The sequence below is a fragment of the Lactuca virosa genome, chromosome 1 (assembly GCF_052849685.1).
Source record: "Lactuca virosa cultivar CGN04683 chromosome 1, Lactuca_virosa_CGN04683_v6, whole genome shotgun sequence".
NCBI classification, from domain to species: Eukaryota; Viridiplantae; Streptophyta; class Magnoliopsida; order Asterales; family Asteraceae; genus Lactuca; species Lactuca virosa.
In genome coordinates, this window is record NC_136426.1 from 177688702 (window position 1) to 177760790 (window position 72089).

The window sequence follows — 72089 nt, forward strand, 5'->3', positions numbered from 1 at the left end:
TATTTTATATGACCAAATCCATTTGTAAACTGATGTGTGTCTAAATATTAAGATAAAATGTCATATATTGCAATAACATATAATCACATAAAGATATACACCTTGCTCAACATGTTACAAGGTGAAATGAAATTAACAGCAACTTTTCGTTGAAAAACAGTTTATGTTACTGTTCTTAGAAAATTTATAAAAACATCATCAAAGCTCTAAATCCAAATCCGCAAATTTTGAGAGTTTGGAATATGAGTCTAGTTTGTTCGTAAATTTTACCATGATTTTTAGTGATCTCTAACAAAGGTGAAAATGTTCATAATCACAGACTGGTCCGGGTTTGCCTCTGAAATGACAGGCAGTTTTGTAAAAATCACCATAAATTGTAGAAAAATCATATGGAGATGTGCAAGTAGCCATTTTAAAGCTAAGAGGTTGAACTACTTGCACCTGGAACAGTTTTGAAACCTAAAATATTTAAGTTGACCAAAACAGTCCGTGATTAACGTCCATCTTTTCTGATGTAATCTGTTAGAAAAAGTTTAATTGTGTTCTTGATGATTTTACTTGTATTCCCCCCTTAAAACTTAAGAAAAACATGTAAATGTAGGGGTATGAACTCACCTTATGTGATTTCAGTAGATGAAAGTGAGATAGAGGAAGTGTTCAACCCAAGAACACTAAGAAGATGTCTTGATGATTCGAGAATCTAACACCGAATAAGATGGAATTTGTGTAAGATATCAATGATTTGAGTAGAATGGAGTTTAATAATTATGTGAATGATGAAGATACTTACTAATTGAAGGAAGAAATCCCTGGAGAAAGCCTTGAAGTTCTTGAAATTGAGAGAAAAGATGAGAGAATTTTGGAGAGTGTCCTTTGGTTGCTAAGTGTAGAATGAAAGAACTTTATGGAGAATGAGGAGAGAGGATCAATCCTCCAGCTCTTAGAACATGGGAAGAGCTGAAGATTGGGTGTAAAGGTCCACTAAGGTGACAAGGAGTAGTGGGAAAGAGTGGATGATCATAGAGTGAGGTGGTGGTGGCTTGCTTTTGTCATAAAATAAGGAAAAGCAAATATTCCCTCAATAATTAGTCCAACCACCAATTCTTTTAATACATTTTTATAAAAACCCTGGAGATTTATATATTTTGGGGGCTTAGTTTATAAAATAAAGTTTTGGGTGAAAATCCCACGTTAAAATAATGAAAAACGGAGTTAAAACGAAGTCGTAGTCGAAAAACCGGAAAAATTATGACACGTAAACATGCATGTCGTCTTCTTTTATGACAGGGGCTTCCTTGATACTCATTGCGTGTCATCAACACGCGAGTCGTAAGGTTACGACAGACAAATGTGTGTCGTCTTCCTTTATGACAGGGACTTCGGTCCTGAAGCTTCAGTTTTCGGTCCTTAAGCCCATTTTACCCGTTTTTACCCCGTTTCAAGTGGTTTTTGACCCAGTTAAGGGTCGGGATGGCCCGAATGATTACAAAAAATTAAAGGAACTTTTGAGAGAGATTTGGGAGAGATTTTAATAGAGAGAGGTTGCGTGAAAGAGATTGTGAGAGGTTTCGTTTGTGATCTTTTTGAGTGTCCGGCTTCGCAACGAAAGGTCCATAAACCCCGTTAAGCCATGATTTAGTGTCTTACACAATCCCGATGATTGTGCAATAGTGTTTTATCGCTTTGGTTTGTTGTTTAGCACTGTTAAGGCTAAGGAAAATCAAACACATGAATTTTTCAAATGATGTTTTCTCATTGAAATAGCGAATTGTATAATGTAAACCCTAACATACAAGGGTTAATGGAGTTGACCGGTTTGACTTGTTGACTTTGTTTGACTTTGACTTGAGCGAAATTTGACGGTTGTCACACATGGGGCCCAGAGCAGCAGGCCTCCTTCGAGACACTTCGCCAGAGGCTGTGCGAAGCCCCAGTGTTAGCCCTTCCGGAGGGGATGGAGGACTTTGTGGTGTACTGTGACGCATCGATATCGGGGCTGGGAGCGGTGCTGATGCAGAGAGGGCATGTGATAGCATACGCATCGAGGCAGCTGAAGCCTCACGAGACGAGGTATCCCACCCACGATCTGGAGTTGGGGGCATTGGTGTTCGCCCTCAAGATCTGGCGTCACTATCTGTATGGGGTTCGGTGTACCATATACACGGACCACAAGAGTTTGAAGTACTTGATGGATCAGCCCAACCTGAATATGCGCCAGAGGAGATGGTTGGACGTGGTAAAGGATTACGATTGTGAGATCTTGTATCACCCGGGCAAGGCTAACGTTGTAGCCGATGCCCTGAGTCGCAGAGCGGAGAGTGCCCCTATACGAGATGTATGTTTGAGATTGACAGTGATGACTCCGGTGTTGGACACCATTCGAGGGGCCCAGGCTGAGGCCATTAGACCGGAGAACCGGAAGAGAGAGCGGGTTGTCGGATATGTATCGGAGTTCGTTACCGATAGCAGATGGATTATGACCTTCCAGGGTCGGATATGGGTGCCATTTGTGGGCGGGGCACATACCATATTGATGGAGGAGGCACACCGGTCGAGGTTTTCGATCCATCCCGGGGCCACAAAGATGTATTTGGACCTGAGAAGAGATTATTGGTGGCCCTGTATGAAGAGGGATGTCGCATGGTTCGTAGAGAGGTGCTTGACCTGTCGCAGGGTTAAGGCCGAGCACCAGAGACCGAGTGGAAGTGGGAACAGATTACCATGGATTTTATCACCAAATTGCCGAGGACTGCGAGGGGCGTCGATGCAATTTGGGTGATTGTGGACAGATTGACGAAGAGTGCTCATTTCCTTGCTATCAGTGAGAGCTGTTCCGCTGAGAGGTTGGCAGAGTTGTACGTGAGGGAGGTGGTATCACTGCATGGAGTGACGATCTCGATCGTCTCAGATCGAGATGTGCGTTTCACTTCCAGATTCTGAAAGAAGTTTCATGAAGAGTTGGGTACGAGGTTGCATTTTAGTACCGCATACCACCCCCAGACAAACGGGCAGAGTGAGCGGACGATTTAGACGCTCGAGGACATGCTTCGGGCATGTGTGTTGGATTTCGGAGGGAGTTGGGACACGTATTTGCCCTTGGCTGAGTTTTCCTATAACAACAGCCATAATTCGAGCATCGGTATGCCACCCTTTGAGCTGTTGTATGGGAGGAGGTGTCGGACTCCCATTTGATGGGTAGTACGGAGATTGTGCTTCAGACGACCGAGCAGATTCAGCAGGTCAGGCAGAGGTTACTGACGGCCCAGAGCCGTCAGAAGAGTTATGCGGATAGACGTCGGTCAGAGCTCGAGTTCCAGGTCGGTGATTTCGTACTCCTAAAGGTATCTCCTTGGAAAGGAGTGATCCGGTTTAGGAAGAGGGGCAAGCTGGGACCCCGCTATATTGGTCCTTTCCGAGTGCTTGCGAGGGTAGGCAGAGTAGCATACCGATTGGAGCTACCGGCGGAGTTGGGTCAGATTCATGACACTTTTCACGTGTCTCAGTTGAGGAAGTGTATCGCTGATGAGTCGGCGGTGGTGCCCTTAGAGGATATTTAGGTGGATGCGAGCCTGAACTATGTTGAGAGACCAGTTGCGATTGTGGATCGAAAGATCAAGGTTCTAAGGAACAAGGAAGTGCCCCTAGTGCAGGTCCGGTGGCAACACCGGAGAGGGTCAGAGTTGACTTAGGAGCCTGAGCGAGAGATGCGTGAGCAGCATCCAGAGTTGTTTGTAGAGTGAGACTTCGAGGACGAAGTCTGATTCTAGTGGGGGAGAATTGTAACATCCGGATTCCCAGGTATAGTATTTTATCATTTTATTTTGGAAATAATGGAGGAACTCGGCGAGTTGGTGCTTAGACTCGCCGAGTAGGGTCGCGATTTCTCATCCGGATTAATGACCGGACTCGGCGAGTCCATGAGTGGACTCGGCGAGTCCGCGCTGTTTAATGAAACCCTAATTTCCCGGGTTTGGGACATATTTAAAGGCCCTTAGGGCCGTCAATTGCGGCTACCAGCCCCTTGAGAGAAACCCTAAGTGAGCTAAATCGTTTGTGAGGAAGGAGAGGCCATATTTGATCTTTCTATCATTGGGTTAGCAAGGAGAAGGTGATCAAGACCAAAAGAAGGCTGAAGGAGGTGCCATTTGGAGGAATTCTGAGCTCAGGAGTGCTTATTGAGGTATAATCTCGATCTATCTTCTGTTTTGGTGATTATTCATAGAGTTAGGGTTTTCTAGACCCTTTGGTAGATGGTTTTGTTGAGCATATGGTTCCTTTTCGTATTATGGTCTCAGATCTGGATCCATAGAGGTCCAGAGACCTTACTCCCTTGAGCTTTATGAGGATTGTGGGTGAATATGAACTTAGGATGCCATATTAGAGGTCATTTCTTCAAATAGAACCTTGGAGCCTTAGCATGGGCATCAAGCTTTGAACTTTATGTGATTATTGGGACTAGAAAGGATGGATCTATTGAGTAGAGTATCAGATCTGACCTCAGGAAGCCATTTGAAGTTGTGCATGGATTGGACTCGCCGAGTCCATGAACAGACTCGACGAGTTGAGTCGAGTTGTCCCGAGACTGAGTCTTGAGAGTGACCCGCCGAGTTAAGTCGGTGACTCGGTGACTCAAAAGAGAATCAGAGGAGTAGAGTCCATGACTGGACTCGCCGAGTCGTTAAGACAACTCGACGAGTCGGGTCAAAGTTTGACCATTGACTTTTGTTGACTTTTAGGGTTTGGTCAACTTTAGGGTCCTTGAGCCATGAGAGGGGTAAAATGCTCTTTTACCCTTCTGAGAGTACTAAGAGGAGGAATAGTCTAGCCTTGAGAGATGTATTGATTCAGAGTATTTATTTCATATGATTAGGCGGAGGCTAGACCCGACTTTACAGAGTTCGAGCTTTACCGAGTTACCCGAGGTGAGTCTTCTCACTATACTTTACCTAGAGTAGTAATTAGAGCTATGAGATAGAGTATGTTGTATGCTATTGCATGATGTGATTTATATGTGTTATGTGTTATGTATGTTACAGAGTTTTCAGAGTTAGGACCGGAGGGTCCATAGAGTTAGGGTCAGAGGACCCACAGAGTTAGGGCCAGAGGGCCCACAGAGTTATGGGACTGGAGGGTCCCACAGAGACACTTTGACCAGAGGGTCAAACAGAGTTATAGCCTCGAGTGGCTAATATGTGTTATGTGTGGTATTTTGGGGAACTCACTAAGCATTTATGCTTACAGTGTTGTGTTATGTGTCTCAGGTACCAGCGAGGATCGCGGGAAGGCGCCGGCTTGATCAGTACACACGCGGGGATATTTTTATTATGATCTTGGGATAGGATGTTATGATTGATTATGTGATACAAGGGTGTTTTTATAACGATAATGAATGAAAATGTGTTCTTATAAAATGTGAAAAATTGTTTTGAAAATTTGGGTGTTACACTTCGGCCCCATTGTATTTATAGTTGTATATCTTTTATCGGTTGATATACTTAGTTCACCATAAACAATGCTCTGATACCAATCTGTCACACCCCAACACCGTAACGGCGGAAACGTTCTGGGGTGGAGGACATCATGTTTAGTATCACAAGTCATGCATCATAGTAAGCAAAGTAATAAACAACCAATTCATTAGAAAGCAAATGTTTAAAAAGTATGTGATTCACATAAAATAGAATACATAGCAAATAACAAAAAGACATGAAGCTATACTGCTCCATCTTCTGAATCCCAGTGCGCGTACCTGTCTACTGGTCTCCTGAGAATACAAGTTATTTTGAAAGAGTATATCAGCATTTAAGCTGGTGAGTTCATAAGATTTTAGTGATGTAAGTTGTATGAAATTTGTAGTAAGTTCTGTTTAGAAACGTTCGCATGTTCCTCCAGAAAATCCTATATTTCCTGCTTTGATGAAAGATAAGTAAAAATGACTCTACAATCCTTTCTATGAGTACTAAATGGATACAAGTTATATAAAACTCAGAGTAAACAAACAATCGGTTGTGTGTATCTGCCCTAAGCCCACAACCAAACAAGGAACATGAAATGAGGCAGAAGACACACATCCCATTGTTTGTTAGATCATTGTTGTATATAACCCTGACGTATTCACTTGGTACTCACAGAGTTAACTGTAATAGTTCCTTTATACTTGATGAAAAAATTCTTTAAGAAAACCCTTATTTCTTATAATAAAATGGTAACTACATTGGTTCCTTCTATAATCTCTTAGTTTATACTAGCTATATATATTCTAGTATCGAACAGATAGTTAATTGTGTGAAGCTTCCCTAAGCCCACACCCAAACAAGGAACAGGGAACGAGGCGGAAAACACACATCTAACAACCTATCGGGTATTAATTATATATAACTCTGATATACAAACTAAGGTATTATAGGATTAACCACCTAAGGTCCTTTATGTTTATACTGGTTTAATAAAATGGATTAAACCCTTTACTAGGAAAGTTTCTAGTTTTGTATACCAAAAGTTCTATTTGAAAAGTATGTTTTGTATTAGAACATTGAATTAGTGTCATATGACCTGGCCCATACCTCGTACCCCTTATGATTACTTGATGTATACGGAACATATATATAGATAAGGTCGGATAGATAGTAGGCTAAGTGAATCTTCTCTAAGCCCACAACCAAACAAGGAACAGGAAATAAAGCGGAGAGCACACATCCTACTACCTGTCGGACCCGATTAATATATATCCCTGAATGCATACACTAAGGAATCATAAAGTCAGCATTATAGGTCCCCTTTCTATTGAATGTACTAGACTCGACTGTTCTGTTTATCATTTGTAAAATGTAAGTTTTCCCTACTTTATAACTATCTTGACTCGAAAATAGTTTGCATTAACTTTCAAGTGGAACTGTCACAAAATGAAAGTAATGGGAAAATTATAAGTAAACAGTTGTCTTTTGAATTGACATCCTGACGTACTGATTACCTTAAAACATGTTTGTTTTATTAAGGTCATAATGTGAAGAATAGTCCTCATATTATACGCTCTCCCTGCAAGAGATTCTGGGAACCAAACGCGACTTCAGCAATCCTGTTGCTGAGCCGTGAAGTAGGCTCACATTAAAGTTATACGATCATGTATACCCAATTTAACTATCACCTTTTGTTTAGAACAATAAGTTAGTGATTCATTGGTGTAATTAGATCATGTAATGTTCTTATGGTATAGCATCTTAGAATGTTTGTTCTGTTATCATGTATAGTGTATAGTATGCCTCTCTGTTGTATTGTATCTACCTCCCTGTTTCTCTTTATAGTATAATCTTCATGTTATCGTGTATTGTTTCTACCTCTATGTTTCTCTTTATAGAATGTTCTAGCATCTAGTATGAACTGAACCTCTAAACTATACCCCTTATAGCTTACTAGTATTTTACTTGAACTGTTACTGAAAAGACTCATTTTTCTACTAAGTTATGCTGGTACTTTAAAAACGGAGTTTTGTTAAACTATAAAGTAACATAACTTTAAAAGAGTTTTTGAAATATTTTGATCACTTATAAAACACATTAGCAATCTTTTGAAAGATGTTTATAACAAACATTTACACAATTATCATTGTGTTCAACTTGTACTCCCCCCCCCCCCCCTTGAAAGCATTAAAAACAATTAAAATATTCATTATAGGGGTATGAACTCACCTTATGTGGGTGATTCAAACGAATATACGCGTAAGGATGAGAAGTTCCACGAGTGAAGTCGCGAGACACAAACGAGTTCTAAATGACATATAATGACATATATTGGCATTAATATAGGGTTTAGAAGCAACTAAATGCAAGGAAACACCTTTAGGGACTAGGAAACACTTGGACCAAGTGTTAGAATCACATGTGATTCATCTAAGGGATGTTTAAGGCCACCATTTAGTGTTTACGGCCACGGGTTTACGGCCAGCGAGTTTAGGGCCGTAAACTCATGGTAAAAGGTACATAAGAGGGTGTTTGAATGCTAGGGAAACTTGTGGGACCATTGCTCTACAAGAGGATGAGCAAAACTAACTTATTGGAAGGTGTTCAGGTGTTTACGGCCACACCAAAAGTGTATGGCCGTAAACTCTCCAAATGGTGTCATTTTGGGTCCTAAAGGAAAGGGTTCTGAATGGTTCATGTGTTCTAATGGATATCAAGAGGCTAGAAGTGTTTAGGGCTCATTACTTGACCAAAACAAGGGTTTACGGCCAAGGGAGATTTCATGGTCGTAAACTCTTGGTTTTTATGGCTAGATGGTTGACTCAAGACTATAATCTAATGATTAACATGCCTAACTAGATGATAGATGGAATACTAACACTTTTGAGGACCTTTGAGGAATTTTCGGCCACCAAGAACAAGTGTGTGTTCTTGGTGAAAGATGAAGATCATGAAGATCTAACCAAAAGAGATGATTTTATGGATGAAATCAAAGGGGTGTACTAGATTAAGAAGAATAACAACTCAAAAGGTGGAAGAAATACTTACGTTTTTGAAGATCAAAGTGAAGAACTCGATGATACTTGAGAGAGAATGGAAGTGTTCTTGAGTTGGAAGTGTAATAATGAAAGAAAAGTGAAGGGAATGAGTCTTAATGGAGGAGTTTACGGTCAGCCTTGAGTTTACGGCCATAAACTCATGTGCCTTGGCCGTGAACTCCTTTTTGGTGGTCTTAAGGCTTGAATGTTGCACAGTGTCTCTAGCAGGTACATTCTAACACTCATTCCTTAAGTATACTAGGCTTAAAACCCAACAGAATGACCCTTAACAAGGCTAGAAGGCAATAATTTTTCGGGTTGTCACATTATAATCCACCCACACCTTCCCAACAAGGTCATGCATGTGTTAAACATAGTTCCTTGCACCCCCTAGAACACACCCACGAGTCACTTCGGATATCCCTCATTCTTCTGCACAAGCACGATTCGAGGTCCCTGCGTCGGATCCTAATCATTCTGAAGCTGGAGTAGTCCCTCCTACCTCGGATGCAATAACTGGTCTGATACCTGGAAAAAGGTAAAGGACGACCATGATCTGATGATCCCGATTGGTTAGATTTTGCTAGCAGGGCTCACTCCAGGCATCGAAAGCTCACAAGATCACAGGTTAAATCTACTCATATCTGCATCAGGAACAAAGCCATTCAAAGCAACCTTCCATTTGTTGCTCCATCAGATGAAGTGACCAAGAGTTTGCTTCTAGAGAGACTGTTCAAGACACCATTCAAAATTCCTCCCACTATGATGCATTACATCCAGATCCTAATGACTAACATTCATCTGAGTTTATGTTCGACGAAGATAGTGTATCTATTGTTGATCATCCTGTTCTCTCATCGTTTCATATTTTGCAGAAACCATCTTCATCCAGGCCTACTTATAGTTTTGGTCTTTCATCCTCATCGTCCTAGCCAATTAATGAAGAAATTCATGTTGATGATCAAGCTCATAACACAAATGGAGGTGAAAAAGAAGAAAATCCTCCCAATGATGATCAAACGACCAACAATCCTGGCCCTTCCGAACCTCCAATCCACCATGAGAGTGAAAAAGCCAAGTCTGAGAGTTCCACCTCGGACATGGGATCGTCAGCTGAAAACTATGCTAATCCCTTTTCCTTTTCGGATATCCGAGAAAATGTCTCTGCTGCAGTCTCAAAGGTTGAATCGTTAGAAAAGTCGGTTGCCCTACTAGACTCCAAACTTGATTCCAAAGTGTTTGGTCTCGACACTAAGTTGAATGCAATTCTCCTCTCCCTCTTGAAAGTAAAGAAACAAGGACCCTTGGATAAAGAAACGGAACAACAACTGGATCAGCTCATCTCCCTCCATCTCAAGCACACCATAAAGGAGGTTGAAGAAAATTACAACTCAAGTCTTGATCACTACCTCGACACCATCACCACCATGCTGAAAGTTCACGATGATATGATCAGCACCACCAATGAGCTGATCAAAGAGACTCTCGTCAGGTATGAAAAGCATATTCAGAGGATGGAAAAAGATATCAAGAAGAAAGTCGAGATTAATCTAATAATGCAACAAGTTCTGATCAAACTCCTCCGAGCCAGTTGGAATAGTATGGGTGTTCCGAACAATAAGTTCGATGAAATGCTTTCCATCCTTGCCAGATTATTCGACCACCTCAAAGCTCAGGCTCTAATTGCTGAGGCATATGATGCCCTTACCTTGCAAATGAACACCAGTTTTCAGAAGGTGTTTGATCCTCTCTCAGAATTCTAGTGTTCAACATTGCTTTCCTCAGTTGTCAGTCCATCCGATGCAAGAAGGGGAGAAGGCACAAGCAACAGAGATCAATCTATGTATTGGAAGCCTGCCTCGGAGTTCAAACTACGAGATGAATCTGATGATGACTCTCTTCAAGTTGTTTCCACAGGTAATCCAGTCTGATGATGATGATGATGATGATGATGATGATGATGATGACAAGTACATTACAAATGATGTGGTAGGTTTCAAGCTCCAAATAAATTTTCAGCGAAAGTCCCTAGTTGATGATCTACAAAGAATTTTTGAAATGGCTAAGGCAAAGACTAAGCTTGTAACTGAAGCCTTCCAAGCTACTCAGTCGATGTTGCCTCCAATTCCCTCTCCAATAATAGCTTCAATTGATGAAGGTTCTCCACTTTAGAAACCCGAAAACCTCCCGGAAGAGCCTCTGATGCCTTCACCTCCAGAGTTCATTATCAATGAGAACATGCAGCATGTCATTTCCAATCTCAACAAGCAACTAGACAAAGGCAAAAAGCCTATCTAGGATTTCCAAAGCTCCAAACGGACCACCAAAAGTCCAAAGGTTGGTCCCAAGCTCAAAACGATCAGGCCCTTGAAGAAATCATTTGGATCCAAGCTCTCAAAGATAATCCCAATCCAATGCTAGGGCTTTCCCCTCTCTGTCGTGAACGAATAATGCATTACTTGGACATAGTGTCATTCATGTATTATGATCCACCAACCCAAGACTCGTACCAACTCGATCTTCCCATCTCTCCATAAGGCAGATTCTACATCAAATTTGCTCCTCTCCACCCAGAAGATGATCCTCAAATGATCATTAGAACTGAAAAAGAACGATTGAAAAAATTCTACTCCTTGAACGCACATCCCCAAAGGAAGGTGATGACAAAGTTTGACTTGGACTGTTTTTTGAATCGCTTCTATGTTTATTGGAACAAGACAACACAGCTCACAATCACGTACGCCGACTTCCCCGTGATAAATGAAAACGACATATTGACCATTACTGCATATTTGCAAAATTGTCAAAGTGACCAGATGAGCATTGCTGCCTACAATGTTGGTATGAATTATCTGAAGGATTATGTTGTAGAATGTTTTATATGTGACTTTGAATTGGATCATTTATTCAGAACTGAAAGGTTCTTGGCAAAAATTGATTACAAGCTGCCGGAAGCTGAAATATTGGCAGAAAGGCCAATTGATGAACCTGTGTTGGGGTACGTCTACTTGTAAAAGAAGACAAACAAGGACTTCTTCCAAGTCCTTGACAAGCATCTCGTCCCCTCATAAGCTCTTCAAAAGTTCATCAAGAATGCAGCTAAGTGTGAAGCCCCCGAGCATGTGAAGTCCAAATTTATCAGTAAAGTTCAATGGTATCTTCAGGTTCGAGATTGGTTGTTCAGAGCTCATGTGGTCATCCAAGAAGAGGCCAACTAAGCTGACTAGATTGCTAAGTTCACTTGAGATGAGATTGTTTAAACCTGAAAGTGAACCTCTAGCAATCACAAGTTATGAAGATCCAAAGTCGGCAGTTTCCGAGATGTAGTGAAGTCTGAAGTAAAGATGGAGTCCGAGATGGAGAATAGTCTTAATTGAAGTAAAGATCCGAGATCAGTCTGTCTGTTTAAACATTACTGTTTCTTGTCTTATTCATGATTTAATGTTTCATAGGACTTATCTTTTGTATAAATTTTAGATGATCACTTCTCAGTGACTGATTATTAACCAGTCCTAGGAATGTATCATGGTTTGTATGATGTTCCTGCTTATCCTATTTAAGGAGTGATTTGAATGACAAGAATATCATGCATTGTTACTCCAAAGATAGCAAAATTCTTGTTGTCTTTCTTTCACTTTTCTCTCAAGTCAAGATCCTTCAAAAACATTCTTCTTGTTCATTTATTGTCTTTACATTTATTATACTCCTAGTTCTTCATTTAATATTGTGTACTTTGTTGAATACTTCATTCAACTCTTAAATGGTATTACCATATTTGACTGGAACAACTAATTAAGTGCAGACAGTGATCTTAAAGATTAACTCAAGGTTTGAGTTTTCAAACCATGTCCTTACGCATCATTTACTTGTATTCACAGTAATACTGTAAACAAAAAACAAAAAACAAAATATATAATGTGGTCACATGATCAGAGAGAGAGAGAGAGAAAGAGAGAGAGAGAGAGAGAGAGAGAGAGAGAGAGAGAGAGATAGATAGATAAATAGAGAGAGAGAGAGAGAGAGTGAGAGAGTTGAATGGATATCTGACTAATGTCTATAGAGTCAAATAGTTGACCAGAAAATGTCAAAAAGGCTAAGTAGGACCTCCTTGCTTGGTCTACCTAATGACTATAGAGTTAAATACTTAATCAGTCTCAACTACTAAACACAAAAAAATTAGTTAATTTATCGTCTATAGCATCTTTTCTGGGAAGACAAACGCTGTCGACTTGACCAAAATCTTGTGGCAAGACTTTCGGAAATTTACTGTGAAGAGAAAGCATCTAGAGATATCGAGTCTGAGATTATGGGCTCTTACCATCCAACAACTCTACCGAGAGAAGTGTGAACCAATTCTAGTCGACACAGTTCGGAAAGAGGTATTTTCAACCTTCAAAGATATTAAGACTTTTCGCCTTCTGAACTAGGCATCTTTCGGACCTATACGTATATTGCCTGATCATATGTTGGACTCACTACCATCCGAATCCCTTTTCCTAAAAGATCATCTGGAGACTTTGATTTTGTAAGAACCAACATAATCTACCTCGGTCCCAATTGAGCCCACCTCGGATACGGCCAAGCCAGTTTCAACTCGTGTAAAGAAAAAGAAGGCTGCCAAAAGAAAGACCTCTCCCTCCAAACCAAAAGCCATAAAGAGAACCAAAGTCGATGGTTACTCTCAAAAGGAATCTATCAAAGACATTCTGGATGACTCCGGTCATCCTCTCACCCCACTTGGCCACTCTTTCGAAGTACCCTTCAGAGTTTCAAAACCACCAGCACACACTCACGGGGAGTTTCCTCATAATCCACATTCACCTTCCCAACAAGGTGATGCAGGAGTTGAACATAGTTCCTTGCATCCCCCTGGAACACACCCACGAGTCACTTCGGATATCCCTCATTATTCAGCACAAGCATGATTCGAGGTCCATGCCTCAGATTCTAATCATTCCGAAGCTGGAGTAGTCCCTCCTACCTCGGATGCCACAACTGATCTGATGCATGGCAAAGGTAAAGGACGACCATGTTCTGATTATCACGATTGGTTAGATTTTGTTAGCAGGGCTCGCTCCAGGCATCGAAATATCACAAGATTACAGGTTGAAGCTACTCTCATCTCCATGAGGAATAGAACCATTCAAAGCATCCTTCCATTTGTTCCTCCTTACCCTATTTAATGAGTGATTTGAATGACAAGAATATCACGCATTGTTACTCCAAAGATAGCAAAATTCTCATTGTCTTTCTTTCATTTTTTTCTCACGTCAAGATCCTTTAAAAACGTTATTCTTGTTCATTTATTGTCTTTACATTGATTATACTCCTAGTTCTGAATTTAAGATTGTGTTCTTTGTTGAATACTTCATTCAAGTCTTAACTGGTATTACCATATTTGACTGGATCAACTAATTAAGAGCAGACATTGATCTTAAAGATTAACTCAAGGTTTAAGTTTCCAAACCTTGTCCTTGCGCATCGTTTACTTGTATTCACATTAATTATGTAAATAAAAAAACAAAGAACAAAATATATAATACGGTCACATGATCGGAGAGAGAGAGAGAGAGAGAGAGAGAGAGAGAGAGATCGGGAGGGAGGGAGAGAGAGATAGTTGAATGGATTTCTGACTAATGACTATAGAGTCAAATAGTTGTACAAAAAATGTCAATAAGGCTAAGTAGGACTCCCTTGCTTGGTCTACATAGTGTCTATAGAGTCAAATAATTAATCAGTCTTAACAACTAAGCACAACAAAATTAGTCAATTTATCCGTCAAGGACTCAACGAGGTAAAATAGAAAGCAACCCTTAATTTTTCTTGTTTATTGTTTTTGGAGGAAGTAGTTAACCTTTGGGGCAGAGGTATGTGTTGGAAATTTTTCATTAAAATTTTGTATTTTTATTAAAATTTGGACACATTTTAATAGAAATGTATATTGTATATTTTATTAAACCTTAGTGGGTTATGCTCTCCTTCGTGAAAGCTTCGAAACGATATATATTGTGTCCAGAATGAAGAATGTGTGAATGAGATATCGATACTCAGAGAATAGTATTTGAAAAAAATAAAGTAAGAAAATAAAGTGGTTATAAGAATATGTCCTACATAGGTGAAAGAGCGAACTCTTAGTGGATTTATAAGCACAAATATGTAATGGGTTTACAAGTTTATATGCATGGTTTGACACTAACACGTATGCATGCATGGGTTATACGAATCATGGTCTTTTGTAGTGAAAAGACAAGAAGCTCGTGTGTCGGCACGACCTGCGGACACGAATGCAGCTTCGAAGTTTTGGGCCCGTTCAAGGCATGTTTTTGCAAGACTTGAGAATTATGGTCCATGTTATAGTTTTTGTAACTAATGCATTTAATGTGGGTAGCATTCATTTAATTTCTAATTAATGACTGCAGTTACAAGGACTATTATACAAAGAGACTCTGGCTTCTCATTTCAAAACACACACACAAACAAATTCTCTTTTCTCCTCTTCTATGCATACAAATTCCGAAGAACTTTTCAGGCAAGTGGTCAGATCCAGCAATACACACTGCTTCAGCTCTTGTTCCCTGAGAACAGACGACAAATCAGTTTATGGGAATCATCTCAAATCCAAGCCTCAGTCAACGAGAAGGATTAATTACTATTTGTTTTATCTTGCATGTTTTAATAACTATAGCTAAAAATCTTAAACATATTTTTGCTAAACTATCTTAATCTATTTTGTTTCGATTAAAGATTTTTTCTTCTATTTTCATTTTTATTTTTGTTAATAGTTTTGTATATGGTTAGTGTAAACAGATCATGTTTTGTGTAAACAGATTCGTTGGTGGTTCTAATTAATTCGTTTGAATCTAATTCTTTTCCGAATGATTGGACCAAGTGAAACACCGAATCTTCCCATGTTATGAACCAAAATGCTACCACTCCTACTCCAAACACCATGACAAATCACATTGGGAGACCAGAAAGCTTTATGGTCCTAACTTCAAGAGGTGGTGGTAGAAGATTTTCTTCTACTTAACCACTCTAAACCTGGCTCGGTACGATACAAAAAACGCTACCCAAGTTGATGAGGGACAACCTGATGCTCAATATGTGAGCGCGGTGAAGACTTGGAAGCACTCTGAATTTTTGTCCAGAACTGTGTGTTGAATGGGCTAGCTTATGCACTTTACAATGTCTATTGTAAACTTGCAATGGCTAAGTAACTTTAGGAATCATTGGAACGAAAGTATAAGACTGAAGATGTAGGAACCATGAAGCATGTTATTGCTAAATTCATAGAGTTCAAAATGATTGAAGCAAAATCTGTTATGAGTCAATTCAAACATCTTCAAGTCATTATACACGATAAGTTTTCAGAAGGGATGATTCTAAATGAGCCTTTCCAAGTTGTATAAATCACTGAAAAGCCTCCTCCTGCTTGGATAGACTTCAAGTATTACCTTAAGCACAAGCGAAAGGAGATGAATGTGGAGGAGCTTCGGTTGTGCCTTCGTATTGAAAGATACAATGAAATCGACTTGAAGAAAGGTAGTGGTGGTGCATGTTTAAAGGTTCATGTGGTGGAACATGGTCAATCTTCCAAGAACAAAGGAAAGGGAGCACAAAAAGGAAATGAAAATGGTAAAAAACTAGGCCCTAATGGTGGAAATTTTAAGAAGAAGTTCAAGAGCTATTATTATCGACAATCGGGTCATAAAGCTTCGGAGTGCCCACAATGTAAGCAGATAATCCACGTCAAGCAAACATCATGAACGATGATATAGAGTTGGTAGCCATGATTATAGATCTTATGGCCCTGGTGTCGGAGGTGAACATCTTGGATACAAATTCAAGAGAATGATGTATTGATACCGGAGCTACTCATCATGTGTGTCATAACAAGAGCAATTTCAACACATGCAAGGATGTTGATAATGGAAAAAAGCTCTAGATAGGAAATACAGCCACCACGGATATCAAAGGTGTTGGTTATGTTGTAGTTTATGGATGTTTTGTATGTTCTAGAAATTTATAAGACTCTCGTGTCAGGATGGTTGTTGAATAAGTTTGGTTTTAAACTTGTGTTTGAGTTGGATAAGTTTATTTTTCCCAAAAGTGGTATGTTTGTGGGTAAAGGATATGTTATGAATCACATGTTCAAATTGAGTGTAATGGTTACAAACAAAATGAATGTAGCAAGTACTAGTTCTACTTATATTCTTGAGTTTTACAATGTTTGGCATGGCCATTTAGGACATGTAAATTACACTTCTATTCGTCGTTTGGTTAAACTAAAGAGCATACCAAAATCTGATATTGACTCAAAACACAAATTTCCCACATGTGTTGAAGCCAAACTTACTAGATCATCTTTCCAAATGATTGGAAGAAACACAAAACCTCTCGATTTAATTCGTTCCAATGTGTTTGATTTAAAATCGATTCCTACTAATGGTGAGAACAAATACAATATCATATTCATCGATGATAGTACTAAATATTGCTACATATATTTACTTAAGAGTAAAGACGAAGTAATGGACAAGTTTGTCTTGTATAAAAATGAAGTTGAGAATCAAGTCAACAAGAAAATCAAGGTTGATAGAAGTTATAAGGGTGGAGAATATGTTTCTCCATTTTCTGAATTTGGTTCTCAAAATTTAATTCATCATGAGTTCACAACTCCTTATTCGCATCAACAAAATGGTATAGTTGCGAGAAAGAACTGTACCGTGAAAGAGATGGTGAAAACCATGCTAATTAGTTGTGGTTTAAGCCTGAACATATTTTACGGTAACACAAATAACATCCATTAGATTAGTGCTTGCCATTGCAGCTATTACAAACCGGCAAGGTCACCAAATTGACGTGAAAAAGGCTTTATTAAATTGAGATCTAGAAGAAGAAATATATATCGAGCAGCATGAAGGCTCTGTTTCCTCGGGACAAGAAAACAAAGTTATAAACTTGTTAAGTCATTGTATGGCTTAAAGCAAGCTCCAAAACAATGGCATCAAAAGTTTGATCAAGCCATGTTAGAAAGTGGGTTTAGAATAAATAAGTGTTATAAGTGTGTCTATGTGAAAAACACTAATCACGATTATGTCATCCTATGTCTATATATTGATAATATGCTTATCATTGGAAGTGATGACAAGATTATAAGGTCAACTAAGGACATGTTGAGATCAAAGTTCGACATGAAAGACATGGGGTTAGCTGATGTGATTCTTGGAGTCAAAATCAAGAGAACCCAAGATGGCTTGATACTAAGTCACATACATTATGTTGACAAGATTATTGAAAAGTTTGCTAAGGTAGATACTAGCATAGCTAGAACTCCTATTGACACTAGTCAACATTTATCTAAAAATAGGTGGGAGAGTGTTGCACAACTTGAATATTCAAGAATTATTGGCAGCCTGATGTATCTAATGTGATGTACTAGACCTGACCTAGAATTTGCTATAAGCTGGTTAAATACATATACTAATAAACCCACTTCTAAACTCTGGAAGAGTATTACTAGAGTACTAAGGTACTTGAGATATACACGTGAGTATGGATTGCATTATGGCAGGCATCCAGTTATAATTGAATGATACAACGATGGAAATTGGATATCTGATATAAATGATTCCGGATCTACAAGTGGGCATGTGTTTTTACATGTAGGTGCAGATATATCATGGAAATCATCCAAACAAAGGGTTATAACTATATCTATGATGGATTTTGAATTTATCGCATTGGATATATGTGGTGAAGAAGCGGAGTGGCTACATCAGTTTATGGAGGACATTCCCGAATGGTCTAAGTCGGTAATGGCCATTTGTATACATTGTGATAACCAATCGGCAATTGGTGGAGCTCAAAGTACAACGTATAATGTTAAGTCATGGAATATAAGATGTAGACATAAAACGATACGAATACTTCTCTCTACGAGAGTTATCACAATTGACTATGTAAAGTCAAAAGATAACATTGTGGATCCGCTTACTAAAGGGTTGATTAGAGATGCAGTTTATGAGTCGTCGAGAGGTATCGCTACTACAAAAAACCCTTTTACGACACGAAATGTGTGTCGTAAAATGCTCATACTACACACAAATGCGTGTCAAGGAAGGCCCTGTCAAAACGAAAGACGACACGCTTTTATGAGTCATCTATTTACGACATGCATTTACAACCCGCAGTTACGACACACATTTATGACACCCATTTACGAAACCCACTATGTATCAAGGAAGGCCCTGTCATAAAGGAAGACGACACATATTTGTATGTCGTAGCCTTACGACGCGCGTTTAGGATACATATTGAGTATCATTAAAGTCCTTGTCATAAATGAAGATGACACGCATTTACATGTCATAAACTTCAACAACTATTTACGATACGCATTTACGACGCCTCTTTACAATACTCATTTACGCATAATACAAAAATATGGAAACAAATATATACCAAAACAATCAATTTCATCCAATAACATCGTGTTAAAAAATTGTAATACATTGGTATTAAGGGGATCTGATTGTACATTGTTATTAAGAGGATTTGCCTAACTATATAACCTAATACTACATTGATATTAAGGGACACCTTGTGTCAGATATCATGTCAAAAAAAAAATCATCCATGTTAAAATTGGCTATTGTCCACTAGGTGTAGATGGAAAGTAATGACTTGAACATTAGCTGAAACAAAAAAGATTTTATTAATCACACAATCAACAACCCTTAGAAGTACATCAGAATGCATATATATACTAACATATGTGATATAAATCAATGAAAGTACAGTGCTATTTCTTATAAATTTGTTTTTGTTTTGTAGTTGTTGTTGTGATAGAAATTAGGCGTGGTTCACCTCTCGACTACCAGCATTAACAAAGTATACATGAAGGTCAAGTAAAAGTATATAGCTATTTCTCACAGTTAACCCAAAGTTTTATAAAAAGAAGTTCATATCCTTAAAAACTTTAAATATTACTTCAATATCCTTATAAACTTTGAATTACATATATATCATTCTAAAACTATAAAATTCTCATATATATATATATATATATATATATATATATATATATATATATATATATATATATCCAAACTTAAATTTTAATTTGGATTCTATCAATTTAAAACTAAAAAGCTTATCTAAAATTTAAAATTTCATATGACTTTCCCAAAGTACCATCTCCAAATGTGTAGCACCTGGTTCCTGGTATGTAAGATTGATCTAAGTATTTTGCATTTTTAGCCTTAGACTCGGCGAGTTGTAGGCCCGACTCGCCGAGTAGAGACGGGATATTGAGCACGTTTAAGTTGGCGACTCGACGATTCCATATTCTGGACTCGGCGAGTCCGCCAGTCTGGATGAAACCCTAATTTCAAGGGTTTGCACCCTATTTAAACACCCTTAAGAGCCCCAAGCTCGCCCCCTTCACTCTCAGAGCATCCTTTAACAAACCCTAACCCTCCCCCTTTGTGATTTGAGTGTTTGTGTGCTTTTCCTTGAATTTTGAAGAAGAGAAGGAAGGAAGGACCAAGGAGAAGGAGAAGAGCAAGGATCTAGAACTCAATCCAGAGTCCATTGAGGTATATTTCAGATCCTTTCTGTTGCCATGATGATTTTCTTTAGAAACCCCATTTAAGCCATCTTTACCTATTTCCTAGCTTGTTTGTAATATAGAAATCATATTGAGTGGAATGGCCTATGAATCTAGCTAGGTTTGAGCTTCAAGAGCCCAGATCTACTGCCTTTATGGGGCCATATTGCATGAAAGCCCTAGATCTACTCTTTTAGTGTGTTTTGGGCCTTAAAACCGTCATTGGTATTTATCTACACGTAAAGTTGGAAAATTTATGTGTTAATCGAGCCCTAAGAACCCAGATCTATGGATGGAATGCACTGGATTCAAGCAGAATCGAGTATATAGTGATTGCATGCATGCGACTCGGCGAGTCGTTCTTCGGACTCGGCGAGTCGAGTCGCGAGTCCCTATTTTTCCCCCTTTTTGAGTTATACCGAGTGGGATCAGTGAGTTATAAGTGGACTCAGTGAATTGGAAGCCAGGCTCAGTAATGGAGGGACTCGACGAGTCAATGCCCTGACTCGGTGAGTCCAAGGCAATCTTCTTGCCTCAAGAACAGACTCGACGAGTTTTTCATACAACTCGGTGAGTCACAGACCAGAGTGTTCATCGGATGAAGATGAACTCGACGAGTTGTTCATACAACTCGGCGAGTCGATGAAGGACCATTGGATATTTGAATAGAAGGAGAACTCGTCGAGTCAATGCCTAACTCGACGAGTAGGGACGGGAGTGAGGACAATCGAATGGATAGGGACTCCACGAGTTGGAGGCCCAACTCGGCGAGTCAGGTCAACTGGAAGTTGACTTTGACTTTGACTTGACTAGATCAGGGGTAAAATGGTCATTTTACCCAAAGAGTAGATATCAGACTCTGATAGTGTGTTTTGTGGGATCTATAGTCAGAGGATTTCCGGAGCAGCATCAGCAGATAGAGAGTTTCCGCACAGATCAGCAGCTACTACGAGGTGAGTTACCTTCCAGTAGCGGTGGGTCAACGGCCACAATGTCGGCACACCAGTAGGGATCGTATGATAGATGTTTGTCTTTGTGATAATCATTTGTGCTGCTACTACCTGATATGTGATATGCTAGCGTGATATGATATGTGATAGTGATAGAGTTCGGGTGTTAGGACCGAAGGGTAGGTTAGGCACCCCAGATATGCCTAACAATATGTTATGATATGTTTAGCTGCTAGCATGGTATGTTATATGAGATAGAGGTAGTAGGAGGGGGAATAGTCCCCGAGATTCGGTTGTTAGGACCGAAGGGTAGGTCGGACACCCCATATATGCCTGACAATAGATTATGCTATGATATATGTGATAATAGTGGTAGGGGTGAAATAGTCCCTGAGGTTCGGTTGTTAGGACCGAAGGGTAGTCAGCACCCCAGAATGGCTCGACATGGGTAGGTCAGTGCCCCAGAATGGCTTGACACGGGTTGGACGGCACCCCAGAATGGCCGCATCGGTAGATCGGTACCCCAGAATGGCCGTACGGGTAGGTCGGCACCCCAGAATGGTCGTACCGGGTAGGTCGGGCACCCCAGAAATGCCTGGCAGTATGTATGCTATATGATTGTATGGTATGTGGACGATGGGGAACTCACTAAGCTTCGTGCTTACAGTTTACAGTTTTGTTTCAGGTACCGCTTCAGCAAAGGGGAAGGAGCTGGCGCGGTAGCAGCACATCATACACACACATTGGTTTTCCGCACTATGAGTTATTCTGGGATTTTGTACTCTGACATTATGGTCGTTTTTATATGTTGGATTTCAGACACGAAATATGCTTATGAAATGATATGATCAGGCGATGTTTATTCAAAAATGTTTTTCCAAAGCATTGTTTTAAAAATGAAAATTTTCGCCTGTATTTTTGGGACGTTACAAAATGAAATCCCAACTTAGGCATGATATGTATCTCTTTGGATTATATCAATTTAAAACTAAATAGCTTATCTAATTTCTGAATAATAATCTTCATAACTCAATGTTCTTGGCCCTCTCCCAAAATCAATAGGCTCAATAGGACCCTGTAAATAATAAATTCCCCCTGAATATAGCTGATTTATTATTCACGTATATATATGGAGTACATAGGATTACAGATAAGTACAACAACTAAAACAGATAAGACTTTATATTTAAACTAAGATGATAAAAGCTATCTGGTAATACCCCCCGTCAAGCTAATGGGTGGTGGTCCAACTCTTAGCTTGGATCGAAACTGCTCAAAGAGGGGTCTGGGAAGACTTTTAGTGAATATATCAGCTAGCTGCAAGTGTGTAGGAACGTGTTCTATTTTGAGTTTGCCAGAAGCTACGAGTTCGCGAACAAAGTGATAATCAATGTCGATGTGTTTTGCCCGTTTGTGTGCAATTAGATTTTGACTAAGGAACAGAGCACTCTTGTTGTCACACAGAAGAGTCGGAACTGTAGATGGTAAAGCATGAAGGTCGCGTAACAAGTAAGTTATCCAAACAATTTCCGAAGCGGTGTTCGCCATGGCTCGATATTCAGATTCACAACTTGACCTGGATACAGTAGGTTGCTTCTTGGCACTCCAGGATACAAGGTTACCACCTAGAAAAATGGAGTAACCATATGTGGATCGTCTCGTCTCTATACAACGAGCCCAATCAACATCTGAGTAACCAAGGGTAGAAGAGGATTGGGGTCGACGAAAATGCAAGCCATAAGAGAGTGTGCCTTTGACATAACGAAGAATACGCTTCACCGCTTGAAAGTGATCAGTTGTGGATGCTTGCAAAAACTGACTGGCTTGATTAACAGCAAAGGAGAGATCTGGTCTTGTGATCGTGAGATACTGAAGAGCTCCTACCAAGGATCGAAACAATGTCGGATCCGAGAATAAGTCACCTGTTTTAAGGAGGTGATCAGTAGGCGATAAGGGTGTGGTGGTATATTTGGAATCAAGCAATCCAGCACGAGTAAGTATGTCATGTGCATACTTAGCTTGTGTAAGAAAGAGACCAGTGTCAGTGTATGTTACTTCAAGACCAGGAAAGTAATTGAGACATCCAAGATCCTTAGTGGCAAACTCTATGTTGATCCGATTGATGAAGTTGCGGATAATGCTAGAGTTATTCCCGGTGAGAATAATGTCATCGACATACACAAGAAGGTATAGCAAAGTGGATCCTTGTTTGAACACAAACAAGGATGTATCCGCACGACTGCATGAAAACCCAAGCGCGAGAAGAAAGGTACTAAACCTTTGAAACCAAGCTCTTGGTGCTTGCTTAAGTCCATAAAGCGCTTTTTTGAGACGACAAACATACAAAGGATACTTTTCATCAACGAACCCCGGAGGTTGTTCCATGAACACAGTTTTAGAGAGCATGCCATTTAAAAATGCATTTTTAACATCGATTTGATGTAATGGCCATTGATGCATGACCGCTAGAGAGAGTACAATTCGGACTATTGAAGCTTAAACTACGGGGCTGAATGTATGCGAAAAATCGAGTCCGGGGTACCTGAGTGAATCCTTGAGCCACAAGATGTGCCTTGTATCTTTCAATTGTACCATCCGAGTGAAACTTGGTACGGAAAATCCATTTGGACCCAACAACATTAGAATGAGCGGGACGCGGAACTAAGTCACCTGTGCCATTATCGCAAAGTGCTGACATTTCTTCATCCATGGCCATTAACCAATGTGGGTGTTTAGATGCTGATTTAAAACCCTTTGGAACAGTATATGTAAACAAGGAATGAACGAGACCGGTAGTGCCTAGGGAGGCCAAATCCGCAAAATGCTTGGGTTTAACAATTCCAGCTTTACCCCTCGTGATCATGGGATGTGTTGGAGGAACTATAGGCTGCGAGGGAGTTGATGACCTGGAGGGAGTGGGTTGTGGTGTGGTAAGTGGTGTATAGGAGTCGAACACCGGTGATTCTGGCAGCATAGATGGGGCATCAGTAGCAGCAGTTTCGGCTGCTGGTGAGGGAGCTACTGGCTGACAAAGGGAGCAGCGGTGATGCAGAGCCATAGGAGAATCCTCATAAGGAATGGAGTTGTCTGCTTGCGGCTGAGTTGGGGATGAACTGAGTGGTTCATCAAATGAAGTGAAGGCAAGTAAATTTAAATCTGATGAAGTAGATCTGTCAGCAAATGGGAAGATGTGTTCATCAAATTGAGCATGTCTGGTTGTGTAAATACGATTAGTAGTTGGATCCAAACAACGATAACCTTTGTACCTTATGCTATATCCAATAAATATACAAGGAATACTTCGAGGAGCAACCTTATATACGGCATAATCCCTCAAATAAGGGAAAACACGAAATCCGAAGACACGAAAGATGTCATAGTTGGGTGAAGTAGCAAAAAGTACTTCAAATGGACTTTTGGCCTTGTGGAGTTTTGTGGGTAACCGGTTGATAATGTAAACGGATGATGTAAACGCATCAACCCAATAAGATGCGGAAGCGTGTGCATTAAATAATAAAGCAAGACCCGTTTCAGTGATATGTCGGTGTTTGCGTTCATCCCTTCCGTTTTGTTGGGGAGTGTAAGGGCAAGAGACTTGATGATGTGTGCCATTGACAAGAAAAGTATGTTGAACCCGATGGTTTAAAAAATTAAGTGCCTCCATCACTTTGAAATGTTTTTACTTTACACGAAAACTGAGTTTGCACAAAGGTGAGGAAATTTTCAAGGGTTTGTGCAAAATCGGATTTGCGTGTGAGTGGATAAAACCACGTAAACCTGGAATGATCATCAACAAATATGACATAGTATAGATACCCATCGGTGGATGGAACCGGTGCGGGGCCCCACAAATCACAATGAATGAGGTCAAGGACATGTAAAGCTCTTTTTATATTGTCAGAAAAAGGTAATTTCTTGCTTTTAGACAATTGAAAAGTGGGGCATAAATCAGGTTTAGGTAAAAGAGAAGTAATATTTAAAGAACCCAATTTTTGTAATAATGAAACAATGTCAAAAGCTACATGACCTAATCTATTATGCCATAATTCGAAAGAAGCACTAGTTCTTTTATTTCTTAAAGTGGCTAAAAACACCTTATTTCCTTGCTCAAGCACGTAAAGGCCTTCTTGACATCTACCCTTGGCGATGATTTCCTTGGTTATGCGATTCTGAATGGCAAAAAATTTATCAGACAAGAGAAAATCAACAGGTGAGTCATGAGTTAGCTTGCTAATAGATGGGAGATTCTTTGTGAGATGAGGAACCACAAGCACATCCATTAAAGTAAGATTCTTGGAAATAATTGAGTTACCAATATGAGAGATGTTGAGAACATTACCATTGCCAACTACAACTTGATTTTTTCCGTGTAGGAGGAGGAAGAGTCAAGATGTGATGAAGAGTTGGTCATGTGGCTGGAGGCACCAGAATCGACATACCAATCAGGAGTAGATGACTTGACATTGCATTGATTGTGAAATGAATGGGCTAAATTTGCATCAATAGATGCACCTTGTTGAGCATACGAGGCCAAGTCAGGACATGCAGACGCGTAGTGACCATTTTTTCTGCATAATTGGCAATGAGGGGAACGTTTACCGTGTCCCTACCACCTGAGTAAGAACCACGTCCCTTACCACGGTTAGAAGGGTTGCCACGGGCAGTTAGAGTAGATGAATTTGTGTGAGTTTGGGCAGTGAAGGCAGCAACTGTTGTGGCTGGAGAACCGTGAAGAGAATACATAAACATCTCATGGCTCTCTGCTTGAGAGAGCAAATTACGAAAGGAGGGATAGACAGGGGCTGTTCGGTGAGAGGTGGAGAACGACTCAAATGTGGAGCCAAGATCACATAAGAAGTAATGAGCCTTGTCGGAGTCGTCCATTGGATGTCCAATGGCCGCCAATTGATCACACATAGACTTGAATTTTTTGCCAAATTCATTAACAGAAGAAGATCCCTTTTTTAGTTGTCTCAATGAATCACGTAGAGTCTGTAACGTCTCACGTGAGTCATGGTTGTAGGCTTGCTCCAAAGCCTTCCAGATTTCACGGGCAGTAGCTAAGCCAAGAGATTCAGCCATAGCCTCCTCCGACAAGGAGGATTGTAAGATGAGAAGAGCCTGTTGATCAGCCTGATGCCATGCTAAATAAGCTGGATTAGGAGAAGATTTACCTTCAACTGTAATCGTAGTAGAAGGAGCGAGGGAGGACCCATCGATATGTCCCAGGAGATTCTGATGGGACAACAGTGGCTGAATTTGATTCTTCCAGAGAAGATAATTGGTGGAGGAGAGTTTGATGGTGAGAAGATGAAGAATTGTAGATAGAGGGATGATTTCGGAAGAAGAATCCATAGCGAAACAAGATGATTCTGATGGAGGGAGGTAAGTGGCGCCGATTAGGTTACCGATACCATGTAAATAATAAATTCCCCCTGAATATAGCTGATTTATTATTCACGTATATATATGGAGTACATAGGATTACAGATAAGTACAACAACTAAAACAGATAAGACTTTATATTTAAACTAAGATGATAAAAGCTATATGCTAATAGACCCACCCCATCGTCATCATCATTCTATTGGGTCCTTAAAGTTTCCCAAAATTGTGAGGGGGTTGGGATTGAGAGAGAGGTTCAGGTTTGACCACATCTACACGTCTTTGCATAAATCCACAAACATTTTCCTTTGTTAAAAGCATCTCATCATCATCAACAACTGTATCACTGATTCCATCAAGTTCCATTTAGATTATAATTTATAAAGAATAATTTTTTTTCAATTTGAAATGTCACATTTTCAACCACTTTGGCTTCACCATCTTCTTCTCACCAGCTCGCTTTTGTACTGGAGCAGCAGTTGTCACAACAAGCTCGGGAGCAGGTTGATCAGGCTCGGGTTTTGGGTTGGGTATAAGGTCGTCCAGATTTTTTAAGCCATGAGATCCTCTTTAAGAAATGGGCCTTATGCAGCAGTATTATCATCACCTTGACATACAAACACACCATTAAATAAATTTCATCAAGGTTTATACAATATTTTGTTCACATATGTAGGAGAATGCAACAAGTATCAACCTTATGGTAGGTCATATGAAAAATAGACGACTACATCAGGAGCAAAACCAGCAGAATAGAAATCCTAAGACATGTTCTTTATTTGCTTCTTGGGAGGTATAGTATCTGTAAGAAAAAAATGACAAGAATGCACTTTAATATATTTGTTCATTTCACTGTATAACATTTTATATGCTTATTAAATTATATTTTATGCTCACTTATATAGAAAGGGAGGTCTGGTCGAGCTACAACTTTCACAAGAAGATCAATTAAGCTTTGCATTGTCTCGGTTGGATGGAATGTGGCTTCTAATGTGTGGTTATCTGGGAACCTTATACGAATCACTGGCTGTATATTATATAAATAAATGAATTAATGAAAATAATATAGTTAGTTGGTTAGTTACATCATACTTAAAATTATAATCTGAAAATTAAAATTTTACAAAAGATAAAAGAAGTTGCTTCCCAATTTAAGTTAACATCTACCTTTGTAATTCTTGATCTACTAGCTGCTGCTTCTGCGTCTCTAATTTTCTTTGTTTTCAAATATTTATCTGCTCACAATTGCACATAATTTGTGATGAAAAGAGTAAATATTATAGCAACAATAACTAATAGAACATATATATGCATATAATTACACCCACCTTCTTTTTTAGTAGCCAAGATGCGATAATAATCTACAGTGGTGAATTCCAGGTCATCTGTTTCCTCTGTCCAAATGATAAAGAACATGTTCATGTGAAATCATAAAGATAACTGTGAAATCAAATGATGACTTATTACTTCTTAGTTACAAGGGAAGTGAACTTCCTAACACTACCAGAGACATCATCTGATGTTTGAGATATTGTTGCTGTTGTTTTCTCGAACACACGGATTTCCCGACCATAAGTTTGTTTTGCAGTAACAAGCTTTTCCTGAATTAAAGATATCATCAACACTTAGTATCATCATTGCAAAACATCAGGCATTGTATATCCAACATATAATAGCTAAAAAAACTTGAAGTATTGTCTTTTGTTAATTCTTTACTTTTCTTAATGCTTCAATTGGTTGTATATTCAAATTCTAGCAGTTCCAAACAAGATATTGATTGTCTACTTGTAGAAGAGATTGATTATGTCTAGGGTCAATAGTAAGTCAAATAAATAACTTTGTATGTAGGAACCTAATATATGATTTCAAATCTGTTTACCAATTACATAAGAAAAAATAAGTTAAGCAATGTTGTTCTTATGTTCCGATTTAATTGATTTTTAATCCAATACTTAAAATAATGTATTTGTTATTGATTATGATGACCAACAATTTTCAATTAGATAATAATTCTTGAACCCTAATTGATTGATTTTCCGTGATTCTTATGAAACTGATAGGAATACTTTGAAGACACAAAGATTCAAACAAGATAAACCTCTATCAGATTCAAACAACGTTACGAAAAAACTAGAACAAAAACGCAACACAAACCATAGCAAGTTGATCAGCATGGAGAATCTCCGCCGTTTTAGAGCTGGAGAATCAACTAATATATGTGAACTGAGCAATCCCAGCCTGGGAATATCTCTTGCATCACGTCTGTCACTGTAAAACTATAGAACACACCGGCGGAATGTGGGCTTGAAACCTCAACATCGTCGTATAGGTGGAGGAGGTCGAGAGCGGTGTGGATGTTTTTCACTGCCAGTAGCAGGACCTCCCAGAGTTCTTGATCGCTGCCACCTAGAACCTCGTTTCCGACTGCAATTCCACGGATACGGGTCCCGGGGACGAAGGGTTCGACGTTGTTTTTCATCCGATCCATGGCTCGATCCTGGCTTATGCTTATATCTCTCAGGAATTTGTTTCCTAGACCGATAATAATCTCGATTCTCGATCCTTTGAACGCTTTGAGAACTTCATGATCGGCGTCGTAGATTCTTGTTGTGCGAGAAAAGAGGAGTGGTGATGATATTAGGGTTTTTGTGGTATTGATCAGTAAGAGAGAAGAACGATGGAAATACGGTAGAGCATAAAATGGCGGCCTTTCAAACTTTTGGGATTTTCATTTCCCCCCAAGATGCGAAATAAGAAAACACTCCTTTCATTAAAGAAAACACTCCTTTCATTAAAGAATCTCTACACGACACTCATTTTAACTAGGGATGAGCATATGGACCGGGGAACCAGCCGGAACCGGTCCCAGAACCGGAACCGGAACCCGATGGAACCGGTCGGGCCGGGACCGATACTATAATTTCGTCAATTTTTGGAACCGGGACTCGGTAAGAACCGGTCGTTGGAACCGGCCCAAAACCGGGAACCGGACCGGATAACTCACTCAAAATTTGAAAGTTGCATAACTCACTCAATTTAACTTTTTTTTACCTGAATCTTTTTCCTACATGTAGATTATGATTTTTAGTTAAGTTTAGACTATAAAAACGCTTGATTTGGTTAAAAATTGAATGAGTTACAAGCCTTGCAAGAAAGGGTGTCAAATTAGATTTTTTTTTTATGTTTCTGCAATTAAATGTAATCTGACTTTGTTGTTCAAATGTGAATAACTCACTCAATTTAACTTGTTTTGACCTGAATCTTTTTCCTACATGTAGATTAGGATTTTTAGTTAAGTTTAGACCAGAAAAACGCTTCGTTTGGTTAAAAATTCAATGAGTTACAAACCCCGCAAGGAAGGGTGTCAAATCATAATTTTTTTTATGTTTCAGCAATTAAATGTAATCTGAATTTGTTGTTCAAATGTGCATAACTCACTCAATTTAACTTGTTTTGACCTGAATCTTTTTCCTACATGTAGATTAGTATTTGTAGTTAAGTTTAGACTATAAAATGCTTGATTTTGTTAAAAATTGAATGAGTTACAAACCCCGCAAGGAAGGGTGTCAAATCAGAATTTTTTTTTTATGTTTCAGCAATTAAATATAGTCTGACTTTGTTGTTCAAATTTAACTTTTTTTGACCTAAATCTTTTTCCTACATGTAGATTAGGATTTGTAGTTAACTTTAAACTATAAAAACAATTGATTTAGTTAAAAATTGAATGAGTTACAACCCCGCAAGGAAGCGTGTCAAATCAGACCGGTTCCAAAATCGAAAACCCGACAAAAACCGAAACCAGTAGAACCGCCAGGCCGGTTCGGTTCTTGATTTTGGCCGAAGCCGGTTCCCGGGTCGGGTTCAGCTCGGGTCGGTTCTGGCCGGTTCTTTCCCTTTGCTCATGTCTAATTTTAACATAGGTGCCCTCCGTGTTTTTAATTTTTTTTATTGGACGCTAATTTTAGGGCACGCAAAAATGTGTGTCCTCTATCCTTCATTTTTTTAAAAACAGACGTTATTTTTAGGACACACAAAAAATACGTATCGTAAATCATTGCGTGTCATTAAAGGGCGGTTTTCTAGTAGTGAATGGCACTAAAGCACTTGAATGAATAATTTCATACAAAGGAAACCTTACCTAGAAGATTAGAGATCCTAAGATCTGGGTTCAAAAGGATAACCTATTTGTATGAGTGAGGGAGGTCAATGTGTGTGTGTGTGGGGGGGGGGGGGAGGGGAGTTAATGAACTTCCCAGTGTATTCCTATAATCAATGATAAGTTAGGCTAAGCACATTGCTTTTAATGATTATTTGAATCACCTATATGAGAGAGAAGTGGGGTTGCTTCGAAGGTAATTGTTAATGAGAACTAACAATATTAAACATATTTTTGCTAAACTGTCTTAATTGAGTTTTTTTCGATTAAAGTAGTTTTCTTCTATTTTTGTTTTTATTTCTGCTAATAGTTTTATATCTGTTTTGTATAAACTGATATTGTTTTGTGTAAACAGATTCATTGGTGGTTCTAATTAATTCGTTTGAATCTAATTCTATTTAGAATGACTGGACCAAGTGAAACACCAAATTCTCCCCCTATTATGAACCAGGATGTTACCACTCCAGTGCCAAACAACATGGAAAATCATGCTGAGAGACCAGAAAAGGTTTTCTGGTCTTAACTTTAAGAGATGGTAGGACAAGATGTTCTTCTACTTAACCACTCTAAACGTGGCTTGGTTCCTTATAGAAACTGCTCCCAAGTTGATAAGAGACAATCCGATACTTAATTTGTGAGCGTGATGGAAGCTTGGAGGCACTCCAAACTTATATGTTGCAACTATATGTTGAACGGGCTAGGTGTTGCACTTTACAATGTCTATTGTAAAGTTTCAACAGCTAAGGAATTTTAGGAATCATTTGAAAGGAAGTATAAGACTAAAGGAGCTGGAACCAAGAAGCATGTTGTTGCTAAATTCTTGGAGTTCAAAATTACCGAATGAAAACCTATTATGAGTCAAGTCCAAGATCTTCTAGTCATTATACATGATAATCTAGAAAAAGGGATGATTCTAAATGAGCCTTTCCAAGTTGAATGAATCACTTAAAAGCTTCCTCCCACTTGGGTAGATTTCAATAATTACCTTAATCACAAGTTAAAGGAGATGAGTATGGAGGAGCTTTTAGTGCATCTTCGTATTGAAGAAGACAATCGAATGGCCTTGAAGAAAGGTAGTGGTAGTGAATCTTTAAAGGTTCATGTTGTAGATGATGGTCAATCTTCCAATAACAAAGGAAAGGGAGCACACAAAGGAAAAAGGAAAGGGTAAAAACCTAGGCTCTAAAGGTAGAAACTTCAAGAAGAAATTCAAGTGCTACAATTATGGACGACCGGGTCACAAAGATTCGGAGTGATCGCAACATAAGAGGGATAATCCATGTCAAGCAAACATGATGAACGATGATGTAGAGTTGGTGGCCATGATTGCAAATCTTCCAGCCATGGTCTCGGAGGTGAACATCTTGGATACAAATTCAAGAGAATGGTGTATTGATACCAGAGCTACTCGTCATGTGTGTCACCACAAGAGCAATTTCAACACCTACAAGGATGTTGATAATGATGAAAAGCTCTAGATAGGACATGCAGCCACCACAGATATCAAATGTGTTGATGATGTTCTAAAAATGACATTTGGGAAAAAGTTGAAGTTTAGGGATGTTTTGAATGTTCTAGAACATCGTAAGACTCTCATGTCGGGATGCTATTTGAATAAGCTTGGTTTTAAACTTGTGTTTGAGTCGGACAAGTTTATTTTATCCAAAAGTGGTATGTTTGTGGGTAATGGATATGTTATGAATCGCATGTTCAAATTAAATGTAATGGCGACAAACAAAAAGAATGTAGCAAGTACTAGTTCTACTTATATGCTTGAGTTTTCAAATGTTTGGCATGTCCATTTAGGACATGTAAATTACAATTTTATTAGTTGTTTGGTTAAACTAAACTACATACCAAAATTTGATATTGACTCAAATCACAAACGTCCCACATGTGTTGAAGCCAAACTTACTAGATCATCTTTCCAAACGATTGATAGAAACACCGAACCTCTCAATTTAAATCATACCAATGTGTGTGATTTAAAATCGATTCCTACTAGAGGTGAGAATAAATACTTTATCACATTCATCGATGATAGCGCTAAATATTGCTACATATATTTACTTAAGACTAAAGATGAAGCAGTGGACAAGTTTGTCTTCTATAAAAGTGAAGTTAAGAATCAACTCGACAAGAAAATCAATGTGGATAGAAGAGATAGGGTTAGAGTATATGTTTCTCCATTAGCTGAATTTTGTTCTCAAAATGTAATTCGTTATTCGCCTCAACAAAATGGTATTGCTGAGAGAAACAACCATACTTTGAAAGAGTTGGTGAATTCAATGCTAATTAGTTCTAGTTTAAGCCCGAACATGTGGGGGGGGGAAGTTATTTCTTTGGCTAACTATCTTTTGAATGAGATGCCCCGCAAGGAAAACGATGAACCACCATATGAACTTTAGATGGGAAAAAAGCCACCAAACACCTATGCGCGCAGGGGATGCGAATCATGGATTTTGTAGACAAAAAACAATGAACTCGTGTGTGGGCGTGACCTGCATATACGAATGCAACTCCGAAATTTCGGGCCCACACAAGCCACATCTTTGCTAGACTTGACAGTTTTGGTCCATATTATATAGTTTTTGTAACTGATTCGTTTAATATGAGTTAATGCATGCATTTAATTTCTAATTAATGAGTGAAGTTTCAAAGATTGCTATATAAAGAGTCTCTGGCTTCTCATTCCAAAAACACACACATACGAATTCTCTCTTCTCCTTTTCTCTTCATACAAATTCTGACGATCTTTTCTAGAAAATGGTTAGATCTGGCAGTACACACTGCTTCCGCTGTTGTACCATGGGAACAAACGACGAATCTGTTTAAGGAAATCGTGTCAAACACGAGCCTTGGTCAATTGGCGGGATTAATTACTATTTGTTTTATTTTGCATATTTCATTAACGATAATTACCAGTATGTTCCTCGTTTAAGTGAATTTTGTCGGTTTTGTTGCATTGTCTATAACACTCATTTGGTCCAACATTTTCATCATTGTGGCCCACAGGCAGCTTGACTTTCCTTCTGGATACAAGTGAAAAATCTCAGATCTAGAAGAGAAGTGCATTGTAGTGTTTGGTAAGTTAAGTTCCAGTTCCTGACTTCTAGTCCATTTATAGTTCACATTGTTGACAAGTCTATAGAAGATAGTTGCATTGTAGTGCTTGGTAACCAAAGTTCTAGCTCTAGTCCCTTTATAACTTTCATTGCTAACCGGTCCTAGTGCCCTATTCTTTAGGTTTCTCTAATTTGTTTTTGTTTTCCATTCATTCAAGACATTGTGTAGTGATTTCAGAATAAGGATATTTTAGGAAACTTTCAACATTGTCAGTAATTGTGTGTTGGACCATGACTCTTTTCCGTTTAGAATAACCAGTGTGTTATGTTGATGTTTTACATTCAATTTCGTTTAGATTCCTCATTAAAAACCTTTCATATCAAGTAATTTGTGTTTTCTTTCCATGTTCTTCCTTTTCCTTGTTTTTCCCCTGAACTTTGTGCACCAAGGTAATTGTGACACGATTGTGTTGGTTTTTTGGCTATATGAAGAAAAGTTCCCATCCCACATTGCTAGAAGGATAAAAGCTTGAGAGGTCTTCAAGCTTATAAATAAGGACCAATGCTTTGGTTTCAAAGTACCCCAACCAACAATACACTATAAGTGTTTGGTTATTTCTTTCTTTCTCTTATTTTAGAGTGGTGAAAGTATTAGTTAAAACTTTGAGAGTGTGGGTGTAATTTGGGGGGAGGCTTGAGAGATTAGTCTATGTGATTGTAACAATTTATCATATAGTGGATCTTTCTCTCTGGAGGCCCGTGGTTTTTCTCCGGTTTTGGAGTTTCCACGTATATACTTGTGTTCAGTTTATTTTTCTACTATTGTCTTTGGGAGGTTTGTAGGGATTATTGAGGCCATTTTCCCAACAAGTGGTATCAGAGCTTCGGGTTGTTGGAGGAGGTCTCGGTTTTAGAAATTGGAGTATGCTCTGTGGTTGCAGCTTTGGCTAATCTTCCACATCAGAAACAAATTTCTATTAATCGTATTGGAGTTGTCTCGGTACTTTGAAGGTTCGGAGTATGCTCTGTGGTTGCAGCTTTGTCTGATCTTCCACATCAGAAACGAGGATTCGACTAACCATTTTGTGTACGATAGAGTTATATGCGGACTTTAAATACGTATATATCCGAAGAAGGTTCTATCTAAGAAAGATTGGTATTTAAGCGTGTCCGTTGTGACCCTCCACTCTTATCTGGGAATCCTTTATTGGGTGTATTGCGTATAGGTCTCGTGCATATTTTTTCTAGTATACAATACTGTTTTTGAGATACAGATACGATGGCAACATTCAGTCCCATTAAGTTTGATGTAGAAAAATTTGACGGAAGAATCAACTTTGGTTTGTGGCAAGTTCAAGTCAAGGATGTGTTGATTCAGTCTGGGTTACACAAGGCGTTGAAGGGGAGACCTGTCCCCGTTTCTAGCAAGGATTCAGTCGGAGCCAGTAAAGTCGATGATGAAGAATGGGAAGATCTGGATTTGAGAGCGGAAAGTTCTATTCGTTTGTGTCTAGCAAAGAATGTTCTTGCAAATGTGCATGGGATCGCAACGGCAAAAGATTTGTGGGAGAAACTTGAGCAGTTGTATCAAGGCAAAGGCATCTCGAATCGGTTGTATCTCAAGGAACATTTCATACTCTTCGTATGAGTGGAGATACAAAAATCTCAGATCATCTAAGTGTTCTTAATAACATCGTGTCAGAACTGGAGGCTATTGGAGTGGAGACTGAAGATGAGGATAAAGCTTTAAGACTCATATTGTCTTTACCTTCTTCCTATGAGCATATGAAGCCTATTTTAATGTATGGAAAAGAGACCCTGAAGTATGCGGATGTTACTGGTAAACTCCTGGCTGAGGAGAAACGACTGGAAAGTAGCAACTATGCTTCGTCAGAAGGAACGGCTATGATATGCAGGAACGAGAAGAAGAAACACTCCCAGAAGATCCCGGTATGCTGGAGGTGTGGAGAGTCTGGGCATGTCAAGCGAAATTGTCCAGGTGGAGCAACGAGTTCGACAAAAGGCTCCGATACAGCTAACAGTATCTCCGTCGCTACTGACGGTGATGAATTCTTTTGAGTTGTGTCATCCCTATGGTATGCCCGTGATACCATGGAAAGGGATGTGTTTCTGTTAGCGGGGGAACTGCACATGGGCATTGGATTGGCATAAATGCAAGATGTGTGGTGAAGTTATGTTGATGGCTGATGAACTTCCGGGTATGCCAAGTGGAAGTTGCACCATAAATTTTTCAGCAGTTCTTTTTCAACATGTGTCGAGGTGAAATTCTTAGGATGGTTTATTCTAAGTGGTGATACTTTCTTATGGTGGAGTATGATAATTCTATGCCTTTAAAATTATGATCGTAGATGAAAACGATGTTCCTTTATGTGGTTGCGGTTTTCTTTCATTTATCCAAGGTGGAGATTTGTTGGTTTTTTGGTTATATGAAGAAAAGTTCCCATCCCACATTGCTAGAAGGATGAAAGCTTGAGAGGTCTTCAAGCTTATAAATAAGGACCAAGGCTTTGGTTTCAAAGTACCCCAACCAACAATACACTATAAGTGTTTGGTTATTTCTTTCTTTCTCTTATTTTAGAGTGGTGAAAGTATTAGTTAAAACTTTGAGAGTGTGGGTGTAATTTGGGGGGAGGCTTGAGAGATTAGTCTATGTGATTGTAACAATTTATCATATAGTGGATCTTTCTCTCTGGAGGCCCGTGGTTTTTCTCCGGTTTTGGAGTTTCCACGTATATATTTGTGTTCAGTTTATTTTTCTATTATTGTCTTTGGGAGGTTTGTAGGGATTATTGAGGCCATTTTCCCAACAGATTGAACCTTGTGCACCAAGGTAGGTAATTGCAGGTTGTTTTTTATTACAATTTTCACTGAAGGGATTAGCCTCATATGATTGCAAACTTCATCTCTGCTGCTTTAATAAAAAAAGACTGAAAAAATTATAATCGGGAGGATAAAAGTTACCCAGAGCAAAAAAGAAAGGAAAATGATTTGTGATTTCAATTTTTTGATATTTTCATAACATCTGAAAACTGTTTCTGAAAAAATAATAAAAATAAATAAATAAATAATAAAACATCCCTTTCTATATTTTCATAAATTTTCAAAAATATAGTGCTGAATTTATGCATAGCAACTGCATTCCACAATCTTGCTGTTAAATATGAGTAACTTGTGTTCTTCACCATAGACAATAATAAGTTCCTAAACACTTAGATCATTAGATGGCTATTGTATACTCTTTAGTCTTTTCTAGAAATATTCTAAAATAAAATTCCCTTCTAAGAATGGGGTCATATGCCCCCAACCGATTTTTGGGATTTATTTTCATTAGTAACAATCGGCTAAAATTAAAAGATAACATCTGAGGCCCTCAACGGTTGAGCTTGACCAACAACTAAACATAGAAAAAAAAGGTCAATGGTAGATAATTGATCATTAGATGATAATATTTTAAGAATTAGGTTTACTTTTACTATTTTATAACAATGAGTAAGCCTCTCTCTCTCTCTCTCTCTCTATATATATATATATATATATATATATATATATATATATATATATATATATATATATATATATATATATATATATATAAATTAGGATTTCTGATAATTATCAATCATAAAAGTAATAATTTGAATTAAACCTATTAATTGGAACAATTTTTTGAGGATGATGTTACTTAAATTACTTTTTATAAACCAATCAGGTCATCTTAATTATATTTACTGATGGATCCTTGTACTTGGCTTAATAAGAGAAGTAGAAAGTATCAGGTGTTTCATTCTACTATGTGACTGCAAACATCAGGTGTTTCATTCAAATATGAAAAAATCTAATGATATGAAATAATCGTTAATATAAAAACATAGTTTTTTATGCATGTGAACCGGTTATAATTTTAAATGAATCTGATTTTCTTTTGAACTGAACCTATAATTTTGATTGAACTTGATTTTGTTTTAAACCAAACTTGGTTTCTTTTGAACCACATGGTTTTTTATTTTAAATTTACCACCACTTTCATCCAACCCAATTATTTTGACCATTTGACCCAAGTCATTCATAGAGTCTATTACAGTGACGGAGCTACATAGGGCGTTGGGGGTACTACAACATCCCCAAAAAAAATTGTTTTATGTATATAAAAAAATTTATGTGTAAACATGTTCTATATTATTGTACCCCCAACTAAAGAGATTATATCATTTTTTTTATGCAGCGGATATGATAACTACATAGAATATTTATTCATAATGTTTATACCCCATATAAAAATTTCTGGCTCCGTCACTGCTCTATTGATGGTGCCCCCAAGGGAGAAACTTTATATGTCTGTCCCTGAAAGTTACATATGCTTGTTTATTATCAATTTGATATGGTAGATATAAGAACATGTAATGTGTTATAGGAGTTTAGTACATCATCGGACATTAAAGCCATCAAACCTTCTTCTTCCTTGTTAAAGTTTGGATGGCACACATAAGATGTGTTCTTATACTCATTGCCATCTGTTTCACTACAGAGCCGGCCCTAGGGCATGGGCAACCTGGGCGACCGCCCCGGACCTCGCTAAATCTCGGGGCCCCTAAAATTTACGGTTAATGTATATATATACAGTTTTTATGATATAAAATAAAATATGCCGCTAAAAAAGCATATGATGCTTGTAGTTGAGATGGTAGATTGACAGTAATTATGTTGTAGATCCCCGGTTCGATCCTTGGTTAATGCATCTTTTAAATTTTTAATAGTATATTTTACTTAATAATCTATTAAATGTTGTGTGCCTCCCAAGCAAACAACTCCTCAGTTATCAAGAAATATGTTTTGATTTTTTTTTATGTATTTTACTTATTTAATTATGTTTTGATTTGTGGCTCTCAAAACGACGCAAACGATTCCCTTTCCATTCCTTTTTTATTTATTTATTTTTTTAATTTCTATCCTATTTGCTAATTTCATTGTAGAAATCAAATTTTTGTATTCATATTTAATGTGGTATTACTTTGGTAACAATTTTAATATAAAGTTCAACAGTTAGATGTAAAACAGAATCAACTTTCTTTTTCGTTTAAAAATGTTGTTCGAGACTTTTTTTTTATGGTATTTCAATCTCAAATTGTCGATGTGACTTATGGCTTGCCTCCTCCATTAGGTATATCTCTAATGTGGTATAAATATAGCGGCTTTGTTCACTTTTTTTGCCTAGATAATGAAAATTTATGGACATGACATAGCTATGTTATACATCGAGAAAGATACATTTATCCAAACTTGAAAGTCTTCATACATGCGTTCATCGATGAAGTTTCTTTTTTAAGCAGTAGCAACCTCAAATAATTGTACATTTTAGTGAATTAGTACATGAAATTATTTGATTATAAAATTACGTAATTTCAAGGGCCTCATCTTCTATTTCGCCCCGGGCCTCAAATTGGATAGGATCGGCCCTGTTTCACTATATGTGGAAGTGGGGGAATGTTCAAATAAAAACAATTATGAAATTGAAAATACGAGAACACTTTTCAATCACATATGAATAGCTTAATCACATGTGAGTAACAAGGTTTAACCACATGTGAATAACATAATTTATTCACCACGACAATAAATTTTTATTAATATGACCCGTTTTATTACTAAAGAACCATACTCTATTTGCAATATAAAGTTTGAAAACTCTACTCTATAATCAATTTTATACTCTATACCGATTTTAACCGATTCTGTAGTGCAAGCAACTATCAAAATATGAACTAGCAAGAAATGGAACGCAATTAATGTGAGTTCAGACGATTTTTACCAATATCAAGGAAGCTAAAATAATTTATATATAAAACTTAGCTTATCGGTATCATGCATTTCTCAACAATTCTATCATTAACATTTACTCATCTATGACACAAAAGATCGAAAATATAGATACCAATCAGTGGGTCCAACAAAACACACAACTGTGAAGACTTTTGAATGCTTCTCCATTGGCGGTTAAAAGTCCATCGCCACAAAAATAAGGTTCACTGTCCTTGAAAGCTATCAATCACCCTTCTGCCACCTTGATTGTGCTTTGATAATTCTACAGAAGACAGGGAAGACTCACCTGAGTACAGATATCATTATGAAATTCCTAACATAGCTTACAATTTCAAAGTACTAAATGCTCAATTTTTTTTCTTCTACTTTTAAATAATGTAGTTCTTTCATTGGAAGGTGTTACCTACATACACACTTAAAACAAAGGACAACCAAAATGAACACAACTTGTAAATAGCTTTGTACAATTATTCCCTCTAATGAAACATATTGTTGTTTTATGAAAGGTGTCATTACAGTTAGAGTCTTTTATGAATTGCTTGTTGTGTCTCCATCTTGATGACAAGAGCCAAGATGTAATTTGATATTAGAAAGTTCATACTTATCCAAGATACTGTAACCAAGGACTTCAAGAAAAACAATCTTGTCATCATACACAAAAGTCTCAAAATTAATACGGAGTATTACTATGACAGTAATATTTTGGGATTATGGTTGAAAACAAAAAGAAAACATAAATTAGAACGTCTAACTTAAAAGGGGACATTCATTTATTTGAAAAACTAAAGGAATTTGCCATGTTTTGTTTAGGAAGAGGGACGTAATACCTACATGATTCGAAGACATATATATTAGTCCTAGAACCCTCTTGCAAATTTGTTAACTACCAAACATTAACTAAAATAATAGTAGTACTACAATTTATAACAAAATTTTCATTACTTATGTAAAGAGTGGAGTGATGGGAAGGACATAACATACCTTTTTTTACTAATAAACAGTCACTTTCAAAGATGATGGGATGGAAATTGTCTCAGGCAGATCCCTAAGCTTCAGGCATGAACAAATATCAAGACGTTTAAGGCACGTAAGGTCTTGTAAGACCTCTGAAAGCGATTTCACATCCATAAAATCAACTAGTGTTAGAAAAGTTAGAAATTGTGGAAGTTCAAAAGATGATGAAGTAGTAGTATTCCGTATATCTTCTGCCACTGTAAATGAAACTACTCCTGAATTTTGGCCATATAAAACTAGTTCAACTAATGATGTTGGAAAATTTTGGGGACCCCACTGGGACATGGGCTTATTTAAGGATCCTATACCTAGGGTACTTAAATTAGGTGGCCACAACCCACAAGGAAAGGAATACTCCATACTTGGACAATCATATATCCACAGTTGTTCCAAAGATGTGAAACATTGCAAATGCTCATGAGGAAATGACTTCAGATTCTTGCAATTATTGATTTGAAGAGCTCTTAGGCAAAACACAGGAAGAAAACCCAAACCACTCTTTGGAATGGGTTCAATGTTATCACAATTACTGGTTACTGTTTCAGGGAGAGAGGAAGGAAGCTCTTGCACTTGTGAGAAGGTCAAGGAAGTCACCGAATCACAACAACTTATCACCAACCTCTCAACATTGACAGGACAGTTGTAACTCTCCACTGTGTCACAACCATTGATCATCAACCTCTCAACAACTGATGAAGAGACACCAACCATGCTTCGTAATACAGTTTCAGAACATTCTTCTATATGTAAAATTGTAAGTGATGGAATCATTCCAATTGACACTTGAGCTAGTTTCGGACAACGGATAATAGAAATCTCAACAAGACGAGGAAATGATCTACTAATTCCATTGCTTTCACCCCCATTAGTTGACCAACTATGCCAACCTTGCATATCGTCAAATTTCAATACTTCAAGTGAAGGAAATGCAACACCAAGGAAAGAAGTTTTAGGTGAAAGTAACTCCATACCCACAGTTTTAACTTCATGCATTCTTTCAATAAACAATTTCCTAAGTGAACGTAGATGTCCAAGTGTTGGTAAATGTGTAGTTCTACAACCACGTAATGTAATCTCTGTTAACCGATCAAACGAGGGATCACCAACCCAACTAGGGAATCTTGTTCCTCTGTAGAACAATATTTTCAGGTTTCTAACCTTATGATGAGGAATTAGACCTTTAAGTACTTCATATTCAATCATCTCATTCCGAGAATTATCAAACACGTCACTCCATTCCATCTCCAAAACATCAAGACCCATCTTCTGATGTAAGTTGGCATCCTTTGCTTGAATTGGATTAATCACTTTTTCTAGCCCCATAATGGAAACTCGACCTTGAATATCTGATAGGCCCTTAAGCTCATATATTTTGAACCCGTTAGCCGCTGAAATAACTACCTTTGATAGAGTTTGAAGACTCTTCAACCCACCAATCCCTAATGGCATCTTTTTCACTTTTGGAGTACGACCTATGTCAAGATGTCGTAGGTTTATTAACTTTTGAAAACTTTTTGGCAAGCTAGATAACTCGTAACAATCATGAATCAACAAGGTCTGTAGATTATAAAGGTCACTCACTTGTTCTGGTAAACATGTAATTGATGTATAAGAAAAATTGAGGTACCGAAGATGCTTGAGACCACCAATAGATTGTGGTACCTGTGTGATGATCTGAGTTGATAAGCTTAGTACCCTTAACAAATGTAGTTCAGGAAGTAATTCGACAAGAATACTGTCTAATAAGTGGTAACTTTGCCAACGAAATGATAATAGTGAGAAAGTGCGTAGGCGTCGAGCTCTTTTAAATTCCTTGAGCTTTTTATATGATCCGGATCTTGGACCTATAAGTGAAAAGTGTCGAAATTTCTCAAAAGTTTCATGCTTTTCGTATGCATCCATCTTATCATCCAATCTAAAGAAAAACTCTCCTGCAACACTTGTGGCCAAGTCATTTATCAGGTCATGCATTGTAAATCCTAATTCGTCAATCGTTGAATGTTGAAAAAACGACCTTGACTTTAGCTCTTCAAAATACTCATGACCTAAACCCTCCATTGACATGTTTCCTTTTGATTGGGATAAAAATCCTTCTGCCATCTACATTAGGACTAATCTGTTCTTGTCAAATACATAATCCTTTGGAAATAATGAGCAGTATGCAAACAACTGCTTCAAATGTGGAGGGAGATGATAGTAGCTTAGTCTTAGAGCTGGAAAAATCCCTCTTCCATCTTGTATATCCCATATCTCACTATTCAACAAATTCTCCCATTCATCACCACTTCTATTTGTCTTCAAGACCCTCCCAAGAGTTTTCAAAGCCAAAGGCAATCTACCACATTTCTTCACAATACCTTCTCCATGTAATTTAAGTGTTGGATGATTCTCAAAGCTTTTTTCACCAAGCGCATGTTGAGCAAACAAAGACAACGCATCTTCAGTTGACAAAACCTCAAGATGATAAGCTACATCAGTGTCCATGAGTGATGCCACCTTTGTATTGCGAGTAGTAACCATGATTTTACTTCCAGGTGCCCCAACAAGAGCGCATTGCAGGAGTTCCCACTTACTTTGGTCTTCGTTCCACACATCATCTATAACAAGTAGGAACCTTTTATTTAAAAGTTTTTCTTTAAGGGCCTCATGAAGCAAATTTAGATCAGCAAACTCTTCGTTTTTACCGTTTACTGCTTGAAAAATAGTCTTGCTAATATTAAATACATCAAACTCTTGGGAAACACAAACCCATGTCCTAAGTGCAAAGTGATCCTTTACTTTCTCCTCATTGTACAGAATTTTCGCAAGAGTGGTTTTGCCAATCCCACCCATACCAATTATCGACACTATGCTGACATTTTGGTCACATGATTCATTTCCCAACAATTTCCCGAGCAATGCCTCTTTATCACCTTCCCTACCCATGATTTTGGACTCATCCACCAGTGAAGTTTGCTCGGACCATTTCTCTGTTATATGTGACCTTTCAACATTCACATTAACATTCATATTCAAGCCTAAATGATTTTTCTGGTCTACAATATCATTCAATTTGGAGGTAATCTCATCCAGCTTAGAACTCATCTGCTGACCATACATAATGTTGGTAGGAGAGAAATTTGTACAACAAATTGGAATGATCTTCAATACCTTACTAGTCATGGTGCCGGCGTTTGATTCTTGATTCAATTTGCGTCGCATAGCTTCGGTGGCCAAATCATCGAGTACATCGTCTATGTCGTAAGCCAAATCCTGGAGTTTGTTGACCCACAATTGAACAGCTCTATCTGTGATGTGCTTCTGGGCTGCATCAGCAAGAACAGCTTGGATCTGGAGCAGGGTGTTGTTCCATTTGTTCAGCTGAGAGATAAGTCCCTCCGACCGAGCTAGCTTGATCAAGTCCGCAGAGCTCAGCTTCTCGAATAGCACTGTGATGAATGCGGCGAGAAATATTTCAGCAACAGCCATTGGAATTTGGAAACGGAAAGTTTTTTTTTTTTTCTGGGTTTTTGATCTGAGAACAAGTGATGGATAAGAATTGGCACAGGAAACAAAGGGGTTGACTTGACTCTATGTTGATAACTGTTCTCACTTCTAATATAAAATATTGTATTAAAATAATGCAACTTGCATCAAGGATTTTTGTTTGTTTGGCATCGTCACTCGTCTACATATTCATACATAGTTACAGTTATACTAGGTTATAACCGCAGTGATACCTAGGTGTCACCTCACCGGTTATCATAAAAGTATGGTTTCATACCACACCTAAGAAGTGGTGTCACATTTGAGTATTTTTTTTTTATTTCTTTTTTAATAAATAAAAGGAACCAATCAGAGGGAGTGAAGAAAAAGGAACCAATCACATTGCTTGAAGGTTGTTTGAAGGAGTGCTCCCTTGGAATGGTGCAGTGCACTCTCTACCGCACCCAGGGGCGGTGTTTGTGCTTATGTGGCAAGGAGAGTGTGGTCCAGACTACACCCACTCCCTCTGGTCTAAACGGTGGTTTCTACGGGTAAGAAATGAAAATAATATTGATAATTAAAAATAGTTATGAAACAACCATGCGATGCAACGCAGACATCTTTTCCGCAAATAGATTTTGGACAGTAATTAGTAGTTTTGTAATATATGTTGCGTAACGATTAATAATGAAGTATGTTCCTATTTTGGGTTGAATCCACTATTTTGGCTTTTAGACATCAATTTATATATTGATTTTTGATGTGTAGTTTGTTGATTATTGATCGTTGTACATAGGAGCGGACGTAATAATACATAGTAGGTGTTGCCGAGGATAAAATAGGTGTTGCCGATATAGAAAAAATAGGTAAAAAATCGAAAATTCAAAAAAATTTCAACTGCAGAAAAAATGTGTTGCCGGTGTCAGACCGGGACACCTACTAGGTCCGCCCATGGTTGTACACTCAAGTAAGTGAATTGTGGGTTGATGGATATTTACCCTTTCATTCAAATTATCATAATTAACCCTAAATTTATTAATGATACCAATTGTATTATCGAGGATTTACCCTTTTAATCAAAATAGGACATTCTCCAAAAAAAATTAGGTATTTATGTATTTAACATAAATGTTTTTAAAACTAACATTTAGAAACATATAACTATTTTTAATAAGAACATGATCCTATACTATTTCTTCTTTGTACTAATGTAATAAAAAAAATTAAGCCCATGTTCAACCAAATGATTAAACAAAGGTTGAACGTAATAAGACAAAATCCACCTTTTAATCTAATTTTTAATCCCAATGTAAGACAACTTTTAAAAGTATTTGTATAAGATTACGTATTATTGAATAATGTATGTGTAATTAACACTTAAAAGCTATATTTTGTCCATTTATTTTTAAAATTAACATTTACAATATTATATGTTTCAGATTATCTTCTTTTCTTCTAGGCCTGCTTATAATCGACATCAAACACTATATATTTTAATACGTTTTAAAATATTAATGGATACAATAAGTAACTACCAACATATATAATTATCTATAGTATAACTACCAATATGTGGGTGGTGACCCAATAGCATGTTAAGTGAAAGTTGAAACCTTAAAGCTAAAGTAAACTAAAGAGTAACTTTTTATCATAAATAGACCTATCGGCTATAATATATTCATTCTATCCTTTAGTAAACCCCCAAATTCCTCTCCAAAAGTATCAAAATCAGAAACTTTATGCTCGATCCTTCAATATAATGACATTTTTACAGAGACAATTTTCACAATAATCTGAGAAACAAATGAAACAAAAGAACAAATATTACTCTAAATATCATAAATAATTCCTTAAGTTTTTGCAAATTTTGTGTTGTAACTTCAACATAAAGAAAACAACTTTCAAGTCATTCATAAATGACAATTATACCCTTTACTGCATTGTAGCATTATAAACATAGAAACAAACTTTGTTTTCAACCATACACATAAAATATTCACCATAGCCCCCTCCACTTTATACAAGTTTCCTGGAAATTGGATGTTATAATAGAAAAAATGAAAGTTAGATGTTATAATAAAAAATAAAATGAAAGTAGATATATAGAACCATATCTTCCTAGTTATCCAGTTTGATGGGCTCATACTAAAATTGTCAATATTATAATCAAATCTCTCACTTGTCCATCGGATGATGGGCTTCTAATATCATTACCTCGAATTATCTCAAGCCATGGTGTGCCTCTATCCACTATAGTGCTAAAAACAACCATTGATCAAACTTAGCAGAAAGTAAATTCACAAAAAATAAACCAACAAAAAATTATGTGAGTTAATATTTAAAAAACTGATAAACAATTCATCGCATCACAATAGAAAGTAGACATAACAAACCAAATCTCATGGTGTTTAAAAAACCTGATGTTCCTTCAATTATATACTGAATCAAACTTGTGAGTTCAAATCTTCCTTCAAAGGCAACAGAAAATTGAAAAGTGTTATAATCATTGTGTAAAGGAAAGATTCCAATGCATTATTGTTACCCGTTTAGTCGGAGTAAAAAAATAGAAATGATGCAATCAAACTGTTCGGCTGTTATTAGTTATTGCTTCAACAACCCTTATGGATTCGGTCAACATATTTTCATTGTTTTGTGTTTGTCTTTCTACACACCATGTATAGGCCTAGAAAATTAAAGATACTACAAAACATTAGCAGCGTACTTAATTTGAGAGAAAGAAGAGGGGTAAAATGGGCAATCATAGTAGCATCTTACAGACAACACTTCCAATTGTTGTAATCCTAAATTGAGCCACAAAATTAGCAGATGCAGTATATGACAAAAACTCACATTGTTCTTTTACAAACAAAAGTTAGACCCACGGTGTGAAAGAGGAAAGAGTTAGGTTTCTTTTACAGAGAGGATTTAGAGGTGTTGGAAGCACAAAGTGTTGAAGAAGCTAGGGTTTCATCTTTTTCAATAAAATTGTGGTTGTGTGGATGAGTTCAAGTGGCCTAAAAGAATAGCCTGATAGAAATCAATTTACCTAAAAGAGTGGGAGAAGAGATAGCGGTAGTTGGTGGTGACGTTGGATGATCGAGACGATAAGGGCATCGGTGGATGTTGTGTTTATGGCAGGGTGATGGTCGAGCATGGTGTCGGCGAATTGAATTTGCAAAAAACAGAAGAAACATTCAACGAAGTGCGTTATAGAGATGTATCGTGCTTTATCATCTATTCCTTGGGAAAAACAGAAAAGATAAATTGAGTAGATGATCATGGCTAATTACACAGGATTGGGATTATGAAAATCAGAAGGAACTCCGATTTTAAAACAATAGAAGGGCATTTACCGACATGTTCTTGCATACATAGGAGTTTAAAGGAGCAGAAGAAGATGAGAAGGGCAAAATAGACATTTCAGTTTATAAAACTCTAGGCTTAGGAGATGTCATATGAAAAAAAAGAGTCTTTTATTAAATAGGAAGATACCAAACCAGAAAAACCACATCCTCTTTGTTATATTAAACTAGTAAAGAGGCCCTTCTTTTTCTATCGGTCGGTTTTTTTTCATAATTTTATTTGATGGGTGTTGTTTGACATTCACAAGTTACATAAAATACATATATTTCATTACGTAACAAGGGAGATACATTTTGAAAAAGATTGAAGCATACAACTACTCAAAAGATTACTTGCAAAAGACTAAATGTAAAAAACAAATAAATAACAAACAAATAAATAAACTGATCGCAACACATATATAGACAGACACATTACTACCATATAATTTCCATAAGCAGCATGATACGCACAGAAAGAAATTTTAAGTCCATACAAGGTAAATATCAAAGACATGAAACAATATGGTAAACAAAATGATTGTACAAAAAGTTGCGCTAAGTTACAGGGAATCTAATCCATAATGATCATGTATCTGAAATGATCGTGAAGAGATCAAAACTTTTGCAACAAAGTATTCTTCAACACCAAAATCGTCTAGATTAGGTATATAGGAGCCGATTCCACAAATACATGCTTTCCGATCATCATATACAAAGAGCTTTATCTTCATTAACTATATGTCTACAAATATGCCACAATGATGAAGTTTTAGTGTAAACTTGGTCAAACTTTGAGGTATCAGTCACCTAGAACCGGCAAGTAAAGGGAAATTTACAGAAAAGTCCTAAACTTTTTGGTAAAAGTTTCAATAAAGTCCTAAAAGTTTTTTTTAATAGAAATGTCCATTATTTTGAGAAAATCATATAATTTGTCATTTGTTGTTCAAATATAAAAAAACGACTTTTTCGTTAATTTAGGCAAAAATATTAAATAATCGGGACTTTTTTGTTCAAAAAAAAAATCTTTTAGGACTTTATTGAAACTTTTCCCAAAAGCTTGGGACTTTTCTGTAGATTTCCCGCAAGTAAATTCTAAAACCTAACCTTATAAAGCGTTGGCCAATAGGAGCTGATCATTTTCATCGAGAGACCAAAGCAAGCCGGGGTTGTAGTTGGGCATAACCTTCATAAAAAAATTTAAACAAAGTTAACCTTATTGCTAAATCTACAATACGAATGATTTATTAATAACTTATACGAATTTATTTAAAATACTTAGCAAATAAGCAACTTACTTTGGGTTCCGCATCTTCTACCGCGTATTCATCTTCAATATTAGCATCATCATTGAATTCCTTTAAATTGCATGATAAGATCAGAAAAGAAAGAAAATCATGCCTCAAGAAGAAAAAGAATAAAAGTATAGTATTATAATAGAAACAATGAAAGTAAGATGCTATTATAGTAGAAACAATGTGTAACTCCACAAAATCCAAGGTAAAATTTTTATTTTTAAAACAATAAATCATACAAATGAGTTATTCCAAAACCGATCAAATTGAATATATTATTTAAACATCAGAGTAATATCATTAATTGTCAATGCCGAAAAATCTGAGGGATGTTGTGCAGTCACGCCGGACCCTTCCCTTTTGAACCAAAAGTACCTGAAACCATAAATATGAAACCGTAAGCACAAAGCTTAGTTTGTTCCCCAAAATACCACATACCAAAACATAAAAATGTCATGGGTTACCCCCATGGTCTTTCCTTGCAATGTCGAGGGTCAAATCTCATTCTTACATACAAGTGTCATGGGTTACCCCCATGGTCTTTCCTTGTAATGTTGAAGGCCAAATCCCACTCTTACATACAAGTGCCAGGGGTGAGATCCTGGTATTTCATACAATTGTCAAGGGTCAGATCCTGGTCTTTCATACAATTGTCAGAGGTCAGATCCTGGTCTGTCATTTAATTGTCAGTGGCTAGATCCTGGTCTTCCAATCAAGCATCATAGAGACAACTAGCATTCCATATAACAAGTAATGGGTCGACATTGGTGCCTTCGACCCATAGATATAGTGAGAAAACTCACATCACAATCTGAAAGAATAGCTGCACCGATCACTTCTCTAAACGTTATCTCTATCGGTCACCTATACAATTAACAGGAACCAAAATCTCAAACTATAAATCAAATTACCCAAAATGCCCTTAGGTCAAACTTGGTCAAAATCTTGTTCAAAGTTAAATGTCAACCGAGTCGACCGTGTCAACTCCGTTGAGTATGTTGGGCACACTCAACACATACGTGAGGTGTACTATACCTTGACCAGAAGTCGAGGGGCTGATATCCTTAACCATTAATAGCTTAATCCTTTAAGCTTTTTCGTCCAAAATCCAGATCTAACCCTCAAATGATATCCTTAACCATAAAGTTTCCAACTTTATGGTCTTGCATGGGTATTAAGTCTTCAACATCCAAAAACCCTAACTTCTTAACCCATTAAGACATCCAAGACCATGCATGGAGGAAAAGTAGGGAACAAGGACACATTTTTATGGTTCCTAATGACTCCATAATAGATAAAGTTTCCATCTTTATCCATTAGAATGGTCCCAACAAACAAGGTCTAGTCTTTAAGTCTCAAAGGGACCAAAAGTGCATCTTTTTCAACTTAATCCATTAAGTCCAAGTCTCCAACCTTCATATATGAATCAATATGATGTTTAGATGGATAAAGTTTCCAACTTTATCCATAACAAGGTCACAAACTTTCAAGATCTAAACTTTATGCACTTAAAGTGACCAGAAGCTTATAACACCCAAAACTAGCTAGATCTAACAATTTCATCATCAAGATTCAAAATTTATACCTCTGGAAGAAAGATTACGGTGAACAAGGTCTGGATCTACAAGCTCCAATGCAACCAACGCTTCTTCAATGAGTTCCTTCTTCTCCAAGGTGCACAAAGAACACTCCAAATCACTTAAAAACACCTTCTTTTTGCTCACAAGGCTCAAACTAGGGTGAGGTTCCAAGAAAGGGTGTTGGAGAGGTGGACGCTGAGAATGGAATGGGTTTGGGGAAGTTAACGAGCTTAAATAGGGCTTAAACCAAAAAAATAGGGTTTGGGCACTGATCGTGTACGCCCAACGTACTCCTGGTACGCCCGGCGTACTAGGGATGCCCTTGTACGCCCAGCGTATGCAACTAACCCAAATATCGTCCTAACTTCAAACGTTCATAACTTCTTCGTTTCAACTCCGATTTTGACGATCCTTATATCCACAGAAAGGTATTGAGGAGCTCTATAACCCTGTATAATTACTTTTGACTTCAAACACATTGAAAAAAACCCATAATTCAAAAAAAAAGTTTAAAACACTAATTTTCTCATTTTACCCTTTGACTCCAAAGCACAAACCAGACTCTTAGATCACAAAATCCACATTACCGACATCCAAATGGGTCTAAAACTCTCTTTCCCAAAGCCCAAAGCCTTATTATACTTGATCTTCGAGTCACTGACCTGAATTATGAAACGACTCGAAACAGGGTGTTACACAATAAAACAATAATAGTAAAATATGTATAAAGTTATGAATTACAGATGGATGCAAAAGAAATCCATAAATGCAACTTCGACTGAAAATACTCTGTAAGTTTTCGCTCAAGTGGGACCTACGTGTCTACCAATTCTTCAGCCGATTTCTTAAGAATCTAATCTCTACATGCCCATGTAAAGCAATTTGACCAAACAGATCATCAAAGTAAAAAACATCAACATCCAATAACGATGGGGTACTTCTGCATCATCAAACCCAAGTATTTCTCCAAGAATTGTCATCAGTTTTCGAGAATCGTGAAAAATCAATTAATATTTTGATATCAAATACATGTTTCCATTATGGATCGTGAGTATGAAGGTTGACATATCTTGTTTTTTTGTCTTCTCGTTGCATGTTGTAACATCCCCCTTTTGGCACGTATCACAATATTGTCCGCTTTGGACTCCCGTCATGAAAACTTCCTAGGGGGTCACCCATCCCGATACTACTCCCGCCCGAGCACGCTTAACTACAGAGTTCTTATGGGATGTGCTGCCCTCATGTCTTTAAAACGCGGTGTGATATCAACTTGTAACATACCGAAAATCATAGGGTAAAATTTTCATGTTTATTATAATCAAAATACTCATGTAAATTTTATTCAAACATTTAAAAGCATTTCAAAATAAAACAATTTTCAGTATTCATTCCCAAAATCATGTATTGCGGAAAACACAGGTGTATGCGTTGCGATCAAGTCGGCCCCCTTCCCTTTCGAACCGGAAGTACCTGAAACCATCAACCACAAACTGTAAGCACAAAGCTTAGTGAGTTTCCCAAATAACACATACCATACATATCAAACGGGCCATAAATATCATACATATCCAACAATCAATAAACGTGTTATGTGCCAACCATAATCTTGATATTATTCCATGAGCCGTATCATGGTCTTCCTTGCCAGGTCGGGGGCCAAAACCTTGGGTCTTACAGACAAGTGTCAGGAGCCACCTCCTAGTCTTCCATGCATGCATCACAAAGACAACTAGCATACAATCTACACTACTTAACTAATTAACTGCCAGAGTTCAGACTCTGGTCTTGCATATAGTTTGCCAGGAGCCGCCTCCTGGTCTTTCATACGAAATGCCAAGGGTCACCCCCGGGTCTTCCTATAATACATAAACCAAATGGGCTGGCATTGGTGCCTTCGACCCATAGAACAGTGATGAGACTCACCTTGAATGCTAAAGCTCACTAAAAGAAATCCCTAGCTACTGCCCTGACGACTCCCCGAGCTTAAATTACCTGGAAATGAAGCCAATAGTCTGGATCTATAAGTCTTCCTTTGAACCACAAGCTAGCACCAAGCACCCTTTCTTTGAAAATGAGCAAAAGCACACCAAAATGCACACTTAGATCTCTTAAACACTCAATGAGAGGTTAGGGTTTCCGAAATGAGGCTAGAAGTCAGTGGATGTTGAGAAATGAAAGAGCCTTGAGCTTATAAGGATGCTTAAATAGTGCCCAAAGCCTAAAAATTAGGGTTTGGCACTCTACTCATTACATTGGGCATACCCCAGGTTTTTTTTAAGGCGGGCAGGTTAGCTGCACCTGATCCCACATCGACTGGGAAGGAGAACTAAGCATTCCTTAAAAAGGATGTGGATACCTTCTCTGTCACAACGCATTTTAAAGTCGTGAGTGCAGCAGATCCCATAAGAATTTTGCAGTTTAGCATGTCCGGGCGAGAGCAATCTAGGGATGGGTGGCCCCCTGGAAAGTTTTCGCACCGGGAGCCCAAAGCGGACAATATTGTGATACGTGTTGGAGGGGGATGTTACACATATGCATATTAAATAAGGATCTGAGAAACCCGAACAATCCAATGGAGCCAACTTGGTTCCATCGATAAGTGTCATTGTAAGAACCCATCCTTCACCTTGAGCTTTGATACTATGCTCATTGTTGGTGAACAATCAATGAGAGAGTTTCAATGCCCATTCCAGCACTCAACTACATCAAAGGTCTCCAAATAAAAAAAAAATAACTGAAAGTACAATGTTTTAGAAGGAAAAGAAAGTAGGATGCTATAATAAGGAAATTTGAAAATACATTGCTATTTCTTTACATTTACCTCGAAAATTAAAAGGATTAAGAGGTTTTAAGAATTGACCCCATTAGAAACCTAAAAGACCTCCTTAAAACTCTCTTATAGCATCAGACATGATGCGCCTAATCTTGGTTTGACTGATAATATTTCTTATAAATATATGAGGACACATGTTTGTATTTTGTAATAATCATTTATACATATAATAATATTATTATAATATGTAGGTAAATTTAAACATTTTAAGTTTGATCTTGATCTTTTAAATATACAAATTTAATTCTCTAATTAGATAATATTTAAAAGTAAATATTCAGATTTAAATTCTAATTTAAACAATATTCAAAAATTAATTAATTAAATATTTAGATTTAAATTTTTATTTAAATAATATTTAGAATTAATCTTAGATTGAATATTCAAATTTAAATAATTTAAATAATATTCAAGGAAAGAGGGTTGTCCACAAAATTCGAAAAATCCCAAAAATCCCGAATTTTAAAACTCATTCAGAGCGCTCAACGTCCAGGAAGGAACACACCGTGTTCATCGCATATTCAAATTTTCTTATTTCGATTTTATTTAAAAGCAGTGCATATAATTAAAACCTAAAGGCTCTTATATAACTGTTGGGTTTTATACATCCATTCATACTAAATTAGTGTAGCAAAATGAACAAATTAATCCATATGTGTACATGCACCATAAGATCTAGTTTTTACTAATTATAGAAACCTACTTTAAAACTATAAATCTACTAGGATAGACAAAATAACTAACATATTTTGTAACTTGGTCTTAATTTTCTTGAACCCTTCTTGATCTCTTCTTTATCTAACCATGTTGGTTAGATGAGAGGACCTAATGAAGAATCTATCTAATGGAATCACACCAAGACTCCAAAGAGGGAACCAAAAGAAATCTATAAGAGGACAAACTTCTACAAACCTTAAGAACGATTAAGAAATTCGTCCCATATAAAGGAAGGAAAGAAGTTGGCAAAATCTCAAGCCATGGTGCAAGAAGGAATGAAACCCTTAACTCCTTATTTATAGCCTTAGAAGCCTTCCTTAGTTTCATCTCCCATCCCATGTGGGATGGAGATGATTTTTGAAATATATCTCACATCCTATGTAGGATGGAGATTTTCGAATTCCCTTAATCTTTTAAGGGTTCTAGAATATTCGAATTAATCGATCTTTTAGCTAATTAATATTAAACCATTTGAATTAATTAATTCTCAATTATTAGTTAATTCCAAAATAGTTTCCTATTAAGTTATAAAACATAATAAATCAATAAACTTATTTTCTCCTCAATTTTAATTCTTTTAATTTCTCATTTGTGTCATGAGGGCAACCCAAAATGAACCTGTTATTAATTAAAAATATTAGCAATAATTAATGATATTGGACACTATTTCCATCAGTCATTCCGAGCAGCCATGTTCAACATCCTCCATCTCATTTACAACAATATGGATGGTATCATATGTCTTCGAACTTTCATGACACCTCATGTTCTTATACTCTCACAAATATTTGGATTAATCATACACCGTCTTTAATCAAGCATTTTTTGCTCCAAATTAAGCTATGCTTACAATTAAATCACACTACAGATATTGTCAAGTTTCCCAAAAATAAAAAACCCATTTCATGTAGATGGGTTTTGTAACATACACGTTTTGAAATCGTGTTTTAAGTAAATAATATTATGAAATATTATGTGATATTGAGTATTGAGTTCTAACAGATAGTTTTTAATAGAAATAAGGTAAAACTATGTTTAGAATCACTCATAAATTATTGGAAGTCTTCTGAGATTCCAATTAAAAGCTAAATAGTGAAATTTAGCGAAAATATAAAATTTGAAATAAAGTAAAATTTTATTGTTGAAAGTTGTAGATAATCTCGTTAGAAACATATAGGCGAAAACCTCGTCGAAATCCGAGTTATAACGAAGAAGTTATGACCAATCGAAGATCCGCGATAAAACCGGCACGGTGCCGAATGACGTAAAAAGTGAGTTTTTGATAAACTACTTTTTAGCCTTAGTGATCTAAATAAAAGTCGTAGTATTCGTTAAACCGAGATGTTCAATAAAAAGAACGCCAAAATCTGACTTCGTATGAGGAAGTTATGATTTTTCTATGTTTCAGCTTAGCAGTAGACAGCTAAAAACTCGAATTTTAGATCGAGTGATTTTTAGCCGACACAACCTAAACGAGAATCGAAGGTCTCGTCATTAGCAGTACAACGGTAAAAAGACAGACGAAAACGGACGTTGGATGAAGAAGTTATCAATTTTTAACGGATTTCCTGTCCCGGTCTGTTAAAAATAATAATATTAAAAATAAAGTCCAAATCAGCCGACGAAGTCTAAACAAAAGTCGTAGAGTATGATTTTACCTATGCGTGCATATAAAGAACGTAAAAAACGGAGCTCGTATGCGAAAGTTATGATTTTCGCAAGTTTTTGGCACAAAAATCAAGAAAATGTGGAAAACCGGGAAATTTCGCTGAGTCACCTCGGACACGTCATCCCTCGCATGCGAGGCCTCCACGTGGCACCTCCTGATAGGACCGAGCTTCGTGTGTCGTCTTCTGATTGGACCAAGTCCGCGGTCCACTCGCATTCGGACAGCCTCGCAGGAGACACCCCGCAGATGCTCCTCGGACACCCGTTCGCATGCATGTACTCTTCTTATTGGACCGAAGGCTGGTCCTATCCGAGGCTGCCAGATCCGAACCAACTGTCCGAACCGAAGCCTCGCGAAGCCACCTGTCCGAGGCACGTGCCTCATTCTCCTTGCTCCGGATCTGAGGCTGCGGCCTATATAAGGCATGCGAGCCTTCTCGGATTTAGGGCATTTTTCACCCCAAAATTTCCCCTTTTTCACATTTTAACCCCGTAAACTTTCTCAAGACCCCCCAAGGCCCCGATATCGTGTCTAAAGCCAGAAGCAAGCCCCGGATCCCCGAAATTCTCGAGAAGTTATCCTCTCTCCTGCCAAAACTCTGCCCGATTTGAGCCGGTTTTTCGTCAAACAAACTCTTTTCCGGGAAACGAAACACTGCCCGAATTACTATTTTAACCCCCAGTTATTTCACGGTGAGTTTAATATATAGGAACAATTGTATGTTATGTGTTATATGTGCTATGTGCTTTTCAGTGTTATTATTCCGGTTTATTTTCCCGTGTTAATTTTTATTTGCTATGTTTAATAGCAAAGTAATACCTTTGACCATGTGATTAGTGAAAGGACTTAGATTCATATTGGTACTGGTATGTAGCCTCTGGCCATGTAGAACATGTCTCCGTAAGAGAATGATTTCTATTCTATGGTATTGGCAGAAGGTTGGACATGGCTATAAGCCTGAAATCTACCAAAAGGTTAATCCGAAGTTGTATGTCTTCTGTGCCATTTGGGCCAAAGCTTTATTGATGTATATCAAGTATGGAAATTGTTATGCCTCATTGATTGTATATCTTTGAATCAAATCAATGATTGATATGGAAAGTTTGTCACATGATTCACATATGCCTTTGTTGTTCCTTGATCCTCCTTGCCTCTGCCATAGTGAAGTATATATATGGCATAACGTTATATTGTATCTATTATTGAACTCACTAAGCGTCACCGCTTACCCCTCTCAATGTTTAACTAATTTGCAGGAGATAAGCATCCAGTATAGTTATATACTGGTAGAAGATTTTTGAATAGTTTGAAACTATTGTTTTGATAGAAGATTTTCGAATAGTTTGAAACTATTGTATTTTGCACTCCCATATGTATAAAACTATAGAATCGTGGGAAGTTATGTGATATATAACACTATCAAATAGTGGGTTTGTATCCAGTAGTTTGTAATCACTTTATCAATATAAAATATTGTTTTTATGAATATGCATGTAGCATGTTTTGGAGTAACAATTGTCAAATATGAAAGTGTGGGTCTTTCAGGTTTATAGGCTCAAATATTATGCTAATGTGTTATATGCAAGGTATAAGGCACACCTAGTTGCTAAAGATTTACACAAAATAAGGGATTTATTAACAATAGTAGATTTCTCCAATTGTAAAGTTCACCATAGTTTGATGTCCGATATCCATTAAAAGATTGTGGTTTATTCAATTGTTTAACGCCAGAAATGATTTTTTTCATGGAGATATCCATGAAGAAATTTACATGAAAGTTCCTCCATGATTTCATGTTGATTCTCCCTCATATGTTTGTAAAATTCACAACTCCATCTATCGTTTAAAACAGGATTCCAACAAATGGTATTCTAAGCTTTCTAGTGCTTTACATATTTATGGTTATCATCGTAGCACTAATGATTATTAACTATTTCTTATGGGATCACAATATACTACTGGCATTACTGTGTATATGTGGATGGGATTTTGGTTGCTAGTAGTGATAATGAACAAATTTCAAGTATCGGTACTTATTTAGATGATACATTCAATATTAAAGATTCGGGTGATATTGGATTTTTCATTGGCTTAGAACTTAATACAATTGAAGGTGGTATGGTTTTACATCAATAAAAGTTCATCCGGGAGCTATTTTAGTTTTATTCTATGATTGATGCTTCTCCTACCACTACTCCTCTTCCATCCAATGTTTGTTTAACAATATATATCCTCTTATTAATCCAGCTTTATATAGACAACTTATTGTCAAGCTTAACTTTCTTTCATGTTTTAAGATATCTAAAGGGGGAAAGTTGTCAAGGCTTATTTTTCAATAATCAGTCTATTTTCAAGTTGGAAGCCTATTGTGATTCTGATTGGGATGTGTTCCCTGTAACTCGTAGATCTGTTAGTGGATACTTTGCTTTACTTGGTAACACTCCCATTTCAATGAAGTTAAATAGTCAGGTCATTGTTTCTTTGTCATTTGCTGAAGATTTGTAACACCGTAAATTTTAATACAAATTTTTCATTTTAAATTCATATAAGTCACATCAACACATATCACAAAATCCCCAAAATGTCAAATTATTAAAACACATGTTCTTAGTTGTTTGAATAAAATCCAGGATCCTCAGAAACATAACTCCATCTCGTGTGTACAATAAAGTCGGTGCCTTCCCGTGATCCTGAGAAGTACCTGAAACACATAACACGTAACACGGTAAGCACGAAGCTTAGTGAGTTCCCCAAAATACCACACACATCTCATAAGCCTCTCATGGCTATACTCAAATAAGACCCTCTGGTCAATGTGTCTCAGTGGGAACCTCTGGTCCGACAACACGGATGGACCCTCTGGTCCTAACTCAACAATACACAGGATAATATACAGCATAAATCTCAAGACAGAATACATGATATCACACGTCTTAGTATAAGCACATAAGATTAACATATACACAAAGTACTATAACATCATAAGTCACAAATACAGTATACACAATAAGACATAGCACATTATAAACAAATAAGACCCTCCGATCAATAATGTACTAAGACCCTCCGGTCTACAATGTACTAAGACCCTCCGGTCAAGAATGTACTAAGACCCTCCGGTCAATAGTGTAAACAAGACCCTCCGGTCAGTAACAAAAATAAGGCCCTCCAGTCACACATAAATTACCTCACAGGTAAGAATAGTCAGAAGACTCACCTCGGCTGGCGAGCAGATCCTATAAATGATGTTGTACTCCAGCCTCTATCACTGTGCCAATCCCACATTTAGCCCCATTAGGATCTAAGACCAAACCTTCACATATTAGGTCTAAATATTTTCCACCAACTTGGTCCATAAATAACTCAAGCTCATTGGTCCCACCAAGGCCCAATACCAAATGGATCCACAAAAGTCCACTAATGGCCCAACTTTGGCCCAATTTTCCAAATTGGGCCCAACCCTCATATGGGCCTTACCCTAAAGCCCATTTAAATATTCTAGTCCACATGATTGCTCTTGGATGGCCCATCAATAGCCCAATCGCCAAAATCCAATAGAAAGGCCCAACTCAAGGCCCAAGCAAAATTAGGGTTTTCATATAAAATGACGATTAGGGTTAAGTGTTTCTCACTTAGCCCATTAAGGACTTAACACATTAAGTCCATCACTCCACTAGGCCATTCACACAATGAAGTCGGACATAATTCACAGTATCAATCTAACAGTCCAATCGTGGGTCCCGGTAAAATCCAATCTAACAAACCCAAAATTAGGGTTTTCTAAACCCTAATTAGGGTTTCTAGCCCAATCACAAAGCAACCCAGTCCAAGATTAAGTGTTTAGGCCCATTAGGGTTCCACTAGGTCGGGCACCACCCACCGCCACCTCGGGCGGTGGTGATCGGTCGCGGCTCATGGCGGCAGGCGGCAGCAGCCACCATTTCCAATGGTGGTGGTGGTGGTTCCTGCCTAAAAATCACACATACCACTTCACACACAATAAACACACACCCACAACCACCTCCCGTGGTGGCTGGTGGCGGCCAAGGGTGGCAGAAAAATGACAACGAGTAGCAGTCACCACCTCACGGTGGTGACAGTGAGTTCTCGGCCATAAAAAAACACATCCCACACCCCAAACGACAAAAGCAACAACTATACTCTAACATACGTCCAACCAGCCACCCCATAGGCGGCGAATGTCGCCGAAAAAACGCAACAACAGCCCCCCCCCCCCCCCCATGGCCACCGACGGTAGCGGTGATGATTCCGACGTCACACCCACAAGAAAACGAGAGAGAGAAAGTGGAAGGATAGGTTGAGGGTGAATTACCGTGCATTCCTGGCGGCTCACGACTTGCACAGCGATGGCACAGTGATTTTCCCCGGTCCTCGGCAGGTCTTCGGCTACCCATGACATTTCCGGCAGAAAACATCGTGGCGGCGATCCTTATCGGCACTGCAGCAGCGGCGGTCGGACTCTGCTCGCGAGTGGCGCTGAGAAAACTCCCAAGAACGGTAGTGGCGACTTACTCCTCAAGATTTACGGTTAGAAGGTGCGATAGGAGGGAATGGTTCCTATTTAATCTCGTGCTCATACAAACTCCTTGCGAGTTTTACACTTCTAGTCCCTCCTTCTCATAAACTCTTCAACTTTAATCCAACATTTCCCCTTTTACCCCTGATTCCATAAATTCATTACACTTTAAGTCCAAGACTTACCAAATAGCCCCTGTCCTCAGAAATCTTTACAAATTAAATCTGGAATTTACCATTTAGCCCTTGCTTCCCAAAATCTACTCAATTTAAGTCCCAATAATCTACCAAGCAGCCCCCACTCCTAAATTCTTTACAAAATAGGTCCCGAGATTACATTTTAATCCCCAAAACCAACACTCCACTGAATATTATGGATTTAGGGCTACTATTCGTTCCTTAATTTTATCTATTTAATTATTTAACAAATGGGATGTTACAAGATTAGTATTGATAAATGAGGAGAGGTCATGTTGAGTTGGCATAGTTGAGTAAACTGTTTTGTGAATTACACGTTCCAGATATCACACCAATACCTCTTAAATATGAAAACCAAGCTACCATTTAAATTGCTAAAATGCAGTCTTTCACGCGCGTACCAAACATATTGAGCTTGATTGCCATGATATTCGAGAAAAGCTACAAAGTTAATTAATTTCCATATCTCATGTTTCAACTGAAGACCAATCTACAAATGTTTTTACCCAACTTAACTACCTGATAGTATGTTAGTAAATTAATTGTTCTTTTTTAGTTATTTTGTTACAGTTTTGTAGATAGTTAGTTTAAGTCTTCTTCGTTAACTCATGTGTAATTATAGATTTATGCGTACTGAATTCATTAAGAAAATTAATTAGAATCATTCTCTATCTCTCTCTCATTACAATATGATTATAATACAAGCTATGACCTATTTGAGAATATAGTACTATTGTTAATGTATATATCTAATTAAGTTATTACATACACAACAATCATCTAACTATCTTTAAAAATAACTTCTTACAAATATATGATTAATATTATGTTTTTTTAAAAATCTCTCTCTCTCTCTCATTACAATACAAGCTATGACCTATTTGAAACTATAATACTATAGCTAATACATAAATCTAAACAATAAAAAAATTAAGTTATTACATACAGATCAAACATCCAACTATCTTTAAAAATAACTTCTTACAATATATGATTAATATTATGTTTTTTAAAGTTTAAGTGTTGTGTTACTTTGTCAAATGTGTATTACATGGTTTATAACTAAGTTTTAATAATAAGAAGAAAAGTAAAAAAATATATATAAACTATAACAATGAAACTATAAAAGAAAAATTATCCGCAAAACTTTATTAAAATAATATCTAAATTATAATGTGTGACATACATTTTCTTTATATAATAAATAAGTGATTTCAAATCCACTTGTCAATTTATTATGTTACCAACTATTTTTTTTTGTTTATCCCGAAAATTTTCCTATTTCAAACAATGTTGGACAAAATCTACAAAAAAGAGTTTGGTCTAACAATTTTTTCCATTAATAGGTAAACAACAAGGTGTTTTCGACAATATGATGACAAAGAAGACAATTCATTTTCACCTTCTGTATATGTTTTATGATGATAATAAATAAGAGTGGATGTAAATTATTGAGCGTTAAAAACAAATAATGATTAAAAATATTAATTATAGATAAATATGAGACTTACCAACATAACATCAAATATTGTATATAAAAAATGTTTTGCAAAATTATAGTTAATGATTATGTTTTTGTTATTATTTACCTTATTTTAAATTGTCAACCATATAATATACGAGTATTAACATACTAAAATAATATATTGTTATCGGTTGTTTGTTGCTATGTAAATGTTTGATGACTTTAAAGAAGTTTTGTTTTTATTTTAAAATATGATAAATTACATGAACGGTTTCTGTGGTTTTTGATAGTTTGTGTATTTAGTCCCTAACTTTTTTTAACTTAGAGCATCAGTCAATATAAAAAGTCAAAATTACCCTTACTAACCTTTTTTACTTTTTTATCTATTAATTTATTAAAAGACAATAAAAATATTTCATTATTTATCCTATGCCTTATTTTGATTATGACATATACGCCTATACAACTATACCCAAAGATGACATCTCACATTATAACTCAGCCGTTCTTGTCCACCATTACCACAATTAGGGATGTTCATAACAGGATATCCGAAAATTCGGATATCTGAATTCCGGATATCCGAAATTTCGAATAGTTGGTTTTTGGTAACCGATTCCGTATCCGAAATTTTGGGATATCCGAAATTTCGGATAGGGATTCGGATACCAAAACGGATATCCAAAAATTTAAAATTATGTACAAATTTGAAAGGCATATGAAGTTTTTAAATTAGAAATACATATTTTTAAATTAGAAATGCATATGAAGTAATATATGTATTTAATTAAGGGTATTATGAATATGTTTTAGTAACTAACATTCATATTATAAGACATATGTGATTAAAATAAAAAATAGTGTATAAATTAAAATCAAAATTTTCGGATATCGGATATCCGAATTATCCAAAAATCCTTAAAATCACTATCCAATTCCGATTCCGAAAAATCGGATATCCGATTTTTCGGATAATTCGGATTCGGAATTTCGGATCAGAATTTCGGATACAGATATTTTTGAACACCCCTAACCACAATAGACCCCTTCTTCTTGCTCTATGCTCTCCTAACCTGGAACTTGCATCTTGCTCTATTCTCTCCTAACCTGGAACTTGCATCTACTGAAACCTGGAGGATCCCTATAGAAACCTTAACATTGGTAGCTGAATCCAAGAAACAAGTTTGGAAACCTCATACAACAATATCTCATCCAAAAAAAACAAACCTTCTCTAAATCGAGTTAAGTGCTTCTCCCATGAATCAAGTAAAATGATTCTCTTGAACTTGAGGCATCGGCCAAAATCCCTAAACAAATCTCCATCGACTGTGAATCGACCCTTGCCTTTATCGTTAGCAAAATAGTTAAAGAAAGAAAGAAAGGAACAACATATGATGTCCTTTACATCTGATGGAGAATGAGATGATCGACGAAGGTTGTCTTCGGTTCAAACCCACTCCCATCAACTACATCTAGGGTTTTTTGCACACCGGAATCAGGTTTCTAGAATTCAGTCGTTTCTATTGGAGGTTTCAGTTGTATACAATTGTTTTCTCTCCATATAGCTTGGTTAATCGATTAAGAATAGAAAATTCCTTAAATATTTGTCCGCCTGTCTTTCTCTCAAAAGCTCGAATTGCAACGGTTGGGGGGGGGGGGGTTCTAGAACTCAATTTTGGTGTTGGTGGTCGCCGGTTTTGAATAGATAGTTGTCACGAGAATTAAACATGGTCAATTCAAAGGACGCGAGGCATGAGAGAGAAATAACAAAGAACTGATCGTGGGCCATGTTTTTTTTTCTTAATTTATAAATAACAACAAAAGTTATTAGTTAATTAAAATAAACATGTAAGGGCAATATAATCAATTTAAGTCGGTCAGGGATTAAATCGGAAACAAAATAAAATTACAAGGATGAGCCAAGAATTAGGGACTAAGCATGCAAACTACGTCAAACCAAAGGGACCATTCATGTAATTTTCCCTTTAAAATATTAGTAAAAGTTAAATTCATACGACCCCTAAATTTTGGATGTTAGACACGCTCAAATTGGTATTCATTTTCTGTAATAACGGATGCAGGTTGCAAGCTGATTGTAACGGTTAGCTCGTTTTGATACAAACAAAGATGGAAATTTGATACCCTCAAAACTTTTTAATCACCGTGATTGTATTCAGACCCTATAATCAATCTTTTTCTTGATAGAAATGGGGAAAAAAGCGGTGCTAATCGGATGTAATTACGCCGGAACAAAGGCGCAGCTCAAGGGATGCGTTAATGACGTCCAGAAAATGCATCGTTGTCTGATCGATCGTTATGGGTTCTTGGAAAACGACATTAAGGTCCTCATTGATGCCGACGAATCATATACTCAGCCCACCGGTCGTAACATCCGCAGCGCTCTTTCTGATCTTATCAAATCCGCGGAGTCCGGCGACTTCCTCTTCGTCCATTACAGTGGCCATGGCACTCGACTCCCTGCAGAAACCGGTGAAGATGATGATACAGGCTACGACGAGTGTATTGTCCCATGCGATATGAATCTCATCACCGGTATGTTTTGTCTTTTGTTTTATCGGTTAGTTTTCACGTTGATCTTTGATTTGAAGCTGAAATATTGTTATCAAATGTTCAATTAAAGATTTTATGTATGATATGTCTATTCTTTTCTTTAATCTTTGCTTTATTCTGAATCCTCCGAGGATTACACTGTTCCATATTCATTAGACATGCGTTAATAATCCTTCTTATGTTTCATTGATCCATATGAACCTCAAAAAATCATCTTCTACATGTAACATTATCGATTTGACTTTGTGAGAGTATTTCAGATGATGACTTCAGGGAGCTTGTAGACAAGGTACCTCAAGGTTGCAGAATAACCATCGTATCAGATTCATGCCACAGTGGAGGACTCATAGATGACGTTAAAGAACAGATAGGTGAGAGCTTCAAAGACGAATCAGAAGTTCAAGGAGATGGAAACTCGGCTTCTGGAATTCGAGGTTTCTTACAGAAAACTGGAGATGCAATAGAGTCTGCATTTAAACGTGACGATGGTGATGACGCAGACGATGTAAGTGTAAATAACAGATCTTTGCCTCTTGACATCATCGTGGATATACTAAAGCAGAAAACCGGGAAAGAAGATATAGACGTTGGGAACGTTCGGCCAACTTTATTCGATTTATTTGGTGAAGATTCAACTCCTAAAGTTAAGAAGTTCATGAAGGTTCTCTTCAACAGCCTCCAAGGTGGTGACGGCGGTGCGGATGGTGGTGGTGGTGGTGGGTTTTTGGGAAAGGTGAGTGAACTCGCTCAGAGTTTCTTGAAACCGAAGCTGGAGAACAATGCAGATTATGGGAAACCCGCCATGGAAGCAGAAGTTGAAGGTAAACAAGATGCTTATGCGGGAACAAAGAAAAAGAAGCTGCCGGAGAATGGGATTTTGATTAGTGGTTGTCAGACTGATCAAACGTCGGCTGATGCAACTCCTTCTAAGAACGACAAGGCTGAATCTTATGGCGCATTAAGTCATGCAATTCAGAGGATTGTTGAAGAGTCTGAAGGGAAGATAACCAATCGTGAGGTTGTCTTGAAGGCTAGGGAATTAATGCACAAACATGGGTTTAAACAACGGCCTGGACTTTATTGTGAGGATAAACATGTTGATGCTTTTTTCATCTGCGATTAATGGTACGATGAAGACGCTAATAATGATTCTTGTGTTTTCGTTCAGTTTATTGGAATTTTTTTAGAATCTATTTGCGGATTTTAAGAAGAAAAATAGATGTGTCGAGTGTTGAGGATGCGGAGTTGGGGTATATATACACAATAGTATAACATGAACCATTGTTTCCTCGTTGCACACTAAAGTTTCTCTCTTCTAATAAATGACACCTGAAAGGTGTCACTTTTTTAGAATGTTTCTTTGAAATGTCACATTTTTGTTATGACCTTTATTATTTCCTTTTTTATAACAAATCAAATTCAATTCATCTTTTCAAAATACAAAATCTTATCCTAATAATATAATTATGTTTATTTTGTTTAACAAATTAATTCATAATTACTTACAATTACAATCGATAATATCTTTGTTTTTTTTACATTTACTATTTTTTTTATTTATATAAAAATTTTAAATATACCGACCGTGATTTCCCAAAATCTGAAGTTTAGTCCCCATGGTTTAAAAACCTCATAGATGGTCCCTGTGCTTACAAAACTTTTGACGATTGATCCTTATTGCTAACTCCGTTAAGTTTGTCCATTAACTGAAGGGTATTTTTGTCATTTCACTACAATAGGGACCATTTATGATGCTTTATCTTATATATATATATATATATATATATATATATATATATATATAATTATTTAATATTTAAAAGGTCCTCTCTCTCTCTCTCTCTCTCTCTCTCTCTCTCTCTCTCCCTCCAGTTCAGGGTTTTCATCTCTTTACCCCAGTATTCCTTTTGTTCGATTAATGGGAAATCTGAACCCTATTTCTTCATATCTACCTTAATCTTTCCATCTTTAGAAACGAACGATGGAGGTTAACGGAGACAAACATGAAAAAAACCTTGTGAAGCTCAAATGTTCGGTTCAAAACTACGATTGGGGTCGAATTGGCTACGATTCGAGGGTTGTCAGGCCGTTTGAAAGGAACTGTGGGGGTCAAATTAAAGAAAACAAGCATTACGTTGAGTTTTGGATTGGTACTCATGTCTCCAGATCCTCGTTTTTTGAAGAGACTGATAATGTAAGTTTGAAGAACTGGATTTTGCAAAACACAACAAAAGGGTAATAGGTATATATCTTCGTTCCTTCAACAGATTGGGAAGGGGAAACGAATAGAAGCATGAATCGAAGGCTCCGGCAGTGAAGTTATCAAATAGCAAGGAGGGGTGGGGAGATCGATCTTCGGCGACCCTCTAAGGGTTTAATTTGCAATATTGCTGGTTGAGAACCAAGGGAACATGTCTTCGTATTCATCTGATCGGGTAATGAAAGAGAGATTGTGGGAGGTTAAAGGTTACTTAACCCGATGAAAGGAAGCACTTTTGGTACTTGACTGGACCGAAGAAGGAAAGGGGAACGGAAGCAGCGGGGCTGCTGGTGGTCTCGGTGGGTGCAGCGCGGGGCTGCTCAAGCAGCTTCTCGACTACTTGCTTCTGCTCCGGCAATGAATCACGAAGGGAAAGGGGAAGGTTGGTCTGAGAGGATCAAGGAAGCAGCAACAAGTCAGGTGCAGGGGAGATGCGAAGGAGGCTGTTGCCTTCTTGACTGTCGGAAAACTCCACCTCCAGTGGAGATTTATTAACTAAATCTAAAGAAAAGAGAAGGGGTGAAATAGATCTGCATAATGCTTTTAGGCGGTGTTCTTGGAAGCTTCATCAGCGGACAGAAAATGGAAAACGAGAGAGAGAGAGAGAGAGAGAGAGAGAGAGAGAGAGATAGAGATAGAGATAGAGAGAGAGAGAGAGAGAAGGAGAGAGAGAGGTGGGACCTTTTACATATTAAATAATTATATTTAATTTTTTCTTTTTTTAAAAAAAAAGATAAAACATCATAAGTGGTCCATGTGGCAGTGAAGTTACGAAAATACCCTTTGGTCAACGGACATAACTTAACGGAGTTAGCAATAAGGACCGATCGTCAAAAGTTTTGAAAGCACAGGGACCATCTATGAGGTTTTTAAACCATGGGGATTAAACTTCAGATTTTGGGAAACCACAGGGACCATTTATGATGTTTTTTTCTTACTTACAATTACAATCGATAATATCTTTGTTTTTTTTAAATTTACTATTTTTTTATTTATATAGAAATTTTAAATATACCGACCGTGGTTTCTACGGGTTATAACCTAGTATATGTATAAAACGTTGGTATTTCACTATTTCTTTTAATTCAGTTCACATTTGTCTACTTAATTTATTTATGCTTTTATCTACTAATTTATATCAAGTACAAATTCAAAATTAAACCGAAATTTGAATATATATATATATATATATATATATATATATATATATATATATATATATATATATATATATATATATATATATATATATATATATATATATATATTAGCCGTTTACCCGCGCCAAGCGACGGGTGTGAATAAATTTTTCAACAATTAGTTTTTATTGGATATTAGTTATTTCGCGCAAATACTAAAAGATACCCTTGTCATAAATCGAACATCAAAAATTTTCCAATTATGTTCGGTTTTGACCATTCACCAGGACTATTTTAGGTTACCCGGTTTGCCAAACTGAATTTGAAAATGCATTTCAAAATCAACAAAATCGAAAAAAAAACCTATTGTTTTTTGTGTCATTCAATAAAAATAAAAGGTTACCATTTTAAAAAAAAATGAAATTGAAAGCATAGTATAGCATATTGTCTTTACGGGTATGCTTTATTTTACGTTGTATTGCAACCTATACTCACATGTTATAAAAAATATTAATTTAAATTGATTACTTACAACCTAAACTATGAATGATAAAAGCTATGAATAAAAAAGTTTGTTATGTAAAGGTCATTATGCTATTTTATAGTGTAATTGGAACGATCCCTATAAATATGGCCACTGAAACTTTGGTTTGAGGTGTTTCCAAACACCTGGTGCAATATAACATGATTGATACTATTCTAGATACAAAAATGTAACATCCAGAAATTTACAAGCAATTTAAACTTTTCAAAAACAACCCATATTCATTAAGTTATTACAAAAAGGTTTTCAATTCATTTATTATCAGAGTATCCCAGAACATCAACATAAAACTGAGGAGCGGTACGATCACGCCTTCGCTTTGCCACGATCTCCTGAAGTACCTGAAACAATACACTGAAACTGTAAGCCCGAAAGCTTAGTGAGTTACCCCCAAAATACAAACCACAATACCATACACATATCATATCATATCATAAATAGAACAGCCATGCATATCGAGTCTACAGTATGACTGGTCCGCCCGCACTGGGCCTTCAGTCCACCTGTTCCACTCTCTGAGTCTTCAGTGTGACTGGTCCGCCCGCAACGGTCTTTCAGTCTGTCTGGTCCACTCTCTGAGCCTCGGCACGTCTGGTCCGCCCTCTTCAGACCTTCAGCCTATCCGGACCGCTCGCCGGGCCTTTGGCCTAACCGGTCCGCCCTGGTTATGTTGGCTTACAGCACAAAGCAGGACCCGCCTCAACCCAACCCCAGTCCAACAACCATGTGCACATAAACATATAATCATATGACATCTCACAACTAATCAAACCGATCCAGCATATCACATAACATAGCAACATCCTAACCAGGATACCGACCTAACCGGTCACTAGCATAGCATCATCCTATATACCAGGATACCGACCTTAACCAGGTCTCTACCGCATACCATCCTAACTACCAGGATGCAAACATAGCAAAGCAATAACATAACAAACAATACCCGGATTTCCATCCGATAAAGGGCCGACCTTGGTGCCGTAGACCCTGTCAGTATAGTGAGAATAACTCACCTCGCAAATGCCGACTGAAAGGTTAAGATCAGCTGCTCCGATCACCGACACGAACTCCACCACCGAACAATACCAAAGAACCAATTCCATAAATACCAAAAATTACCAAAATACCCTTGGAAGTCAAACTGGTCAACCCTTGGTCCAAGTCAAAGTCCTCAGTCAAAGTCAACCTTCCTGGTTGACCCTACTCGCGAGTCAACCCGTTGACTCGTCGAGTCCCTATGCTCAGAAACTCCAATGTCACGACTCAACTCGCCGAGTCGCCCCAAGACTCGCCGAGTCCAACAAGTTCCGAGTCCCTTCTTGCTCAACTCACCGAGTCATCCCTCGACTCACCGATTCACAGCTCAACCAGAAAAGGTTAGGGTTCCACGACCAGACTCGCCGAGTCCAAGCATAGACTCGCCGAGTCCCAGGCAATCTTCAACAGACTCGCCGAGTTGTTCTTCCAACTCGTCGAGTCCATGCACATATTCATACAACTCGTCGAGTGCACCCATGTGACTCGCCGAGTCCAAACGTGACATCTTCATTCATACGGTTTCAGGCCATTTCATTGCTTCCAATACATAGATCTGGACTCCTAGGGCCAGATTCACACGTAAAGTTTCCAACTTTACGTGCATGCAAGGCTCAACAAGCTCCAACCAAGCTACAAGAAGGTTTTGGGACAAAGGCACTCTCAATCAAGCCCCATGGCCGATGCTTTCTGCCCTCATGGCTCCAATACAACCTAGATCTGAAGTTGCAACTTCAGATCTAACCTCTAAACCCGAAATGGATTCCAAGCAAGCTAAAAATTCCCAAAACAACAACCAAGAATGGATCTAGAAGGAGAAAACTCAAGGTAACAACTTGTTACCTCAGAAATGTGTCCAAGAAGGAGTAGATTCCGGATCTACAATGATCTCCCGATGCTAGCCTCTTGATCTTCTAACTTTCTCCTCTTAAATTCTTCTTCCAAGCTCAAACTTTAACAATGGAGGCTCACACACACTAATTAGGGTTTCTGGAACTCAAATGGGCAGTAAAGAGGCTGAGGGTGGCTATAATGTGCTTTATATAGGGCACAACTCCCGGAATTAGGGTTTTCTCCCTTCAGTACCAACTCGCCGAGTCCACTTCCGACTCGCCGAGTTGGTCACTTAACACATGGCCATAATCGAAACTCGACTCGTCGAGTCTATCCATCGACTCGCCGAGTCGACCTTCCTTATTCACACTAAGAACCCTGAACTTGCACTTCTGAACTCGGGGTGTTACAATTCTCCCCCACTTAAATTAGGCTTCGTCCTCGAAGCCTACAACAACACCCCAGACAATACTCCCACAATATAGCTCCTGGTCTCAACCGGCCCAGGTTCCTCCAACACTACTATCAAACCCTTATAAAGTCCAACTCTTTCTCACAGAGTCATGACAACCGCTTCAAACCGGCCACCGACTTCTTTCTCTGATAACAACACTTATCAACCAATGATCACTCGATGATTCTTCCATCCTTCCAAATCACATAATCACTTGTCTCTTACAAGCTAGATATCACCCTGAACCACCGGGTCCTAACCCGGTACCAACTGCTATCCCTTTCCTCGCTTGGCATAACCTTTATCGAATTCACTTCTGGGACTCATCCCGTTTCCTTTCCGAATCCAACTCGTTTCTTTTCGTGCTGACAGGATGACACATCCTTCAGCTCCTGAGCAACTCCCATGAGCTCTCCTCCGCAATCACATACACATGCAGAGCCTGCTCTCCATCCTCGGGTTGGAAAAACCCGACACACTGACGATACCACCAGACATCCCCAGGATGAATTACCACTATATACATAACCCATGATCACTCCCATACCTGGATTCCCAGGTCCTACCCTTGCATCCCTTCCGGACTCCTCTGGTTCCATACCAACGGAATTCCTTCCGTGACCTTAACGGACACCCAATCCGGATGTGCTTCCATACCGCTGACACATTCACAGTGCTCAACAACCATAATTGAAATACTCTCAATCATCCATTCTCATTACTGCTTTCACATACAGAGTCTTCAGCATGACTGGACCGCCCTTCCAAGCCTTCAGTCTATCTGGACCACTCTCAGAACCTTCATCATGTCTGGACCGTTCCCTGAACCTCCGGTCTACTCCATCATCATGATCAATACTTGGGGCCAGACCATATCGATTACTATTGCACGACGACATATTCACTCATTCTCCACATACCGATCTCCTAACACATCCAGAATCTTCAGTATGACTGGACCGCGTTCCCAGGCCTTCAGCCTATCTGGACCACTCTCATAACCTTCAGCATGTCTGGACCGCCCTCCTGGGCCTTCAGCCTGTCTGGACCATTCCCTGAGCCTTCGGCCTGACTGGTACGCTTTCCGGCCTTCAGTCTATCCGGAACGCTCAAACTATCATACATCATCCCGGACTATCCTTCCTGGGAATCTCTCCCGCACATACTGTTCTAGCCCTCTAGGGGTTCCGAACTCTAACTTTATTCCATCTACTCAGATCCCGGCCTAATCCTAGGCCTCACAACAATAAATCACCTTTTCCGAAAACCTTGGTCTGTACCCCATCCCATTTGTCTGTCACTTACTCATACCAGCCCACACTCTTGGCTGACTGAAACACTGCTGAATCCCAAACAGCTAATCAACCTCTAATGTCTGTCGATCCTCCTGAGAATTTTCCAATCTCCCCCATTTAGAGCACTGACTACCAACCACCGGTGACTCAACCGGCATAAATCAATCATCCCTACTCAACATACTCCTCTTATCCCTGAACTGATTTCCTCTGAAACGAGCAACCTCCACAAAATCACTTCCCGACATCGCACATCACGAACTCTAAGGGAGTTCGACTCTCCGCTGAACACTTCTCAAATCGCAATTGCTATAACGGACAACAAGACCACACAACCAAATT

At 37.7% G+C, this 72089-nt stretch overlaps 1 protein-coding gene and 2 pseudogenes across 2 annotated transcripts; 1 reads left to right on the plus strand and 2 right to left on the minus strand.

The window, feature by feature from the left end:
• Positions 1–26851: 26851 nt before the first annotated feature.
• On the minus strand, positions 26852–28928 carry LOC145124531 (plant UBX domain-containing protein 1-like; annotated as a pseudogene).
• A 10570-nt stretch (positions 28929–39498) lies between these two features.
• Positions 39499–44055, minus strand: LOC145161823 (putative disease resistance RPP13-like protein 1; annotated as a pseudogene). The gene is made up of 2 exons (XR_013738701.1): positions 40481–44055; positions 39499–39761 (listed from the first exon to the last, which is right to left on the minus strand). The product of XR_013738701.1 is annotated as a putative disease resistance RPP13-like protein 1 (transcript).
• A 19611-nt stretch (positions 44056–63666) lies between these two features.
• Positions 63667–65536, plus strand: LOC145107589 (metacaspase-6-like). Its single transcript, XM_079044494.1, has 2 exons — positions 63667–64165; positions 64444–65536. Exons 1-2 carry the CDS (start codon positions 63820–63822, stop codon positions 65304–65306), a joined length of 1209 nt encoding a protein of 402 aa, XP_078900620.1. The 5' UTR covers positions 63667–63819; the 3' UTR covers positions 65307–65536.
• The last annotated feature ends 6553 nt before the right edge of the window (positions 65537–72089 follow it).

Coding starts and splice junctions, on each gene's coding strand:
- LOC145107589 (XM_079044494.1), top strand. CDS start 63,820: ATGGGGAAAAAAGCGGTGCTAATCGGATGTAATTACGCCGGAACAAAG. Junction 64,166..64,443: donor CGATATGAATCTCATCACCG/GTATGTTTTGTC, acceptor AGAGTATTTCAG/ATGATGACTTCAGGGAGCTT.